The 72,089-nt window shown below is 48.6% G+C and overlaps 1 protein-coding gene across 1 annotated transcript; it reads left to right on the top strand.

Moving 5' to 3' along the window:
• The first annotated feature begins 36,151 nt into the window (after positions 1-36,151).
• On the top strand, positions 36,152-52,453 carry LOC141180558 (olfactory receptor 2K2-like). Its single transcript, XM_073660658.1, has 4 exons — positions 36,152-36,175; positions 36,332-37,252; positions 51,947-52,229; positions 52,350-52,453. Exons 1-4 carry the CDS (start codon positions 36,152-36,154, stop codon positions 52,451-52,453), a joined length of 1,332 nt encoding a protein of 443 aa, XP_073516759.1.
• The last annotated feature ends 19,636 nt before the right edge of the window (positions 52,454-72,089 follow it).

Genomic DNA, 72,089 nt, shown 5'->3' with positions numbered 1-72,089 from the left:
GCCTGTAGCAGTGTGTGGTACTCATTCTATTAGGCCATCTATATTAAGCTCCACCAGCTTTGAAATTAATAATAATTTTTAGCTGCATCTAGCCCGGAAAATAATTTTGGGCATAGTAGCAGTGTGTGGTACTCATTGTATTGGGCCATCTATACCAAGCTCCACCAGCTTTGAAATTAATAATAATTTTTAGCTGCATCTAGCCTGGAAAATAATTTTGGGCATAGTAACAGTTTGTGGTACTCATTCTATTAGGCCATCTATACTAAGCTCCACCAGCTTTGAAATTAATAATAATTTTTAGCTGCATCTAGCTTGGAAAATAATTTTGGGCACAGTAGCAGTGTGTGGTACTCATTGTATTAGGCCATCTATACCAAGCTCCACCAGCTTTGAAATTAATAATAATTTTTAGCTGCATTTAGCCCGGAAAATATTTTTTCTTCCCAACAGTGGTAGCAATAGAAATATGGGGCACGCGCCTGGCTAACAAAATTATACGCTTCATAAAAAAAAACACCAGCCTAGCGCACTGCATTTTTAAGATGGAATCATCGTCTCTCCCAGTGCTAGGCCTACTACGCAGGCTAGCATTCCTATGCCTAAAACACAATGTATGGGTCCGCGCTAGCCACAATGCTGAGGGGTCTAACGCTGCTGATAACGCTTTATCACAATTCAATTTGCAAATTTTCACAGAGCTCCTCCCCAACGCCCACCCATCGGGCAACAGTTGCCCACGCTCCCTATGGGATCTAGTGGCGAATAGTTGATGCCATCAATCAAAGCCTCAGTTGCCCCGTCGACGTGGCAAGCATACGGTAAAGCATGGGAAGAGAGGACACGACTAGTAGCAGGCAGACGGGTTGACCAATGTGAACAAGCCAGATTACAAGACACCATAGAATTTCTCCACCAGCTAATAATGAGGGGCATATCAGGGGCGTCAGCGCTGCGCTGTCTGACCGGAGTAGCATTTCACTTCCAACTACTGAATTGGGGAGATGTGACAAAGAGATTCATCATCAGACAATCCATAAAAGGGTGTTAACGGGGTCAGCCAAGTCAGGAGTGTAGACGTCCCGTCCCGTGTCACTAAAACTGATTTCTCACATCATATCCCTAACACCATTAACATGACACTCACAATTTGAAGCAACACTACTGTCTACTGCATTTGCGATCGCCTTCTTTGGGGCGCTATGCATAAGCGAATTAGTCCCTCAATCCAAAATTACCACCAGTGGAGGCTTATTACACCAGGACGTAGTCATAACCAATAATGCAATACGTCGATGCATACGCCAATCGAACATGGTTCCAGCGGGCAGGGGCACTTGGGTACTTCTACAACCCAAAAACAGTACACTGAGTCGGGTAACAATAGTAAAAACATATATATAACCATCAGATCACAAAGTAATTTCTTCCTATCACACATTGATGGAACGCCATTATCAAGATACCAGTTCCAAGCTATATTTAATAAATGCCTAACATCGGCAGGGAACCACCCCAAAGATTACGGGACGCACTCATTCTGCATAGGCGTGGCCACGGAAGTAGCAAGAGCAGGACTGTCAGAAACGGAAGTTCAGAGGATAGGGAGATGGCGATCCACGTGTTTGGCGAGATACATAAGACCGGACTTGTTATCCTAACGTGGTTTGTTTATTTTACAGGTGATACTAAGCCAACAGTGTGGGTGATAGGCCACTAGTATATATATTGGGCTGAAAATAGGGCGAAAGTCCACCCAGGCAGGAGGAAATTAGAGTTTCATAACATATATTTCAACTGGAGAGGTATTGGAGCCTGCAATGGCCACAGATACTAATGGAGGTAATCAAGGTAGGGAGAGAGGCAAGAGGTCCGGTATTCTTAGTTATACAGGCCGGGAGAAATGACCTAGGTCATTACAAGAGCGCATAACTAATGGCAATAATGAAACTAGACACTGAGCGCTTCAGAGAATTTTTCACAAAGCTAACTATAGTATGGTCAGAGATTGTGCCAATAGCGGTATGGCAAGGTGCGCGATACATCACGGCCATCGAATTGACAAGGCGGGTAATAAATATTCGGATGGCAAAATTTAGAAGAGACAGAGGCGGTGTAGTGATACGACACCGACAACTGGAAGGAGATAAAGCAGGCCTCATACGGCCCGACGTTCACTTAATGGATATTGGACTGGACATATTCCTGTCATGACTCCAGGACGGAGTAGAACAAGCGTTAAGAGTAGAGATGAGCGGTGTTCGACTAGAACTGTTCGCCAATCTCAAATTCGAGCTGTTTTGGGCGGTGTTCGAGTTGTTCGACGAACCCGAACGATTTGCAAAAAATTCGGCTGTTCGAGGTTATGTTCGATAACTGTTCGTGCACCAAAAGCGTGTCCTGCATGTCTGGCGCTATTTAGAGCACCAATCATGCAGGGATTGTCTGCCACTCACTGTAATGCCACAGCCATGGTGGTTGTGGCATTAGAGTGATTGCCCAAATCGATGGGAACTGTGATCACAGTGAAACATGAAAAGCCGGCAATTCAGCAGCGGCATACACCGGTACCCGACAATTTAGAACCGAAAGAATAGAGCTTCACACATAGATTAGATAGATAGAAACATGTCAGTCACATATATATGAAGTACAGTGACAGTGTTGCTTATTGTACTTGTCATTTAGTGTAAAGGATTTATTTAAAAAAATAATAGTGTTTTCATGCACTGTCTCTTTAAAAAAGCCGGCCGGCAATTCAGCAGCGGTACCCGACAATTTAGAATGGAAGGAATAGAGCATCACACATAGATTAGATAGATAGAAACATGTCAGTCACATATATAATAAGTACAGTGATAGTGTTGATTACTGTACTTGTCATTTAGTGTTAAAATAAAGGATTTATTTAAAAAAAAATTGGCGTGGGGTTCCCCTTAATTTTAGGCTCTAGCGGAGGTTAAGCAGACGGCTGGGGCAGATGTTTGAAGCCTGGGAAGGGGGTAATACCCACGGAGCTTCCCAGGCTACTAATATCAGCCCCCAGCTGAATACCTAGCCTTTACTAGCTATTAAAATGGGGGACCCCCCAAAAAAATGACGTGGGGTCCCCCCTATTTTATTAGCTAGCAAAGGCTAGGCAGACAGCTGGGGGCTGATATTAATAGCCCAGGAAGGGTGCCATGAATATTGGCCCCCTCCCAGGCTAGAAACACCAGCCATCAGCCACTCCAGAAATGGCGCATCCATAGGATGCGCCAATTCTGGCACTTAGCCTCGCTCTTCCCACTGCCCTGTAGCGGTCGCAGTGGGGTAATAGGGCTGGGGTTGATGTCAGCTTATAATGCCAGCTGACATCAAGCCCAGGTTAGTAATGGAGAGGCGTCTATAAGACACCCCCATTACTAACCCCGTAGTCAAAGTTAAAAAAAAACACAAACACCCAGAATAAAGTCCTTTAATTGAAATAAAGACACAATTCTTTATTGTTCTAAATTAAACCATACTTACAATCACGCCCATTCCAGCTGAAGCCAACGATCCCCTGCAATAAAAGAAAAATAATAAAGCAACATAATCCTTACCTTTCCATGGTTCCCACGACAGCTTCAGTTCTGCTACATCGAGATGACAGGCTGGACCACAGCAGAAAGCTGCCATCCAGCCTGTCATCCCGCAGACACTGAGAAGCGCAGGCTTGCTTGCGCTCCTCAGCATCTCTCTGTGACGGCATCCAGATGAGCCGAGTTCATGTCCAATGAACCCGGCACACCTCATGCACGTCACTGACAGCGTGGGAAAATTCTCACGCTGAAGCGCTGAGTGCAGGAGAATTCTCCCACGCTGTCAGTGACGTGCATGAGGTGAGCCGAGTTCATTGGACATTAACTCGGCTCATCTGGATGCCCTCACAGAGAGACACTGTGGTGCGCAAGCAAGCCTGCGCTTCTCAGTGTCTTCGGGATGACAGGCTGGATGGCAGCGTTCTGCTGCGGTACAGCCTGTCATCTCGATGTAGCAGAGCTGAAGCTGTCATGGGAACCATGGAAAGGTAAGGATGATGTTGGTTTATTATTTTTCTTTTATTTCAGGAGATCGTTGGCTTCAGCTGGAATGGGCGTGACGGTAAGTATGGTTTAATTTAGAACAATAAAGAATTGTGTGTTTATTTCAATTAAAGGACTTTATTCTGGGTGTTGTGTTTTTTTTAAATACTTTACTAGAAATTCATGGTGGTCATGTCTAATATTGGCGTGACCCCATGAATTTCGGGCTTAGGGCCAGCTGATAATGCCAAGCTGGCCCTAACCCCTTTATTACCCAGTGAGCCACCGCACCAGGGCCCTGGATGAGTTGGGTACAGCGCCAGAAGATGGCGCTTCTATGAACGCGCCATTTTCCGGGGTGGCTGCGGACTGCAATTTGCAGCGGGGGTGGCCCAGAAAGCTTGGTTCTCCCTGCGCTGCGGATTCCAGCCCCCAGCTGCCTAGTTGTACCTGGCTGGACACAAAAACAGGGCGAAGCCCCACGTCAATTTTCTTTAAATTATTTCATGAAATAATTAAGAAAAAAAGGGCTTCCCTACATTGTTGTGTCCGGCCAGGTACAAATAGGCAGCTGTTGGTTGGGGGCAGCCCGGTCCTGCCTGCTGTACCTGGCTGGACCCAAATATAGTGCGAAGCCCCACCTCAATTTTTTTTTTTAATTATTTCATGAAATAATTAAAAAAAAAGGTCTTCCCTATATTGTTGTGTCCGGCCAGGTACAAATAGGCAGCCGGTGGTTGGGGGCAGCCCGTTCCTGGCTGCTGCACCTGACTGGACACAAGTATAGTGCGAAGCCCCACGTCAATTTTTTTTTAATTATTTCATGAATTTCCTGAAGTAATTTAAAAAAATTGAAGTGGGGCTTCGCACTATATTTGTGTCCAGCCAGGTACAGCAGGCAGGAACGGGCTGCCCCCAACCACCAGCTGCCTATTTGTACCTGGCCGGACAAAACAATATAGGGAAGGCCTTTTTTTCTTAATTATTTCATGAATTTCCTTAAATAATTTAAAAAAATTGACGTGGGGCTTCGCACTATATTTGTGTCCAGCCAGGTACAGCAGGCAGGAACGGGCTGCCCCCAACCACCAGCTGCCTATTTGTACCTGGCCGGACACAACAATATAGAGAAGGCCTTTTTTTCTTAATTATTTAATGAATTTCATGAAATAATAAAAAAAAAAATACGTGGGGCTTCGCCCTATTTTTGTGTCCAGCCAGGTACAACTAGGCAGCTGGGGGCTGGAATCTGCAGCGCAGGGAGGCCCAAGCTTTCTGCCCCCCCCCCCCCCCGCTGGAAATTGCAGTCCGCAGCCACCCCGGAAAATGGCGCGTTCATAGAAGCGCCATCTTCTGGCGCTGTACCCAACTCATCCAGGGCCCTGGTGCGGTGGCTTACTGGATAATAAAGGGGTTAGGGCCAGCTTGGTATTATCAGCTGGCCCTAAGCCGAAAATTCATGGGGTCACGCCAGTATTAGACATGACCGCCATGAATTTCTAGTAAAGTATTTAAAAAAAACACAACACCCAGAATAAAGTCCTTTAATTGAAATAAACACACAATTCTTTATTGTTCTAAATTAAACCATATTTACCATCACGCCCATTCCAGCTGAAGCCAACGATCTCCTGAAATAAAAGAAAAATAATAAACCAACATCATCCTTACCTTTCCATGGTTCCCATGACAGCTTCAGCTCTGCTACATCGAGATGACTGGCTGGACCGCAGCAGAACGCTGCCATCCAGCCTGTCATCCCGCAGGCACTGAGAAGCGCTGGCATGCTTGCGCTCCTCAGTGTCTCGCTGTGACGGCATCCAGATGAGCCGAGGTCATATTCAATGAACTCGGCTCACCTCATGCACGTCACTGACAGCGTGGGAAAATTCTCACGCTGAAGCGCTGAGTGCAGGAGAATTCTCCCACGCTGTCAGTGACGTGCATGAGGTGAGCTCATGTCCAATGAACTCAGCTCACCTCATGCACGTCACTGACAGCGTGGGAAAATTCTCCTGCACTCAGCGCTTCAGCGTGTGAATTTTCCCACGCTGTCAGTGACGTGCATGAGGTGAGTTCATGTCCAATGATCTCAGCTCACCTCATGCACGTCACTGACAGCGTGGGAGAATTCTCCTGCACTCAGGGCTTCAGCGTGAGAATTTTCCCACGCTGTCAGTGACGTGCATGAGGTGAGTTCATGTCCAATGATCTCAGCTCACCTCATGCACGTCACTGACAGCGTGGGAGAATTCTCCTGCACTCAGGGCTTCAGCGTGAGAATTTTCCCACGCTGTCAGTGACGTGCATGAGGTGAGTTCATGTCCAATGATCTCAGCTCACCTCATGCACGTCACTGAGAAAAATAATAAAGCAACCTCATCCTTACCTTTCGATGGTTCCCAGGACAGCTCCAGCTCAATTTTCCCATGCTGTCAGTGACGTGCATGAGGTGAGCTGAGTTCATTGGACATGAGCTCACCTCATGCACGTCACTGACAGCGTGGGAGAATTCTCCTGCACTCAGCGCTTCAGCGTGAGAATTTTCCCACGCTGTCAGTGACGTGCATGAGGTGAGTTCATGTCCAATGATCTCAGCTCACCTCATGCACGTCACTGACAGCGTGGGAGAATTCTCCTGCACTCAGGGCTTCAGCGTGAGAATTTTCCCACGCTGTCAGTGACGTGCATGAGGTGAGTTCATGTCCAATGATCTCAGCTCACCTCATGCACGTCACTGACAGCATGGGAAAATTCTCCTGCACTCAGCGCTTCAGCGTGAGAATTCTCCCACGCTGAAGCGCTGAGTGCAGGAGAATTTTCCCACGCTGTCAGTGACGTGCATGAGGTGAGCCGAGTTCATTGGACATGACCTCGGCTCATCTGGATGCCGTCACAGCGAGACACTGAGGAGCAAAGCAAGCCTGCTCTTCTCAGTGTCTGCGGGTTGACAGGCTGGATGGCAGCGTTCTGCTGCGGTCCAGCCTGTCATCTCGATGTAGCAGAGCTGGAGCTGTCCTGGGAACCATCGAAAGGTAAGGATGAGGTTGCTTTATTATTTTTCTTTTATTGCAGGAGATCGTTGGCTTCAGCTGGAATGGGCGTGATGGTAAGTATGGTTTAATTTAGAACAATAAAGAAATGTGTGTTTATTTCAATTAAAGGACTTTATTCTGGGTGTTGTGTTTTCTTTTAACTTTCACTATGGGGTTAGTAATGGGGGTGTCTTATAGACGCCTCTCCATTACTAACCTGGGCTTGATGTCAGCTGGCATTATAAGCTGACATCAACCCCAGCCCTATTACCCCACTGCGACCGCTACAGGGCAGTGGGAAGAGCGAGGCTAAGTGCCAGAATTGGCGCATCCTATGGATGCGCCATTTCTGGGGCGGCTGACGGCTGGTGTTTCTAGCCTGGGAGGGGGCCAATATTCATGGCACCCTTCCTGGGCTATTAATATCAGCCCCCAGCTGTCTGCCTAGCCTTTGCTAGCTATTAAATTAGGGGGGACCCCACGTCATTTTTTTGGGGGGTCCCCCATTTTAATAGCTAGTAAAGGCTAGGTATTCAGCTGGGGGCTGATATTAGTAGCCTGGGAAGCTCCGTGGGTATTACCCCCTTCCCAGGCTTCAAACATCTGCCCCAGCCGTCTGCTTAACCTCCGCTAGAGACTAAAATTACGGGGAACCCCACGCTAATTTTTTTTTTTTATAAATCCTTTATTTTAACACTAAATGACAAGTACAGTAACCAACACTATCACTGTACTTATTATATATCTGACTGACATGTTTCTATCTATCTAATCTATGTGTGATTCTCTATTCTTTCTGTTCTAAATTGTCGAGTACAGATGCTGAATTGCCGGCCGGCTTTTTTAAAGAGACAGTGCATGAAAACACTATTATTTTTTTAAATAAATCCTTTACACTAAATGACAAGTACAGTAAGCAACACTGTCACTGTACTTATTATATATGTGACTGACATGTTTCTATCTATCTAATCTATGTGTGAAGCTCTATTCTTTCTGTTCTAAATTGTCGGGTACCGCTGCTGAATTGCCGGCCGGCTTTTTTAAAGAGACGGTGCATGAAAACACTAATATTTTTTTTAATAAATCCTTTACACTAAATGACAAGTGCAGTAACCAACACTGTCACTGTGCTTCTTATATGTGTGACTGACATGTTTCTATCTATCTAATCTATGTGTGATGCTCTATTCCTTCTTGTCTAAATTGTCGGGTACCGGTGTATGCCGCTGCTGAATTGCCGGCCGGCTTTTTTAAAGAGAGTGTCTTCTGAGCAGTTTGTCAGCTTTTGGACACCTTTGAAGGTGTTTTCTATGTGTTTTTGTTTGCCTGCCATTGGTTTTAACGGTGTTCGACGGTGTTCTAAGGTGTTCGACGAACAGTTCGACGAACAGTTCCTCGAACATCCCGGTGTTCGACGAACCGAACCGAACCCGAACACTATGGGGGTGGCTCAACACTAGTTAAGAGTGATGGATGGGGGTCAGAGTCCTGCACACCAGTACGCAGAATCCTCCGTGGCCTGTAAATAGAAAGGACATGTTGGAGAGTTACACTTGTTGGCCAACTTGCCGATGTGGAGACACAGGGCATGCTGCAACAAGCTAAATTATTTTTTAAATAAAATGCCTTTCTAATGGAATGAGTATAAAGAGTTAATAAAGCTGTGACTGATCCTCACCCATCCATTTGTAAGAGTTACATTATTGTATTGTCAAGGAAAGGGGGGCGGTAGGGGGGCTGAGCGTCTGGGTTTGGTTGGGGGTCCCCACAGTCTGCCTAGGCTAGATGCAGTTAAAAATTCTTATTAGATACACAGGCGGTGTAGCTTGCTTAAGAGCTGGGCTACTACGCTAACTAGCAGACGTTGAAGCTTTGGAGCAGACCTCTGAGTAAACAGCTCCTCAGACTCAAACATCTGTGTTACCCCAAGCCATAGTGTATGTAGTTTCTTACGGTTAAAAAAGGGGGGGGGCGATCCAACCCACCTGGAATTGACAATGCTAATGTCATGTAAAACACAGCAAGGGGACTCCAAAAAGAGAATCTCAAAAATTGTGGCACAGACACCACTTAAGTGGCATCAATTGCCCCATAGTTGCTTAAAACGGTTGGTGAGGTGATTTTACCAAATCCTCAAGCTTTTAGTCTTCCCAGGATAACACAGGGGTAGAAAAGTCCTTGCGGATCCATGATTTGTTCATCTTTATGAACGTGAGTCTGTCTACATTCTCAGTGGACAGCTGCGTGCGCTTATCTGTCAGCACACCACCAGCAGCGCTGAACACACGTTCAGAGAGAACGCTGGCTGCAGGGCATGACCAGATCTCCAAGGCGTGAGTGGCGAGCTCCAGACATTTTTCCAGATTAGAGGCCCAAAAAGAGCAAGGGTCCAGTGACTCAGTCATGGCTTCGATGTTCACTTGGAGATACTCCTGTACCATCCTCTCTTGGCGTTGATTATGTGTCAGACTTCTTGTCTCCTGTGGCCTTGCAAAGGATGGTCTAAAAAAGTGGTGAAATGATTCCACAAAGTTGCTGCTACCAGCAGATACTGTGTTACTGTTACGGTTTGAGTGATGAAGACTCGTCAGTCCCACGGTTGGCAAGTTAGAACTGTGAGATTCACTATGTGCACCACTGGTGTTTTGTGGAAAAGCAGATGTAAGATTCTGCAACAGCCTCTGCTGATACTCCTGCATGCGTGAATCCCTTTCTATGGCAGGAATTATTTAGGCAAATTTACTTTTGTACCAGGGATCTAAGGGTGTGGCAACCCAACAGTCAGAATTACTTCGAATTCTGACAATCCAAGGGTCATGTTGCTGGTAGTGCAGAAAGAAGGCACTCATGTGTCTTGCGCATCCAGAAGGACCAAGTCCTTGTTGTGTTGGTAGTGAGGTAAGAATCATGCTTCCTTCCTCTGCCCTCTCCCCCCAACCTCGCACAACAGAAATGTGATCAAGTTCTCCCTCATCTGATGAGTCTTCCATGCCCATCACCAGTTCATCCTCCACTTCTTCCTCGGCTCCTGCTCCTTCCACAACAGTTTGGCTGCTACCATGCACCCTGGTTAATCCCTCTCCCCCACCCTCCCATGCCTGCCGACTTGGTGCTGCCGACCATCTGGACCTTGGAGATGTTATCCCTTCCGCATACGACTCCTCCTCTACTTCCTCCAACTCCTCTTGTCCCACCACCTGACTCCGAATTCTGTTTAACATGTGCTCCAGCATGTAAATCACCGGAATAGTCATGCTGATAATGGCATCGTTAGCACTAAACATCTTCGTCGCCATTTCAAAACTATGCAGAAGGGTGCATAGGTCCCTGATCTGAGACCACTCCTGCAGCGTGATTTGCCCCACCTCTGGATCTCGTTGGCCCAGGCTATATGTCAGAACGTATTGCACCAGGGCTTGTCGGTGCTTCCACAGTCGCTGCAACATGTGCAGAGCTGAATTCCACCATGTCGGCACATCGAATTTCAGCCGGTGAACTGGCAGGCCCAACAACTTCTGTAGAGATGTAAGTCGTTGAGCTGCGGGATGCCAACGGCGGAAGTGAGCACACAGCGATCGTGCCCTCTGCAGAAAGCCATCTAGTCCGGGATAGTGGGCTACAAATTGCTGGACAACCAGGTTCAACACGTGAGCCATACAAGGCACGTGCATGACATTGCCCCGGCGAAGGGCCGCACCCAGGTTTGCAGCATTGTCGCACACGGCCTTCCCTGGTTGCAGGTCCATTGGAGACAACCATTCATGAAACTGGGTCTCCAGAGCTGATCACAACTCCTCAGCTGTGTGACTCACACTTCCCAGACATTTCAAAGTAAACACCGCCTGATGCCGTTGAGCCCTGCTGCCAGCATAGTAAGGAGGTGTGCAGGATTCCTTCTGCGCAGTTAGAAAGCGGGTGGCATTACCTGACAGGCTTTGGATGCAGGTGGAGGACCAAGAGAAGGTTGAGGAGGCAGAAGCAGTGGAGGAACTTCTAGATAAAGAGGATTGACGCACAACTCGTGGGGACGGCAAGACTTGGACAGCAGACCCTTGTCCTGCTGTCACCATGGTTACCCAGTGCCCAGTCAGTGACATGCAACACCCCTGTCCATGCCTACTCATCCAAGTGTCTGTGGTGAAATGTACCCTGTTACACACAGAGTTCCTCAAAGAAGCAGTGATGTTGTGTGTGACATGCTGGTGTAGCGCAGGCACACCTTTCTTTGAGAAGTAGTGCCGACTGGGCATCTGGAACTGGGGCACTGCGACGGACATAAGGTCCTGAAAATCCTCTGTGTCCACCAGGCGGAAAGGCAGCATTTCTGTATCCAACAGCTTGCAGATGGTGAAATTCAACCTCTTAGCTTTGTCATGGCTAGGAGGAAAAGGTCTTTTACTTGTCCACATCTGAGGGACAGAGGGCTGGCTGTTGTGCTTAGAAGGGGTTGAATAGGGTGTCCCCGGCAAACTGCTGGCCTGTGAGGAAGATGCAGGCGGAAAAGTTAGGTTGCCTTGATCCAAAGGTGGTGCTCTCGATGTCGGAGAGCGCTCAACACCAGCTGGTGTTTCCACTTCCAAATGAAATGATGACCTGTCAATCACACTGGCTGTTGCGGATAAAGAGGTGGCAGGTCTGCGTCCAAAAACTTGTGTGACTGCTTTCCCCCCTGTCACAAAGGATGAAGAGGACGTGGATGCACAAAATGGGGCAGACGGTGGTTGGCCTGGCCCGCTAGGCCGCGTTGTAGCACAGTGAGCTTCCCACTGCAACTTATGCTTCTTATCCATGTAACGGTTCATGAATGAAGTCCTCAAACTATGGATTTTTTGGCCTCTACTTAGCTTTTGGTGACAAATATTACAGATAACACGAGTTGGTTCATCCTTATCGATCTGAAAAAATGCCCAGTCTATGCAAGGCTTAGAGCCCATGCGACCTGAAGAGCCACCACGAATTGTGGTCAGAGGCAGAGTTGTGATTGAGGATGCAGTTGTTGACGTGCATCCAGTACTCCGTCTCTGTCCAGGAAGGCGCAACCTGACCTCTTCATCAATAGCATCCTCCTCCACCTCCTCTGCTGACCTCATCGACTGGCTGACTGTGGGTTGACAGTAAGTGGGATCTCCAACCTCGTTGTAAAGCACACGCCCGGGCTGAGCGGCGTGTGCGTGTGATTGTAGTGATTCCACTGGACCGTGCCGGAGAGTGAATGCCTGGAGGGGCGTAACTAGGTATTCACCCGATCCGACCAGGGTCGCACGACGGCATACGACGCCAGTGCACCAAGGAGGAACCGAGCAGAGGGACCAGGTGCTACTCCAGGACAGACCCCGGACACGGCTGTTGACCCACACAGGGGAATACAGGAACAGACTGGTAGGCTGGCACACAGACTGGTGGGTATAGGCTGGCTCGACTGGGATGCAGGCAGGCGGGTATGCAGGCAGGGGGGTACAGGCAAGCACAGCTAGAGTGCAGACAGGGAGGCAAAAGCAGGTAGGGACACTGGCGGGATAGGACCCAGTACACATTGGGACTCAGGAACAGAACCACAGATGTGGCGGACAAACACAGCAGAGTGAGGCCGCCCAGAGAGGTGAGCGAGAGCAGGGCAGGATGAGGCCGCCTGGAGCGGTGAGCAAGAGTAGAGCAGGACAAGGCCGCCAGGAGCGGTGAGCAAAGGGTCAGAGCTGAGCGAGACTGCCGGAGCAGTGAGCAAGAGTAAAGCAGGACGAGGCCGCCTGGAGCGGTGAGCAAGAGTGGAGCAAGACTGCCGGAGCAGTGAGCAAAAGGATAAGAGCGGAGTGAGACTGCTGGAGCAGTGAGCAAAAGGGTCAGAGCGGAGCAAGGCTGCCGGAGCAACGAGCAAAAGGGTAAGAGCAGGCTAGAACCGCCGGAGCGGTGAGCAAAAGAGTCAGAGCAGGCTAGAACCGCCGGAGCGGTGAGCATAGGAGTCAGAGCAGGCTAGAACCGCCGGAGCGCTGAGCAAAGGAGTCAGAGCAGGCTAGAACCGCCGGAGCGGTGAGCAAAGGAGCCAGAGCAGGCTAGAACCGCCGGTGCGGTGAGCAAAGGAGTCGGAGCAGGGGGGACAGGGCTCTGTTCACACGGAACAGACAGGAAGAGAAAGGCAGAGCCAGATACCCACAGGGTACTTGCAGTGAAGTAGCGAGTGGACCACAAACTCACAAACGGGAGTACAGAGAAAACAAGCAGGAGTTAGGTACGAGTTCAGACTCTGCAGAAAAAGGAAGGGAACGGACATAGAGGCAAAACAGGTAAAGGATAGGAGAGAGTTCAGACTGGAACTGAGTGTACGGAGGAGACCGCCACTGCAGCGGGATACAGGAGCGGGTCTGGGAATACTGCCCCCAGAGAGGCGGGACGAACAGGCAAGGAGCGTGTTCAGACAGGACAGACAAGATACAGGAGCAGGTCTAGGTAATCGGCCCCTAGAAGGCGGGAGGAACAGGCTAGGAGCGTGTTCAGACAGGACAGACAAGATACAGGATCGGGTCTAGGTAATCGGCCCCTAGAAGGCGGGAGGAACAGGCTAGGAGCATGTTCAGACAGGCCTGGAAATACAGCCTCCAGGATAGGCAGACAAGAGAACACAGAACGGGACCTGGCACCTTCAGAGTGCAAGCACACACTGAATGAAACACTATGCTCAGGCAGGGATTGATTGGAGCAGCTGAGCTATATACCAGGTGACAGACAGCAATAGGCTGAGGAAGCACAAGGGGTGTGACCCACAGCAGGTACAAAAAGCAGGAAGTGATCGGGCGCCGCCCTTAAGCAGCAGAAACAGACACAAACAGACAGCATGGAGGGAAGCCAGAGAGACATTCTGGACTGGAGATCAAGTGCGCGCTCTTGCACAGTAGGAGATGGACCACCATGCAAGGACGTCACCAGGTATGTTACAGTACCACCCCACCTTACGCCCCCTCTTCTTCAGGCCTGCCAGAATCTTCCGCAGGGAATTCGAGGACCAGTCGTTCACTTCAAGGAGATCACTTCCACTGCCCACAGGAAAAACTGATCCCATCTGGTTAGCTAGGATGCTACCTCCTATCCAGCCATCCTCAGCAACAGACGAAACGGGTGGAGTACCAGGAACAGCACACAAGGAAGTCTCTCTCCACATATTTTCAGGTGGCAGCCCAGAGGGTACAGTAGACAACTGGAAGTCCTTCACCGGGTTGGAGGGGGACAGAGACTTGGGGGTAATCTCTGCTTCGAGGTACATCTTGTCAAGCTCACAGGAAGAAATAGACGGGTTATCAAGTACATAATGAGGAAAAGTCACTGTCTCTTTGTTATCTGGTGGTACCCCGGAGGATTCAGGAAATAACTGGAGGTCCTCCGCCGGTTCAGAAGAGTGCAGAGGCTCAGAGAAAACATCTGCTTCAGAGTATTCTAGGTCGGACTCACTGGACGAAGCAGGCGAGGTATCGGGTGCCGAGTATAGGAAAGTCTCTGTCCATTCACCACCAGGTAGCACCCGAAGGGTTCTGGAGACAACTGGTGGTCCTCCGCCTGGTCAGAGGGGTGTAGAGACTCATGGGTAACCTCTGCTTCAGAGTACACTAGGTCGGACTCACTGGACGAAGCAAGCGAGGTATCAGATCCAGGATATAGGAAAGTCTCTGTCCATTCACCACCAGGTGGCACCCCGAAGGGTTCTGGAGACAACTGGAGGTCCTCCGCCTGGTCGGAGGGGTGTAGAGACTCGGGAGTAACCTCTGCTTCGGAGTACACTAGGTTGGACTCACTGGATGAAGCGAGCGAGGTATCAGGTACAGAGTATAGGAGAGACTCTGTCCTTTCGCTACCAGGCAGCACCCCGAAGGGTTCTGGAGACAACTGGAGGTCCTCCGCCTGGTCGGAGGGGTGTAGAGACTCGGGAGTAACCTCTGCTTCGGAGTACACTAGGTTGGACTCACTGGATGAAGCGAGCGAGGTATCAGGTACAGAGTATAGGAGAGTCTCTGTCCTTTCGCTACCAGGCAGCACCCCGAAGGGTTCTGGAGACAACTGGAGGTCCTCCGCCTGGTTGGAGGGGTGTAGAGACTCGGTGGTAACTACCACTTTGGCGTACCCATTGTCAGGCTCACAGGACGAAGCGGACAAAGTATCGAGTACCGGGTGTAGAGAAGTCTCTCTCCATTTGTCAGCGCGTGGCATCCCGGAGGATTCAGGAGGCAACAGGGGGTCCTCCACTAGGTAGTAGAGGTGCACAGACTCTGAGGTAACCACAGCTTTGGAGCATCCTTGGACATGCACACCGGTTAAAGTGGGTGAAGCATCTGATGCCGGGTGCAGGAAGTTCTCCTGTGTGGAGTCTGGATGGGCAGAAGTCTCTTCGGGCAGGAGAACTGGTGCACTACCCACGCACATTACCCGTTGGGGCTTCTCCGGGATACAGGGAGATGAAGCTTCAGTAGGGAATTCAAGGTTGGGGTCAGGAGGTCTCAGGGAGGACAGACCTTGGCGTGACGGCTTGCCTCTACGTCTAGCACGTCTGGACTGCCTCTTGAGGTTGGGAGAAGTATTCCGGAAAGCGTAGTCACCCTGTGAGGATTCTGGGTGGGCAGTAGTCTCATTGGCCTGGAGGACTATTGCGCTACCCACACACATTACCCATCGGGGCTGCTCCGGGATATTGGGAAGTGAAGCTTCAGCAGGAGCCTCCGGGTTAGGATCATCGAAGACCATTAGAAAGGCCACCAGGAAGGCCATTAGGTCCAGGAGGATCGGATCCTGTGTTTCAAATAGGGGGTTGATCCATTCCAAGGCATAACCCGCTAGGTAAGACATAATGAATGCCACCTTAACCCGATCGGTGGGAAAACATAGAGGGTAGAACTTAAAGTGTAGCATGCATTGCTCCACAAATGCACGACTTTGTCTTGGATCCCCATAGTAACGTAGCGGATCCGCAGGAACGAGAGCAGATAGATCCATCTGGACGGGTGCGTAATTCGCCTGGAACGCAGCTAAGAAAAAAAAAAATTATTTATTTATTTTAATGCATGTATTCGCTGGAAAACTTCTCAGAGAGCGAAGGCCATGGGGCTCAACGGGAACCATGGCCTGAGCATGCTGTAAAGCACACGCCCGGGCTGAGCGGCGTGTGCGTGTGATTGTAGTGATTCCACTGGACCGTGCCGGAGAGTGAATACCTGGAGGGGCGTAACTAGGTATTCACCCGATCCGACCAGGGTCGCACGACGGCATACGACGCCAGTGCACCAAGGAGGAACCGAGCAGAGGGACCAGGTGCTACTCCAGGACAGACCCCGGACACGGCTGTTGACCCACACAGGGGAATACAGGAACAGACTGGTAGGCTGGCACACAGACTGGTGGGTATAGGCTGGCTCGACTGGGATGCAGGCAGGCGGGTATGCAGGCAGGGGGGTACAGGCAAGCACAGCTAGAGTGCAGACAGGGAGGCACTAGCAGGTAGGAACACAGGCGGGATAGGACCCAGTACACACTGGGACTCAGGAACAATACAGGCAGAGGGGTACAGGCAAGCATAGCTAGAGTGCAGACAGGGAGGCAAAAGCAGGTAGGGACACTGGCGGGATAGGACCCAGTACACATTGGGACTCAGGAACAGAACCACAGATGTGGCGGACAAACACAGCAGAGTGAGGCCGCCCAGAGAGGTGAGCGAGAGCAGGGCAGGACGAGGCCGCCTGGAGCGGTGAGCAAGAGTAGAGCAGGACAAGGCCGCCAGGAGCGGTGAGCAAAGGGTCAGAGCTGAGCGAGACTGCCGGAGCAGTGAGCAAGAGTAAAGCAGGATGAGGCCGCCTGGAGCGGTGAGCAAGAGTGGAGCAAGACTGCCGGAGCAGTGAGCAAAAGGATAAGAGCGGAGCGAGACTGCTGGAGCAGTGAGCAAAAGGGTCAGAGCGGAGCAAGGCTGCCGGAGCAACGAGCAAAAGAGTCAGAGCAGGCTAGAACCGCCGGAGCGGTGAGCAAAGGAGTCAGAGCAGGCTAGAACCGCCGGAGCGGTGAGCATAGGAGTCAGAGCAGGCTAGAACCGCCGGAGCGGTGAGCAAAGGAGTCAGAGCAGGCTAGAACCGCCGGAGCGGTGAGCAAAGGAGCCAGAGCAGGCTAGAACCGCCGGAGCGGTGAGCAAAGGAGTCGGAGCAGGGGGGACAGGGCTCTGTTCACACGGAACAGACAGGAAGAGAAAGGCAGAGCCAGATACCCACAGGGTACTTGCAGTGAAGTAGCGAGTGGACCACAAACTCACAAACGGGAGTACAGAGACAACAAGCAGGAGTTAGGTACGAGTTCAGACTCTGCAGAAAAAGGAAGGGAACGGACATAGAGGCAAAACAGGTAAAGGATAGGAGAGAGTTCAGACTGGAACTGAGTGTACGGAGGAGACCGCCACTGCAGCGGGATACAGGAGCGGGTCTGGGAATACTGCCCCCAGAGAGGCGGGACGAACAGGCAAGGAGCGTGTTCAGACAGGACAGACAAGATACAGGAGCGGGTCTAGGTAATCGGCCCCTAGAAGGCGGGAGGAACAGGCTAGGAGCGTGTTCAGACAGGACAGACAAGATACAGGATCGGGTCTAGGTAATCGGCCCCTAGAAGGCGGGAGGAACAGGCTAGGAGCATGTTCAGACAGGCCTGGAAATACAGCCTCCAGGATAGGCAGACAAGAGAACACAGAACGGGACCTGGCACCTTCAGAGTGCAAGCACACACTGAATGAAACACTATGCTCAGGCAGGGATTGATTGGAGCAGCTGAGCTATATACCAGGTGACAGACAGCAATAGGCTGAGGACGCACAAGGGGTGTGACCCACAGCAGGTACAAAAAGCAGGAAGTGATCGGGCGCCGCCCTTAAGCAGCAGAAACAGACACAAACAGACAGCATGGAGGGAAGCCAGAGAGACATTCTGGACTGGAGATCAAGTGCGCGCTCTTGCACAGTGGGAGATGGACCACCATGCAAGGACGTCGCCAGGTATGTTACAGTACCCCCCCCCCTTACGCCCCCTCTTCTTCAGGCCTGCCAGAATCTTCCGCAGGGAATTCGAGGACCAGTCGTTCACTTCAAGGAGATCACTTCCACTGTCCACAGGAAAAACTGATCCCATCTGGTTAGCTAGGATGCTACCTCCTATCCAGCCATCCTCAGCAACAGACGAAACGGGTGGAGTACCAGGAACAGCACACAAGGAAGTCTCTCTCCACATATTTTCAGGTGGCACCCCAGAGGGTACAGGAGACAACTGGAAGTCCTTCACCGGGTTGGAGGGGGACAGAGACTTGGGGGTAATCTCTGCTTCGAGGTACATCTTGTCAAGCTCACAGGAAGAAATAGACGGGTTATCAGGTACATAATGAGGAAAAGTCACTGTCTCTTTGTTATCTGGTGGTACCCCGGAGGATTCAGGAAATAACTGGAGGTCCTCCGCCGGTTCAGAAGAGTGCAGAGGCTCAGAGAAAACATCTGCTTCAGAGGACTCTAGGTCGGACTCACTGGACGAAGCAGGCGAGGTATCGGGTGCCGAGTATAGGAAAGTCTCTGTCCATTCACCACCAGGTAGCACCCCGAAGGGTTCTGGAGACAACTGGTGGTCCTCCGCCTGGTCAGAGGGGTGTAGAGACTCATGGGTAACCTCTGCTTCAGAGTACACTAGGTCGGACTCACTGGACGAAGCAAGCGAGGTATCAGATCCAGGATATAGGAAAGTCTCTGTCCATTCACCACCAGGTGGCACCCCGAAGGGTTCTGGAGACAACTGGAGGTCCTCCGCCTGGTCGGAGGGGTGTAGAGACTCGGGAGTAACCTCTGCTTCGGAGTACACTAGGTTGGACTCACTGGATGAAGCGAGCGAGGTATCAGGTACAGAGTATAGGAGAGTCTCTGTCCTTTCGCTACCAGGCAGCACCCCGAAGGGTTCTGGAGACAACTGGAGGTCCTCCGCCTGGTTGGAGGGGTGTAGAGACTCGGTGGTAACTACCACTTTGGCGTACCCATTGTCAGGCTCACAGGACGAAGCGGACAAAGTATCGAGTACCGGGTGTAGAGAAGTCTCTCTCCATTTGTCAGCGTGTGGCATTCCGGAGGATTCAGGAGGCAACAGGGGGTCCTCCACTAGGTAGTAGAGGTGCACAGACTCTGAGGTAACCACAGCTTTGGAGCATCCTTGGACATGCACACCGGTTAAAGTGGGTGAAGCATCTGATGCCGGGTGCAGGAAGTTCTCCTGTGTGGAGTCTGGATGGGCAGAAGTCTCTTCGGGCAGGAGAACTGGTGCACTACCCACGCACATTACCCGTTGGGGCTTCTCCGGGATACAGGGAGATGAAGCTTCAGTAGGGAATTCAAGGTTGGGGTCAGGAGGTCTCAGGGAGGACAGACCTTGGCGTGACGGCTTGCCTCTGCGTCTAGCACGTCTGGACTGCCTCTTGAGGTTGGGAGAAGTATTCCGGAAAGCGTAGTCACCCTGTGAGGATTCTGGGTGGGCAGTAGTCTCATTGGCCTGGAGGACTATTGCGCTACCCACACACATTACCCATCGGGGCTGCTCCGGGATATTGGGAAGTGAAGCTTCAGCAGGAGCCTCCGGGTTAGGATCATCGAAGACCATTAGAAAGGCCACCAGGAAGGCCATTAGGTCCAGGAGGATCGGATCCTGTGTTTCAAATAGGGGGTTGATCCATTCCAAGGCATAACCCGCTAGGTAAGACATAATGAATGCCACCTTAACCCGATCGGTGGGAAAACATAGAGGGTAGAACTTAAAGTGTAGCATGCATTGCTCCACAAATGCACGACTTTGTCCTGGATCCCCATAGTAACGTAGCGGATCCGCAGGAACGAGAGCAGATAGATCCATCTGGACGGGTGCGTAATTCGCCTGGAACGCAGCTAAGAAAAAAAAAAATTATTTATTTATTTTAATGCATGTATTCGCTGGAAAACTTCTCAGAGAGCGAAGGCCATGGGGCTCAACGGGAACCATGGCCTGAGCATGCTGTAAAGCACACGCCCGAGCTGAGCGGCGTGTGCGTGTGATTGTAGTGATTCCACTGGACCGTGCCAGAGAGTGAATGCCTGGAGGGGCGTAACTAGGTATTCACCCGATCCGACCAGGGTCGCACGACGGCATACGACGCCAGTGCACCAAGGAGGAACCGAGCAGAGGGACCAGGTGCTACTCCAGGACAGACCCCGGACACGGCTGTTGACCCACACAGGGGAATACAGGAACAGACTGGTAGGCTGGCACACAGACTGGTGGGTATAGGCTGGCTCGACTGGGATGCAGTCAGGCAGGTATGCAGGCAGGGGGGTACAGGCAAGCACAGCTAGAGTGCAGACAGGGAGGCACTAGCAGGTAGGAACACAGGCGGGATAGGACCCAGTACACACTGGGACTCAGGAACAATACAGGCAGAGGGGTACAGGCAAGCACAGCTAGAGTGCAGACAGGGAGGCAAAAGCAGGTAGGGACACTGGCGGGATAGGACCCAGTACACATTGGGACTCAGGAACAGAACCACAGATGTGGCGGACAAACACAGCAGAGTGAGGCCGCCCAGAGAGGTGAGCGAGAGCAGGGCAGGACGAGGCCGCCTGGAGCGGTGAGCAAGAGTAGAGCAGGACAAGGCCGCCAGGAGCGGTGAGCAAAGGGTCAGAGCTGAGCGAGACTGCCGGAGCAGTGAGCAAGAGTAAAGCAGGACGAGGCCGCCTGGAGCGGTGAGCAAGAGTGGAGCAAGACTGCCGGAGCAGTGAGCAAAAGGATAAGAGCGGAGCGAGACTGCTGGAGCAGTGAGCAAAAGGGTCAGAGCGGAGCAAGGCTGCCGGAGCAACGAGCAAAAGGGTCAGAGCAGGCTAGAACCGCCGGAGCGGTGAGCAAAGGAGTCAGAGCAGGCTAGAACCGCCGGAGCGGTGAGCATAGGAGTCAGAGCAAGCTAGAACCGCCGGAGCGGTGAGCAAAGGAGTCAGAGCAGGCTAGAACCGCCGGAGCGGTGAGCAAAGGAGCCAGAGCAGGCTAGAACCGCCGGAGCGGTGAGCAAAGGAGTCGGAGCAGGGGGGACAGGGCTCTGTTCACACGGAACAGACAGGAAGAGAAAGGCAGAGCCAGATACCCACAGGGTACTTGCAGTGAAGTAGCGAGTGGACCACAAACTCACAAACGGGAGTACAGAGACAACAAGCAGGAGTTAGGTACGAGTTCAGACTCTGCAGAAAAAGGAAGGGAACGGACATAGAGGCAAAACAGGTAAAGGATAGGAGAGAGTTCAGACTGGAACTGAGTGTACGGAGGAGACCGCCACTGCAGCGGGATACAGGAGCGGGTCTGGGAATACTGCCCCCAGAGAGGCGGGACGAACAGGCAAGGAGCGTGTTCAGACAGGACAGACAAGATACAGGAGCGGGTCTAGGTAATCAGCCCCTAGAAGGTGGGAGGAACAGGCTAGGAGCGTGTTCAGACAGGACAGACAAGATACAGGATCGGGTCTAGGTAATTGGCCCATAGAAGGCGGGAGGAACAGGCTAGGAGCATGTTCAAACAGGCCTGGAAATACAGCCTCCAGGATAGGCAGACAAGAGAACACAGAACGGGACCTGGCACCTTCAGAGTGCAAGCACACACTGAATGAAACACTATGCTCAGGCAGGGATTGATTGGAGCAGCTGAGCTATTTACCAGGTGACAGACAGCAATAGGCTGAGGACGCACAAGGGGTGTGACCCACAGCAGGTACAAAAAGCAGGAAGTGATCGGGCGCCGCCCTTAAGCAGCAGAAACAGACACAAACAGACAGCATGGAGGGAAGCCAGAGAGACATTCTGGACTGGAGATCAAGTGCGCGCTCTTGCACAGTGGGAGATGGACCACCATGCAAGGACGTCGCCAGGTATGTTACAGTACCCCCCCCCTTACGCCCCCTCTTCTTCAGGCCTGCCAGAATCTTCCGCAGGGAATTCGAGGACCAGTCGTTCACTTCAAGGAGATCACTTCCACTGTCCACAGGAAAAACTGATCCCATCTGGTTAGCTAGGATGCTACCTCCTATCCAGCCATCCTCAGCAACAGACGAAACGGGTGGAGTACCAGGAACAGCACACAAGGAAGTCTCTCTCCACATATTTTCAGGTGGCACCCCAGAGGGTACAGGAGACAACTGGAAGTCCTTCACCGGGTTGGAGGGGGACAGAGACTTGGGGGTAATCTCTGCTTCGAGGTACATCTTGTCAAGCTCACAGGAAGAAATAGACGGGTTATCAGGTACATAATGAGGAAAAGTCACTGTCTCTTTGTTATCTGGTGGTACCCCGGAGGATTCAGGAAATAACTGGAGGTCCTCCGCCGGTTCAGAAGAGTGCAGAGGCTCAGAGAAAACATCTGCTTCAGAGTACTCTAGGTCGGACTCACTGGACGAAGCAGTCGAGGTATCGGGTACCGAGTATAGGAAAGTCTCTGTCCATTCACCACCAGGTAGCACCCCGAAGGGTTCTGGAGACAACTGGTGGTCCTCCGCCTGGTCAGAGGGGTGTAGAGACTCATGGGTAACCTCTGCTTCAGAGTACACTAGGTCGGACTCACTGGACGAAGCAAGCGAGGTATCAGATCCAGGATATAGGAAAGTCTCTGTCCATTCACCACCAGGTGGCACCCCGAAGGGTTCTGGAGACAACTGGAGGTCCTCCGCCTGGTCGGAGGGGTGTAGAGACTCGGGAGTAACCTCTGCTTCGGAGTACACTAGGTTGGACTCAGTGGACGAAGCGAGCGAGGTATCAGGTACAGAGTATAGGAGAGTCTCTGTCCTTTCGCTACCAGGTAGCACCCCGAAGGGTTCTGGAGACAACTGGAGGTCCTCCGCCTGGTCGGAGGGGTGTAGAGACTCGGGAGTAACCTCTGCTTCGGAGTACACTAGGTTGGACTCACTGGATGAAGCGAGCGAGGTATCAGGTACAGAGTATAGGAGAGTCTCTGTCCTTTCGCTACCAGGCAGCACCCCGAAGGGTTCTGGAGACAACTGGAGGTCCTCCGCCTGATTGGAGGGGTGTAGAGACTCGGTGGTAACTACCACTTTGGCGTACCCATTGTCAGGCTCACAGGACGAAGCGGACAAAGTATCGAGCACCGGGTGTAGAGAAGTCTCTCTCCATTTGTCAGCGCGTGGCATCCCGGAGGATTCAGGAGGCAACAGGGGGTCCTCCACTAGGTAGTAGAGGTGCACAGACTCTGAGGTAACCACAGCTTTGGAGCATCCTTGGACATGCACACCGGTTAAAGTGGGTGAAGCATCTGATGCCGGGTGCAGGAAGTTCTCCTGTGTGGAGTCTGGATGGGCAGAAGTCTCTTCGGGCAGGAGAACTGGTGCACTACCCACGCACATTACCCGTTGGGGCTTCTCCGGGATACAGGGAGATGAAGCTTCAGTAGGGAATTCAAGGCTGGGGTCAGGAGGTCTCAGGGAGGACAGACCTTGGCGTGACGGCTTGCCTCTATGTCTAGCACGTCTGGACTGCCTCTTGAGGTTGGGAGAAGTATTCCGGAAAGCGTAGTCACCCTGTGAGGATTCTGGGTGGGCAGTAGTCTCATTGGCCTGGAGGACTATTGCGCTACCCACACACATTACCCATCGGGGCTGCTCCGGGATATTGGGAAGTGAAGCTTCAGCAGGAGCCTCCGGGTTAGGATCATCGAAGACCATTAGAAAGGCCACCAGGAAGGCCATTAGGTCCAGGAGGATCGGATCCTGTGTTTCAAATAGGGGGTTGATCCATTCCAAGGCATAACCCGCTAGGTAAGACATAATGAATGCCACCTTAACCCGATCGGTGGGAAAACATAGAGGGTAGAACTTAAAGTGTAGCATGCATTGCTCCACAAATGCACGACTTTGTCTTGGATCCCCATAGTAATGTAGCGGATCCGCACGAACGAGAGCAGATAGATCCATCTGGACGGGTGCGTAATTCGCCTGGAACTCAGCTAAGAAAAAAAAAATTATTTATTTATTTTAATGCATGTATTCGCTGGAAAACTTCTCAGAGAGCGAAGGCCATGGGGCTCAACGGGAACCATGGCCTGAGCATGCTGTAAAGCACACGCCCGGGCTGAGCGGCGTGTGCGTGTGATTGTAGTGATTCCACTGGACCGTGCCGGAGAGTGAATGCCTGGAGGGGCGTAACTAGGTATTCACCCGATCCGACCAGGGTCGCACGACGGCATACGACGCCAGTGCACCAAGGAGGAACCGAGCAGAGGGACCAGGTGCTACTCCAGGACAGACCCCGGACACGGCTGTTGACCCACACAGGGGAATACAGGAACAGACTGGTAGGCTGGCACACAGACTGGTGGGTATAGGTTGGCTCGACTGGGATGCAGGCAGGCGGGTATGCAGGCAGGGGGGTACAGGCAAGCACAGCTAGAGTGCAGACAGGGAGGCACTAGCAGGTAGGAACACAGGCGGGATAGGACCCAGTACACACTGGGACTCAGGAACAATACAGGCAGAGGGGTACAGGCAAGCACAGCTAGAGTGCAGACAGGGAGGCAAAAGCAGGTAGGGACACTGGCGGGATAGGACCCAGTACACATTGGGACTCAGGAACAGAACCACAGATGTGGCGGACAAACACAGCAGAGTGAGGCCGCCCAGAGAGGTGAGCGAGAGCAGGGCAGGACGAGGCCGCCTCGAGTGGTGAGCAAGAGTAGAGCAGGACAAGGCCGCCAGGAGCGGTGAGCAAAGGGTCAGAGCTGAGCGAGACTGCCGGAGCAGTGAGCAAGAGTAAAGCAGGACGAGGCCGCCTGGAGCGGTGAGCAAGAGTGGAGCAAGACTGCCGGAGCAGTGAGCAAAAGGATAAGAGCGGAGCGAGACTGCCGGAGCAGTGAGCAAAAGGGTCAGAGCGGAGCAAGGCTGCCGGAGCAGTGAGCAAAAGGGTCAGAGCGGAGCAAGGCTGCCGGAGCAGCGAGCAAAAGGGTCAGACAGACTAGAACCGCCGGAGCGGTGAGCAAAGGAGTCAGAGCAGGCTAGAACCGCCGGAGCGGTGAGCATAGGAGTCAGAGCAGGCTCGAACCGTCGGAGCGGTGAGCAAAGGAGTCAGAGCAGGCTAGAACCGCTGGAGCGGTGAGCAAAGGAGCCAGAGCAGGCTAGAACCGCCGGAGCAGTGAGCAAAGGAGTCGGAGCAGGGGGGACAGGGCTCTGTTCACACGGAACAGACAGGAAGAGAAAGGCAGAGCCAGATACCCACAGGGTACTTGCAGTGAAGTAGCGAGTGGACCACAAACTCACAAACGGGAGTACAGAGACAACAAGCAGGAGTTAGGTACGAGTTCAGACTCTGCAGAAAAAGGAAGGGAACGGACATAGAGGCAAAACAGGTAAAGGATAGGAGAGAGTTCAGACTGGAACTGAGTGTACGGAGGAGACCAACACTGCAGCGGGATACAGGAGCGGGTCTGGGAATACTGCCCCCAGAAAGGCGGGACGAACAGGCAAGGAGCGTGTTCAGACAGGACAGACAAGATACAGGAGCGGGTCTAGGTAATCGGCCCCTAGAAGGCGGGAGGAACAGGCTAGGAGCGTGTTCAGACAGGACAGACAAGATACAGGAGCGGGTCTAGGTAATCGGCCCCTAGAAGGCGGGAGGAACAGGCTAGGAGCATGTTCAGACAGGCCTGGAAATACAGCCTCCAGGATAGGCAGACAAGAGAACACAGAACGGGACCTGGCACCTTCAGAGTGCAAGCACACACTGAATGAAACACTATGCTCAGGCAGGGATTGATTGTAGCAGCTGAGCTATATACCAGGTGACAGACAGCAATAGGCTGAGGACGCACAAGGGGTGTGACCCACAGCAGGAACAAAAAGCAGGAAGTGATCGGGCGCCGCCCTTAAGCAGCAGAAATAGACACAAACAGACAGCATGGAGGGAAGCCAAAGAGACATTCTGGACTGGAGATCAAGTGCGCGCTCTTGCACAGTGGGAGATGGACCACCATGCAAGGACGCCGCCAGGTATGTTACACTCGTCATCATCACCCTGTGTGTTATCACACCCGTCGTCCTCAGAGCCAACCTCTTCCTGCCCTGACTGAAAAGTCAAGTTGTCGCTCCAATCAGGTATTTGAGTCTCATCATCATCTTCATCATTGTCTCCACCAACAGGAGTTACAGTTTGGGAACGAGGGTCTACATTATGCTCAGAACCTTCTTCATCTGGTCCTGGATCCGACTCATAAAGATTCTGGGCATCAGGGCAGATCATTTCCTCGTCTGCATTAACAGAAGCTCTGGAGCAGACCTCCGTTTCCCAGGCTATAGTATGAGTAAACAGCTGTGCAGACTCAACCATCTGTGTTTCCCCATACTCAGACGGGCAGCTGGAAACTTGGGAGCTGTGAGGAAGCAAGTGTGATTGGGGTGACACCTCTGAGGACTGGAGTATTTGTGATGTTGAAGTTGAGGTGGAGGAGAGCCCACTTGAAGGACCACTTGATATCCGTTGAAGCACCTGCTGTTTTTGTGCCTCATCTGGAATTTGTAGTGATGGGCGTGTCTGTAAGAAAGGGATCGTATCACATTGTCCACGAAAAGAAGTAGACATCTTAGTTTGGCTGTAAGATGGTCTTTCTTCTGCAGATGTTATCCCCCCCCCCCCCCACCGCGGTGGGACTCGACCCACCAGCGGACAGGCACCAGTATTGGGAGTGGGGGGCTGGCGGTCAGGGTCCACCGCGGCTCTGGCACAAACCCGTCGACACGGAGGTCGCTCGGGCAGGAACGGACTGGCCGTGTCAGCTTCTCACTCCAGCATAGTCCCTCTGCACGCTCGCACCGGTAACCTCAAAGGGATGCGCAAGCGGCTTTTCTTCCCAGGGCTGTTCCCCGCCCAGCAGGAACATGGGGGAGCTCAGGTCAGCCTTCCACTGTAGTCCCTTACCTCCCTCGCCCTCTTTCCTTCTTCCGTTCTCCATCTAACCCCTCAGCTCTGTGGTGTCCGCTCACCCTCCAGCTCTCTCATTCTCACAGGTGGACTACTGCGTGTATTCATACTGTGGCGAGTCTTTTGGGCCCAGGCATAAGAAGTTGTTGAGGTAATGGATAATATGTGCCCCCTTAGAAACGTCCATTACAACCCATTCGAGGAAGCAACTAAATGTCTCAAATAGTGAGCAGGATCTGGACCACCCCATGGGCAAACAGCAATCTATATAGTATGCTCCTTCCCAGAAGCAGCCCAATAGGTGGACACTATTCGGAGGCACAGGTAGTAAGTAACCGAAATGCCGCTTCAATGTCTGTTTTGGCCATTAGGGTGACCCTTCCCAATGGTGTTGTCTTGTCCGGGTTGAGTGGCTTATTTTAACGACTACGCCACCTGTGGTGCCTTTTGAAGGGTCACCAGCGCTGCTGCAGTCCGCTGAGGCCCGGTGTCATGGCGGCTAAAGTTCTCACTGCTCCCACAGGTGGAGCAAGGCCTCAGGGCAGACAAACAGGAAAGAGAGGGTGTAGCAGTGTGGGGAGTACGGGCACCGCTTCGCATGGTATGGCGCGTAATGAACAGTCCGGAGGCCATAGGGGTGAACTTCCAAAGCTTTACTCACTTAGAGATGCCAGCGGGAAGGCGACTCCCTGCTCCCTGCGGAGTCCTGGGGCCACCAGGGACGGGGGTCTGACTACCTCCGAGAAAGTCCAGTGTTCGGTAGCGACCCTACACCAGAGTGTTCCTGCACTACAAACTTCACCCTTTCCAGTCTGTGCATGTGTGGATAGGCCAGGTCTCCCTCTGAGCTCCTCTCAGGACTAGGGCACGGGTGGCAATTCCTCTCCATCCGACGCCCGGTGGGATCTCAGGGACTAACCGGGCTTTCCCGTCCAGGACATGGAGTACAAGGTCGGGTGTCGGGGGCAGGTACCCCTCTTGCAGCCGGAATACCTCTGAATAGATCAGGTAGGCGAGGACAGGTGGCGTGCTCCTCTCCGTCTGCATCCTCTCCGGGACCCATTTGCTGGGGAGCCACACTCTAAAGCTCCCTGGGCCTTCTTGATCCTGGTCCTTGGCCGGGTTGAGACATTCCTTGTCTGCCACCTACCTCTCGTCCCAAGGCCAGGGTACGAGGGCTGTGTCCCTTACCGGTGCAGACCCACACAGGATCTGCGCTCCTGGAGGGAAGTCACATTAACACACAGTAGTTTGACAACACAGTACGACCACTAGAACCAACTAACTAGGACCAAAAGACCAAGATCCAAGATGGCATTTTATTAAATATGAAATTTAAGGTGTAACTAACATGTAAGTCCTCCACCCACATCCACAAACTGGTTCCTACCACTTTGTGTTCCCCAGTCTCCCTTTAACCAGGGGAGCAGCACCTAGTGCATACTAGCTCCCTTTGGTGGAGAAGTGTGGTGTTGGATGCAAAAGGTTAGGTCACAACTATCACACTGGCCTTACCTCAGAGGAGGAACACTACACTCGATTAGGGAATTGCGGCATTCCTGTGGCGGTCGGACCCTCAGGGGCGCCACACTACTGTACTTGGTTCCGCGTCGATGTTGTCGTCTACTGACCAGCCCCTTGGATATGACAAATGGTGGATTAGTCCAAATGTATTGGGTTCCGTTTTTTGCACAACTCACAACGGGGATACCACTACATCTTGTAAGGAAAGTGTTCTGAATGGAACCGCCATTCTACCTAAAGATATTTCTTTTTTTAAATTTCTTGTCACGATGTCTGGGTGTTGGTAGGCTGATTTTAGATTTTTACTCCAGCCTTTTTTGATTTTAGAAGGGCATGACATGCCTATATCTGTGTCTCCCCCTCCCTTTACTCCTCCACCTCTTTTCTTTTCGCATGACTATATGTACTTGTCACTTTTCCATGTGTTAGTTGTGTCTTCTGAGCAGTTTGTCAGCTTTTGGACACCTTTGAAGGTGTTTTCTATGTGTTTCTATGTGTTTTTGTTTGCCTGCCATTGGTTTTAACGGTGTTCGACGGTGTTCGACGAACAGTTCGACGAACAGTTCGGCAAACATACCGGTGTTCGACAAAGCGAACCGAACCCGAACACTACGGGGGTGGCTCAACACTAGAGAAGACATCAAAACAGCAATTAATAAACCAAACAAACTCTTGTTTCTCAGCTCAGTACACTGACCTCCTCCTGCAGCTTCACCGGCAGCTGTGTCTCTACATGAGACTATGGTGTGTGGTGCTAAACTAGTACATGCCCATAATACACAGTCAAGACACGCCCCGGAAATGACGTCATGCCTGAAAGTAGTCCATGCATTCTAGTGTCTACTGCAGGGTACAGGAAAGTATTGTGCCTGCTGGGTTCCTGAGCAAGGGGGGCCCATAGTGTGCCAGGATGCCTGCTCAGGGCCCCGGCACTTGCCTGGGTGCAGGAGGGGGGCCCCAATGCATGGGTACACGGTGTAGGTGACTGCTATAGGGCCCCCCCGCCTCACATGCCCCATTGCAGTCGCGTGCCCTGCTGCCATTGGTGGTACACCACTGACTCCAGCTATCTTTTCTCTTCATGCTCACTTTTGGCTAGTCTTATCATCATCGCTTCTGATGAGCACTAAAATTATCAACATTAGAGTCAGCTGCCAATCAGTGCTGTGAGTGGCAGCCTTACCGTGCACCCCCAGTACTGACTGACAGTCAACGCTAATGTTGATCCTGCTGTCAGTTAGTGCCGGGGTGCGGTTACAGCCACCGCTCTCTATACACAAAGCGATGATTGAAACTGCGCTAGTGCCACCCTATGACTGAAACCTGAAAGCTATTGAGAGGAATAAAGTTTTATCCCGACAACAGGGCTCTAAGTACTGGTGCCTGGCAGTTTCAGAATGCTATTAACCTGCAAGTTAACCGAATGTATGTAGGTTAATAACTTTTTTTAACATGACAGGTTCCCTTTAATAGTCCTTGGTGCTGCACTTTTTGGCCCAGAGACAGGAAATCCCACCATGACCAAATTAGATGTTTGTGTTTGTGAAAATTGATGGATCAAGAACTGTTCATACAAATAGAAAAAAATCATCAATTCGAATTTCAGTCACAAATAATAATGTTTCTTATAAAATGATCAGTCCAGACAGATGAAAATGTATTACTTTAGCCTGACCACTTAGCATTTATTCAAAATATTGTTTCTCAGTAGTGTTGAGCGATACCTTCCGATATCAGGAAATATCGTATCGGATTGGATCGGGCCGATATCCAAAAAGTATCGGATATCGCCGATTCCGATACCGGAAACCAATGCAAGTCAATGGGACACTAATATCGGAATGAAAATAAACCCTTTCTTTCCTTGTAGGTTAATTCTACATGAAGTAAAACAACTAAGAATAATGTAGAATGACATGAAAAGCCGGCAATTCATCAGCGGCATACACCGGTACCCGACAATTTACAACAGAAAGAATAGAGCTTCACACATAGATTAGATAGATAGAAACATGTCAGTCACATATATATGAAGTACAGTGACAGTGTTGCTTACTATACTTGTCATTTAGTGTAAAGGATTTATTAAAAAAAATATTAGTGTTTTCGTGCACCGTCTCTTTAAAAAAGCCGGCCGGCAATTCAGCAGCGGTACCCGACAATTTATAACAGACAGAATAGAGCTTCACACATAGATTAGATAGATAGAAACATGTCAGTCACATATATAAGAAGTACAGTGACAGTGTTGCTTACAGAACTTGTCATTTAGTGTAAAGGATTTATTAAAAAAAATATTAGTGTTTTCGTGCACCGTCTCTTTAAAAAAGCCGGCCGGCAATTCAGCATCTGTACCCGACAATTTATAACAGACAGAATAGAGAATCACACATAGATTAGATAGATAGAAACATGTCAGTCACATATATATGAAGTACAGTGACAGTGTTGCTTACTGTACTTGTCATTTAGTGTAAAGGATTTATTAAAAAAAATATTAGTGTTTTCGTGCACCGTCTCTTTAAAAAAGCCGGCCGGCAATTCAGCAGCGGTACCCGACAATTTATAACAGAAAGAATAGAGCTTCACACATAGATTAGATAGATAGAAACATGTCAGTCACATATATATGAAGTACAGTGACAGTGTTGCTTACTGTACTTGTCATTTAGTGTAAAGGATTTATTTAAAAAAATAATAGTGTTTTCATGCACCGTCTCTTTAAGAAAGCCGGCCGGCAATTCAGCATCTGTACCCGACAATTTAGAATAGAAGGAATAGAGAATCACACATAGATTAGATAGATAGAAACATGTCAGTCACATATATATGAAGTACAGTGACAGTGTTGATTACTGTACTTGTCATTTAGTGTTAAAATAAAGGATTTATTTAAAAAAAAATTGGCGTGGGGTTCCCCTTAATTTTAGGCTCTAGCGGAGGTTAAGCAGACAGCTGGGGCAAATGTTTGAAGCCTGGGAAGGGGGTAATACCCACGGAGCTTCCCAGGCTACTAATATCAGCCCCCAGCTGAATACCTAGCCTTTACTAGCTATTAAAATGGGGGAACCCCCCCCAAAAAATAACGTGGGGTCCCCCCTAATTTAATAGCTAGCACAGGCTAGGCAGACAGCTGGGGGCTGATATTAATAGCCCAGGAAGGGTGCCATGAATATTGGCCCCCTCCCAGGCTAGAAACACCAGCCGTCAGCCGCCCCAGAAATGGCGCATCCATAGGATGCGCCAATTCTGGCACTTAGCCTCGCTCTTCCACGCTGCCCTGGTGCGGTGGCAGGGGGTAATAGTGGTGGGGTTCATGTCAGCGCCAGCTGCCATGAAGCCCAGGTTAGTAATGATGGCCGTCTATATGACACCCCCATTACTAACCTACAAAGTGTTAAAAAGAAAAAACACACTACACCCAGAAAAAAATAATTTATTTGAAATAAAACACCATTTTATTTAATTCTTAGTTTACTAAAAAAAAAATAGTTACCTGTCCACGTTCCTGCGCTGATCTCCCATGCACAGCTGTCACATCTGGAGATGGTGACAGCTGTGCATGGCTGCTGTAAGCTCACGCTGCCGGGAACACGTCCGCTCCCAGCAGCGGGAGCCACTGACTGAGGTCACCGGAGTGCATTCAGGCAGCGCAGCTCCGGAGACCTCCTTTACGGCAGTGCTGTACCGTGGGAATTTCTCACGATACAGCAGTGCCGTAAAGGAGCTAACCGGAGCAGCGCTGCCTGAACTCCGGTGAACCCTTACGGCCCAGTCATTCTAGCGGCGGCAGCGGTTCAGAGCGGTCACATTCTATGTGGCTGCTCTAAACTGGAGATCTTCGTGGGACACTCGTGGACTGCTACGGAGGGGTAAGGATAAGGTTGTGGTTTATTATTTTATATTTTATTACAGGAGATCGATGGCTTCGGGGAATTAGGTGTCTAGGTGAGTATAGGTGTAGTTTTTTATTTTTTACTTTATTTTAGGTGGCGATCGGCGGGGACAGGTAATGTATAAACTAATTTCTTTTAGGTAACCACTGGCCACCAATGACATGTATTTAAAATTTATTGGGGACACAGTAGGGCAATTTAAATAGCAGGATCAGGCTGATGGGAACTACTGCTCCCATCGAGCTGATCCTGCTGGCAGGAGTGGACGGGGGACAGACATAGGCCGATGGGAGTAGTAGTGTCACATCGGCCTATGTCTGCCTGCACGCACAGACACCCCGCACACACACCCGCACACACACACCCCGCACACACACACCCCGCACACACACACACCCCGCACACACACACACCCCGCACACACACACCCCGCACACACACTAATCATGACGGGTCTGGGAGGAGTGGCTGACCTGTGCGGCCGTGGGAAAGTTGATGCTTGACTGCATGAACTCACATGAACCCTCTGAGGGCACCGCGGCTACTTCAAATGAACAGCTGATCAGCATCACCTGATACCTCAGCTGTTCATTTGAAATAACCGGCGGGAAAGCGCAGCACAGAACGGGAAAGCCGGCGGTGAAGTCTTTTCACTGCCGGCTTCCCCGCCCGGGTCCTTCGCTCCTTGGTGCTGCGCTCCCCGCCCGGTCCTAATTTACGATTGGGATTGGAGGTGGCGAGGGGAGCGGAGGATCGGGGTGGGAGGCTGCGGGGAAGCAGTATGGGGCTGCGTGATTGTTTAAAAGCCGGCGGCTTTTTACCGCGCGCCGGCTTTTAAACAATCAGGAGAATTCTCCCACGCTGGGATGGCATTCTGATGACAAGCTGGATCGCAGCTGAGCGCTGCCATCCAGCTTGTCATCCTTCACAGACACTGCAGAGCGCAGGCATTATGGGAACTTCCGATTCCGGTATTCGATATTATAAAAGTATCGGAATTAAGTATCGGAATTCCGATACAGTGAATATCGGCCGATACCCGATATTTCAGTATCGGAATGCTCAACACTAGTGATGGGCACTAAATAGACATGTTTGTGCCAGGCAATTGCTCTATTTAAATTCCACTGTCAGAGATTGACAGCAGCATTTAAATGGTTAAAAAGTAGAGATTGGAGATACCTCCAGTTGCTGCATGCAAGAACTGGCAGTATAACACAGCCTGCACCTGCTTGGTATAACTTTACTGAGTCAATTCCATACAATTGTACCTGACAAAGCAGTTACTGGAATGCCCTATGCCAAAAAGGAACTAAAATCTCCATAACTTCATATTTTCTGATGTCATTTCAGAGCTAACATAAAAATAAATGGAGAGAATCATGTGCACCTGACTTCTTGTTCATTGATAGTGACGTGCAATGAGACACCTTTCTCAGCATATATATCTAATATCATTGGAATCTGTATTTACTGTACACTTATGGCACATCTAGTGAATATACCATACCTGTAAAAAAAAAAAAGAATAACTCATTAAATAATTACTAAACATTTAATTCAATTATTGATCAGCCTTTCCAAATATATGAAGCTTTACATTACCTTATTTTGCTTCTTTCTCTCTCAAACACCATGCTGAAAGTACTGTTTTAACTGTCTTGTTCGTGCTCTTTTACAAGCTGCCTTGAACTTCTGCTCTTGTAAGAATCCATACTCAAACACTATTTCCAAACACTCTTCCTGTGTGGATTTCTCTGCTCTGCTTGCCCCATGCCCCTCCAGGGAGAGTGTTTGTAAAAAAGTGTTTGAGTATGATATATTGCTATAGCAGCAGTTCAAAGCAACTTGTAAAAGAGCATGAACCAGGCAGTTAAAACAGCACTTTCAGCATGCTGTTTGAGAGAAAGGAAGCAAAATAAGAAAATGGAGTATACTTCAAAGATTCATAACTATGCAAAGGCTGATCAATAACTAAACATGAATAAAAATGTAGTTATTATTTAAATATTTAGATATCCCCTCTTTGTAATTTCTAGAATTTTTTTAGTATTTTCTTTAAAATACTAAATATTAGCGAGTATCTTAAAAGATTGCTCAGCAAAAAAGCTCTGATGATCTCAGAGAAACCTGTTACCTATGGAGAATAATACAAAGTACCATATTCTGTGCTTTTCATGGCAAAGGTCATGATTATATTAAATTAATATTGTAGGTCTCGATTTTCAAAATCTTTATATTAATACAAACATAATGTAGAAACACTGTATGGTTAACAAAATCTATTTTTTATCCCAAATGTGTTACAATAATTATTTTTGTCCGTTATTGTAATGGGAGAATTGACTGAAAAATTCTAATTCCGGAATTATTGGTAATTGTCCATGGAGAGAAGGCGACATCAGGTGTTGAACCATTGTGAATATAAAATCTGCCCATAACACTAGGAAAATTATCAATTAGGCTGCCGCAAGCCAGAGGTAAGATGAGCTGATGCCCGCGAGTCTTCTACCACTTCAGTCAAGAATCGAAAAATGTGAAAAATTATTAACGTGTGGAGGAAATTATATCTCATCTCAACAGTATTTTTATTGCAATCAGCTGATAGGGTATCTGCCATGATCTGATAATAACCATAAGTACCATGATTCCCACCAGAGCTGCCAGGAACGGTGACCTTATTTTCAGTAAAGGTTTTTCTTAGACTTTTGAAAAGTTTTTCTTAACATTGCACCAGAAAGAAAGAAGGGAACGAGTTAAAATGTAAGTGTAGAGATCTACTTCTTAAAGACTTTCTATGTTACCCATATGTCCACTTTTTATAATTTCTTCTGGGTTCTTCTCTGGATCTTAAAAATAGTTTCACGAACTATTAAAAAATGTAATAATATTTTTAGTGGCCTTAAGAGGAAGGGATAAAAGTTGTTGGCTTCATTGAAGTGAACTCCAGGATGAATATTTCCTATCTATATTAAAAGGGTTTATAGTTTCAGAATATCTATTTTTAACATGGTTTCCAAGGACTCTGCTTGTAGTATGAATTGGTACCTTCTTCTTCATTTCCAGGGTTTGTAAATTTATCCAGGACATGTGGTGATTAGACATCTGTAGGGCACATTACAAGACGCGGCTGTGATACATTTTACTGCAGGTAACACATGCAATGATACAGGTCATACATAACCCATAAACACATACTGGGTCAAGTAGGAGAAGTAGGAAAGTTGGTCTTAAAAGCCTCAAAATTAAAATGCTGATATTCTATGTTCATCATGAAGTCAATCATCTTCACTGGAGAAACCACATAAAAAATAACGAGGTGGCTCCATGACTAAGAGTGGGCTAGTATAGAAATGCATCAGCAAGCTATAGTTTACGTGGCTTTTCCAATAGAAGTTTGATTTTCATGTAGAACATTAAGTGCTTGCAATTGCTTTCTCTTCGATTGTCCAGTTTTGATGACTATTCCTATACTTGGAAATTAATGAAGAAAAATCCCAGTTAATGGCTTTAAGCTGAATTGTTCAAATTTTTCCCAAATTTTCCATTAACTTGACTTTTCAATCAACGACAGTGATCAAAACTCTTTTTTAACTATTATTTTGCCCAGGGTAGGAGTCAGTATGAGGCAGATCTGGACAGATACCAGGGTCATCTAGGTTTGTAGAGCCTTTTGCAGACTGAGTAAGTATGCTTAATGAGTTAGAACCAGTGGTAAGATAGACAATTGGTCCATTGATACATAAGGGCCCATAGTCACCAACAGTCTACACTGGATATCTTGTCTCTGAAGGCTCTTGTAGATAATAAGCAAAAAATTCTAAAAATGCATAATAACATTTTAGGACCCCTTCTACTCGTGTTTTTCAGTGTAATGTCATCATGATGGAGAATTTCACATATAATTTCTTTATTTTGACGTTTACCACATATGAGGATAAAAAGCCTTTTTTATCTTTTTTCTTTGTTCTGGTTTATCTCATTGGAGTACTTGCTAATTCGTCCACCATTCTGGTAGTATATAGAGATCAACGCTTACACACTACTATGTATCTATTCCTATGTAAATTATCCATCGTCGACCTTTGCTATACAACCACCACAGCTCCTAATTTGGTTCACATGTTCCTGAGTTGTGACTACACCTTATCTTTCAAACAATGCTTCATCCAGATGTACTTCTTCCTACATGTGGCTACTACGGAGGACCTACTGCTCTTCATTATGGCTTATGATCGATATGTCGCCATCTGTAAACCTCTACATTATCATCGTATGCTGAATAAGAAGAACTGTATCCTGCTCATGATAGTTGCATGGGTTATTGGTTGTTTAAATTCAGCTTTCGCAACCTTAACATCATCTAAGATCTGTCTGTATACTAATACAGTCCCTCAATTCTTCTGTGAATTCAAAGCCTTTGCTAAAATCTCCTGTCCCAATGCTGGGTTCCAGCTGTTCACCTACATGGAAGCTGTACTTTTTGGCTTTGGCCCCTTTTTGTGTAGTATATTATCTTATATTAAGGTAATCATTGTGATCTTACATATTAAATCTAATGATGGGAGAAGAAAGGCTTTCTCCACCTGCTCGTCCCACCTCATAGTCCTCAGCATGTTCTATGGCACATGGATGTCCGTGTATATAATGCCACCATTAAAAGATCCCAGGGTCTTCGAACTGACCCTTTCTATTCTGTATTCCACCATTACTCCCATGTTAAACCCTTTAATATACAGTGTAAGGAATAAAGATGTAAAGAGGGCTCTACTGAAAATGGTGGGGATCAAAGTCAGAGGAGAGCAAAGTCATATACCGCTAAGTTTAGCTTAATGTAACACTTGATGGTTGGAATTTTTTTACCATTTACCATCAATTTCTGGGAATTCCTCTGTCTTTGATGAATGATTATGTTTTATATGTGTTACTTATTAAATTTAATAAAAGCCATTCTAAAAAGATTATGTAATTGTCATCAAATTAAAAGGTTGTCACATTGAGAGAAGGTGACCTGCAAGAGAGATACTTGCCTCTGTGTGCAAAGATTATACAAATGCCTTTAGGTTGTGTTAATTTCTGTGTTTTATTGTACTTTGAATAGTACCGCTAGATACCACTTTAGTACCAAAGAATATATAAAGTGGCTGTAAGCAGGAAGGAGTGAGTGTGGGGGAAACCACATGGAGTCTTTGAAGGTTAGACCTTGAGACTGGTGGGAATGCACTCAAACCAATGGACTTGGAAAACTTATGGTGCTCCTAGTTCAGTTAGGACCCAATCTAAAGTCTGAGAGCTCGAGACTGTGCTAAATTCTCTGTTGTTGAGGCAGATAATAGGGCCACCAGGTATGACTGACTGATCAAAGAGTACAAGGCATAAAGGCAAGCAGTGTAAAACTACAAGGTGACTGGGATTTTGTTAAATAATTTTTACTAAGAAAATGTATGAATATATAATACTAGATTATTATGCACTTAGTAACACATTTTAACCTCGGCAAGAGGCCTTTGTCAGGTTCAACCGGATATTTTTTATTATCTCCATTACATCTACTGTTCATGTACAAGAACAGTATATGGGCTCTTTTATTGTAAAAAAGTAATGCTGGTTAGGGATGACCGGACTCGTGCAAGTTCAGGTTCTGGTTCCCGACCCAAACTTTTGTCCAAAGTTGGGTTCGGGTAGCAGAACTGTACCCGAACTTGGACAGTTGTCTCTCTTGCTCTCTCTGCAATGGACTTCCCCCAGAACTTCGAACATTACAATGGACTTCCGGGAAAAAACCCGTGTTTGGTGTTTACCACTGGACAATAACAGTCCGGTACGAGCGCCGAACTTTTAAGTTCGGGTCTGCTCATCCCTACTGCTGGATTTTCATTTGATTTCTCCTCATAAAGAGTTACTAAAAGTAAGTTAAAGAGTTATAAGTATCCCAAAATGCTGCCATTTACATCGCGAAAAAAAATAAGTCCTCATACAGCTACGAATACAAAAAAATGAAAATACAATGGCTCCTGGAATGTGACAATTAAAAAAAAATGCTTTGTCCTAAAGGCCCAAAATGGGCAAAGGCCAAGATGTAAAAAAGTTCATAAACATTTACCAAGAGCAACAATATACCAATGGAAATATAATGACTGATTTATTAAGATAAGGCATATGTAAGTTTATAATGTTTAGGAAGTTTACAACATGTAGGGGGCTTATAAAATGTAGAGAGTTTATAAAATGTAGAAAATTTATAAAAGCAAATCAAGAACACAGATGGTTATAGAAACTGAAAGGGAGGATCCCCTGGAGTCAAACCACATCCTGAGGGCGTAGTTAGACAGTCGTATAAATCGGAGCGAGATCGGAACACAGTGCACAGACTGGCCGGTGACTCTCCCTACCCAAGTCGGTCACTTCGTGCACTGGGTTCCAATTTTGCTCAGATTTGTACAGCCGTCTGACTGCACCCTAATATCTTGAACAAATGTTGGGCAACTGTAGAGCCAAGGTTCATCAAGGAGAAACCAGAACGTTAATTCAGACTAATGATGCTGAAAGGGTTACTTTTACTCCAGTGAGATAGTCATTTGCCTCAATGTTAGACTTTGGGGCTCAGAAAAACCATGTGTCATTGTCAAGCGAGCACATGAGGGACTCAATCAAAGAAAATGAGTTCGGTGCAATGAGCAAGCACAAAGCCTACAGTCCTTCCTTTTCTGTTGAGAATACTATCACTGGCCACTCCTACCTGGACATGTTAAAGAAATGGCTTATGCCACAGAGGGAGGAAGATCTGCCAAACGTAGTCTATCAGCAGGATGGTGCACCCCCACATTTCCATTGGATGTTCTCCGATACCGGAATGAAATATCACCAGAACATTGGATAGACTGCGCTGGAGACTATGAATCACTAGTGTTGAGCGAACATGCTCGACACTGCTCGGTACTCGCCCGAGCATCACGCTACTCGGGATGTTCGGCGAGCACCGAGCATTTCCGGGTTACTCGGGAGGGAGCTCGGGTCTCCGCCCTGCATGTTTGGCGCTCTTTAAAGAGCCAATGAACATGCAGGGATTGCCATCCAGTCACTGTAATGCCGCAGCCATGTTGGTTGTGGGAATTACAGTGATTGGCTGGCCGCACAGCGTCACCTCGAGTATTTAAAACCGGGCGACGCCATCTTGGACACAGTCGCTCCGGATCAGACAGTGTAGGGACAGCGCTGCTGACTTAGGGAGAGATTAAAACTGCGAAATAGTTAGTGTAGGGTCTGTAAAGGCTGCCAGATCAAACAAACAGTCCTTCTCAGGACTAATATCCATCCCAGATATCAGGCAGACAGGCTGTATAGGAGACGCAGTGGTTATACCAGCAAACGCTGGATTACAGTCCTGTGTGCTGCTCCTGTTGCTGAAATTGCTGGACTTAGCTCCAGGTCTCAGGGGACAGGAAAAATCCTTTTTTTTTCATCTAAATCCTCTTTTTTTTTCTTCCTTCACACTGTACAAATACCCGTCTTATTAACCATTTGGTGTCCCCCCCCCACCCCCCAAAAAAAAGCGTGTCTCTGATTTTTCAGACACAAATATATCTGTTGAAAATAGTCAGGTGTAGGCTAGAGAAACAGAAGTGTTGTTTTGCACTTCCACGGTTCAAACCTCTGTATAATCCACTTTTGGGCCATTTGTATCTTAAAAAAAACAGTTTGAGTGTGTCGCTCACTGTTCTGCCGCAAACATATCTATTTAAAAAAGTCTGGTATACCCCAGTAAACAATAACTGTGGTTTTGCCATCCCACGGTAAAAAATCTCTATTATTCAGGTTTTGGTATATTTTCCGTAAAGAAAAACAGTAGTGTCTCCTGACTGTTGTGACACAAAAATATATCTGTTGAAAATAGTCTGATGTAGGCTCGACAAATCCCAGTGTGGTTTTGCAGTTCCAGGGCTCAAATCTCTGTACTATCCAGTTTTGTGCCTTTGGTATCTAAAAAAAAAACAGTTTGAGTGTGTCACTCACTGTTCAGCTGCAAATCTATATATTTAAAAAAGTCTGGTATACCCCAGTACACAATAACTGTGGTTTTGCCATCCCACGGTAAAAATCTCTATTATTCAGGTTTTGGTATATTTTCCGTAAAGAAAAACAGTAGTGTCTACTGACTGTTGTGACACAAAAATATATCTGTTGAAAATAATCTGGTGTAGGCTCAACAAATCCCAGTGTGGTTTTGCAGTTCCATGGGTCAAATCTCTGTACTATCCAGTTTTGGGCCATTGGTATCTAAAAAAAAAAAAACAGTTTGAGTGTGTCGCTCACTGTTCAGCCGCAAATCTGTATATTTAGAAAAGTCTGGTATACCCCAGTAAACAATAACTGTGGTTTTGCCATCCCCCGGTAAAAAATCTCTATTATTCAGGTTTTGGTATATTTTCCATAAAGAAAAACAGTAGTGTCTCCTGACTGTTGTGACACAAAAATATATCTGCTGAAAATAGTCTGGTGTAGGCCAGACAAATCCCAGTGTGGTTTTGCAGTTCCACGGGTCAAATCTCTGTACTATCCAGTTTTGGGCCATTGGTATCTAAAAAAACACAGTTTGATTGTGTCGCTCACTGTTCAGACGCAAATCTATATGTTTAAAAAAGTCTGGTATACCCCATTAAACAATAACTGTGGTTTTGCCATCCCATGGTAAAAAATCTCTATTATTCAGGTTTTGGTATATTTTCCGTAAAGAAAAACAGTAGTGTCTACTGACTGTTGTTACACAAAAATATATCTGTTGAAAATAATCTGGTGTAGGCTCAACAAATCCCAGTGTGGTTTTGCAGTTCCACGGGTCAAATCTCTGTACTATCCAGTTTTGGGCCTTTGGTATCTAAAAAAAAAACAGTTTGAGTGTGTCGCTCACTGTTCAGCCGCAAATATATCTATTTAAAAAAGTCTGGTATACCCCAGTGAACAATAACTGTGGTTTTGCCATCCCACGGTAAAAAATCTCTATTATTCAGGTTTTGGTATTTTTTACGTAAAGAAAAACAGTAGTGTCTTCTGACTGTTGTGACAAAAATATATCTATTGAAAATAGTCTGGTGTAGGCCAGACAAATCCCAGTGTGGTTTTGCAGTTCCACGGGTCAAATCTCTGTACTATCCAGTTTTGGGCCTTTGGTATCTAAAAAAAAACAGTTTGAGTGTGTCGCTCACTGTTCAGCCGCAAATCTATATATTTAAAAAAGTCTGGTATACCCAAGTAAACAATAACTGTGGTTTTGCCTTCCCACGTTAAAAAATCTCTATTACTCAGGTTTTGGTATATTTTCCGTAAAGAAAAACAGTAGTGTCTCCTGACTGTTGTGACACAAAAATATATCTGTTGAAAATAGCCTGGTGTAGGCTCGACAAATCCCAGTGTGGTTTTGCAGTTCCACGGGTCAAATCTCTGTACTATCCAGTTTAGGGCCTTTGGTATCTAAAAAAAAAAACAGTTTGAGTGTGTCACTCACTGTTCAGACGCAAATCTATATATTTAAAAAAGTCTGGTATACCCCAGTAAACAATTACTGTGGTTTTGCCATCCCACGGTAAAAAATCTCTATTATTCAGGTTTTGGTATATTTTCCGTAAAGAAAAACAGTAGTGTCTCCTGACTGTTGTGACACAAAAATATATCTGTTGAAAATAGTCTGGTGTAGGCTCGACAAATCCCAGTGTGGTTTTGCAGTTCCATTCGTCAAATCTCTGTACTATCCAGTTTTGGGCCTTTGGTATCTAAAAAAAAACAGTTTGAGTGTGTCGCTCACTGTTCAGCCGCAAATCTATATATTTAGAAAAGTCTGGTATGCCCCAGTAAACAATAATTGTGGTTTTGCCATCCCACGGTAAAAAATCTCTATTATTCAGGTTTTGGTATTTTTTACGGAAAGAAAAACAGTAATAGTTTCTCCCTGATTGTTCAGATTGTTTAAAAGAGTCGGGTGTAGGCCAGAGAAATAGAACTGTGGTTTTCCTCTTCCATGGTTCTAATCTACTTTCTATTACCTTTTTTCCATTGATAGTGCAAGTGTAAGCTATTTTACTTCCTTTACAATGGGCAAGGCGCGTGGCAAGGGACGTGGAAGTGGACGTTCTGGTGATGGTTCGTGCAGAGGATGGGGACGTGGCCAAGGTGAAAATGTGCCACAACCAACAGCCACATCTTCTCGCTCCCACTTCTTGACCGAATTACTAGGGAAGCACAGAACAACACCAGTATTGAGAACTGATCAGTGTGAACAGGTTATTAATTGGATAGCAGATAATACTTCCAGTTACCTGGGAACCACCACCTCCGGTCTGTCTTCCACACGGTCAACTCTTAGTAGCCGTGAGTCTCGACCGCATACTCACCCTGATGCTCCTTCATCCGACCATGCCGAGTGTCGTCAGACAGCAATTGATCCCACACTTGGACACTCTGAAGAGCTGTTCACTGGTCTATTTCCATATTTGTGCCCCTCGCCTGATACGCTTTAAGTGGTGGAAGAGGAGATCCCATGTAGCGATGCCCAAATATTTGAACACCCACGGCCACAGGAAGTCGACGCTGGCAATTTGTCACAAGAGGTGGACGATGACGAGACACAATTGCCAGGAAGTGAGGAGGAGCATCGTGGTGCGCAAGTGGAAGAGGAGGAGGTGGTGGATGATCTAGTAACTGACCCAACGTGGCAGGAGGACATGCAGAGTGAGGCCAGCAGCACACAGGGTGAGGGAGGCAGAGTACCCTAACAGGCAGGAAGAAGCAGTGTGGTGGCCGCAGACAGAAGGCGGGCAACCGTTCCCCGTAACACCAACATGAGGGACGTTGCCTGTACTAGCGGTAGGTCTTCCAGAGTCTGGAATTTTTTTAAAGACCCTGCTGATAACCCCAAAAAGGCCATATGTTCCACCTGCCATGCCAGCATCAGCAGGGGTGACAAAACTACCAGCCTGACCACCACCAGCATGATCAGGCACATGGCAGCAAAGCACCCGACTTTGTGGGGCGAAACCCAGGGTCCACGACCAGTGTCAGCAGGTGTCACCACTGCTTCTTCCACTGTTGTGCGTGCAATAGAACCCCCTGTTGTGTGTGCAAGGCAATCCCCTGTCCATACTGCATGTAAAGATGCCCCCTCCTCTCAGTCTTCACTTGTTATGGCAGTTTCTCAAGAAACAGCATCAACGTCCACGTCCACGTGCCACCGCAGCGTTCAATTGTCCATATCCCAGACCTTTGAACGAAAGCGGAAATTCGCAGCTAACGCCCCACTGGCCACAGTCCTAAATTCGCATATTTCACGACTGCTTGCGTTGGAAATGCCGCCTTTTCGGCTGGTGGAGATGGAATCCTTCCGCAATCTTATGGCGGTGGCCATCCCTCGGTACTCAGTCCCCAGCCGACACTATTTTGCCCGGTGTGCCATCCCCGCACTACACAAGCACGTGTCCCAAAGCATCTGCCGTGCCTTCAACAACGCAGTTACTGGGAGAGTCCACCTGACAACGGACACGTGGACAAGTGATTGTGGCCAGGGATGGTACATCTCTCTGACGGCACACTGGGTAAACATAGTGGAAGCCGGGACCCAGTCGGACCTTGGGACGGAACACGTCCTCCCCTCACCGAGGATTGCGGGCCCTATGTCAGTCATAGTTGCCCCCACAGTGTATAGCTCCTGCGCATCATCCTCCTCCTCCTCCTCCTCATGTTCAGCCTCCATCTCAGATATCACCACATCAGTTACAAGCTGGAAGCACTGCAGTACTGCCTCCGCCCAGCGGAAACAGGCTGTGCTGAAACTCATAAGCTTAGGTGATAAACCTCACACTGCTTGTGAGTTGTGGACAGCTGTGAAAGAGCAGGCAGATCTGTGGCTGAGACCGCTGAACCTACATCCCGGCATGGTCGTGTGTGACAATGGCCGTAACCTGGTGGCGGCTCTGAGGCGAGGTGAGATCACACACGTACCATGCCTGGCTCATGTGCTTAACCTCGTAGTTCATCGTTTTCTTAAATCGTACCCCGAGTTGCCAGATCTGCTCGTGAAAGTACGCCGCCTGTCAGCTCATTTTCGCAAGTCGGCTACAGCTTCCGTCACCCTTGCTGTGTTGCAGCAGCGTTGCAGCTTCCGGCACACCGACTGGTGTGTGATGTCACCACACGTTGGAACTCTACCCTCCACATGTTGCAAAGGATTTGTGAGCAGAAGAGAGCAGTTGTGGAGTACCAGATGCAACAAGGCCGTCGATATTCAGGTGAGACTCCAAACATAAGACCTCAGGAGTGGACCTGGATGTCTGACATATATACCATCCTGACAAACTTTGAGGAGGCCACCAAGATGGTGAGTGGCGATGACGCCATCATTAGTGTCAGCATCCCCCTTGTCTGTCTTTTGCAACGCTCTCTGCAGAGAATTAAAGAGGAGGCATTGCAGCCAGAGTATGATGAGATAGATCTAGAAGCCGTAGTGGGCGATTACACACAGCCCAGCCTCATCTGATCCCAACGTGCATTGGGGGACAATGAGGGAGAGGAGGAGGAGGAGGAGGAGGAAGAACAGGAGCTGCTATCATGCACTGTAGACGGTAGTACCTGTACAAGTGTCATACCGTCGGTTCAGCGTGGGTGGCCTGAGGACAGGGGGGAGGAGGAGGAGGAGGAGGAGAGCATGGTCAGTCGTCATCTTGGTGAGGACACGGAAATCTTGCCCGTTACCAGTCTGACACGCATGGCTGACTATATGTTATGCTGCCTTAGCCGTGGCCCTCCCGTTGTCAAAATGTTGGGTGACAGTCATTACTGGATGGTGACACTTTTAGACCCCCGCTACAAGGAGAACTTTCACTCTCTTATTCCTGAGGTGGAGAGGTCTACAAAAATGGGGCAGTGCCAGAAGGCCCTTGCTGCAGAACTCTTAAAAAAATTCCCATCTGAACACGCTAGCGGCAGAGGTCATAGTTCGTTGCCCAACCAAGGCACCCGCCCAGCTTACAGGCCCTGAGGCGCGGGGTACGCTCACAAGGAGTGGAAAGTTTCAAAAGATGGTGAGGGAGTACCTTGCCGACTGTACCAGCGTCCTCCGTGATTCCTCTGTGCCTTTTAATTATTGGGTATCCAAGCTGGACACTTGGAATGAACTCGCTCTGTATGCCTTGGAGGTCCTGGCCTGCCCTGCCGCTAGCGTGTTATCGGAGCGTGTTTTTAGTGCCGCTGGGGGAATTATAACGATAAGCACACTCGCCTGTCCACTGACAATGCTGACAAGCTGACCCTTATCAAAATGAACAAGGGCTGGATTGGGCCAGACTTCTCATCACCACCAAATGACAGCAGAGTAACATAAAGTCAAATCCACTGTGTTGTCTCATGAGGTGTATTCCCATGCACCGCTTCACACCCACACATCGGTATATGCTTCCTCATTTCGTCTGTTTTATGTTCTTCTCCTTATCCTCAGCCTCCACCACCACTATACCACCAAGGAGCCAGCATTGCAAGTTGCTCCGTCCTAATTTTTGGAAGCTTTTGCTTGGAAGGCATAACCAAATCCTATGGGAGACCCACTCCCCAATAATGGGACTTATGTTTGGAACATGCTGTACTGCATGGCTCTTGTAAGGGGCATTGCAAGTTGATCCGTCCTAATTTTTGGAAGCTTTTGCATGGAAGGCATCAGCAAATCCTATGGGAGACCCCTCCCCAATAATGGGACTTATGTTTATAATATGCTGTACTGCATGGCTCTTGTAAGGGCATTGCAAGTTGCTCCATCCTAATTTTTGGAAGCTTTTGCTTGGAAGGCATATGCAAATCCTATGGGAGACCCACTCCCCAATAATGGGACTTATGTTTGTAATATGCTGTACTGCATGATTCTTGTAAGGGGCATTGCAAGTTGCTCCGTCCTAATTTTTGTAAGCTTTTGCTTGGAAGGCATAAGCCAATACTATGGGAGACCCACTTCCCAATAATGGGACTTATGTTTGTAATATGCTGTACTGCATGGCTCTTGTAAGGGGCATTTCAAGCTGCTCCGTCCTAATTTTTGGAAGCTTTTGCTTGGAAGGCATAAGCAAATCCTATGGGAGACCCACTCCCCAATAATGGGACTTATGTTTGTAATATGCTGTACTGCATGGCTCTTGTAAGGGGCATTGCAAGTTGCTCCGTCCTAATATTTGGAAGCTTTTGCTTGGAAGGCATAAGCAAATCCTATGGGAGACCCACTCCCCAATAATGGGACTTATGTTTGTAATATGCTGTACTGCATGGTTCTTGTAAGGGGCATTGCAAGCTGCTCCATCCTAATTTTTGGAAGCTTTTGCTTGGAAGGCATAAGCCAATACTATGGGAGACCCACTCCCCAATAATGGGACTTATGTTTGTAATATGCTGTACTGCATGGCTCTTGTAAGGGGCATTGCAAGTTGCTCCGTCCTAATATTTGGAAGCTTTTGCTTGGAAGGCATAAGCGAATCCTATTGGAGACCCACTCCCCAATAATGGGACTTATGTTTGTAATATAGTGTACTGCATAGCTCTTGTAAGGGGCATTGCAAGTTGCTCCATCCTAATTTTTGGAAGCTTTTGCTTGGAAGGCATAAGCAAATCCTATGGGAGGCCCACTCCCCAATAATGGGACTTGTGTTTGTAATATGCTGCACTGCATGGCTCTTGGAAGGGGCATGCTCCGTCCTAATTTTTGGAAGCTTTTGCTTGGAAGGCATAAGCAAATAATATGGGAGACCCACTCCCCAATAATGGGACTTATGTTTGTAATATGCTGTACTGCATGGTTCTTGAAAGGGGCATTGCAAGTTGCTCCGTCCTAATTTTTGGAAGCTTTTGCTTGGAAGGCATAAGCAAATCCTATGGGAGACCCACTCCCCAATAATGGGACTTATGTTTGTAATATGCTGTACTGCATGGCTCTTGTAAGGGGCAATGCAAGTTGCTCCGTCCTAATTTTTGGAAGCTTTTGCTTGGAAGGCATAAGCAAATCCTATGGGAGACCCAATCCCCAATAATGGGACTTATGTTTGTAATATTCTGTACTGCATGGCTCTTGTAAGGGGCATTGCAAGTTGCTCCGTCCTAATTTTTGGAAGCTTTTGCTTGGAAGGCATAAGCAAATCCTATGGGAGACCCACTCTCCAATAATGAGACTTATGTTTGTAATATGCTGTACTGCATGGCTCTTGTAAGGGGCATTGCAGTTCCTCATAATTTTTGGAAAGCCTTCCATTCACTGCTTAGGCCAACAGTGCACAGGAGATCCAGTTGCTATAAATGGAAAAAAAAGGTTTAGTTAAGGCCCTCTGACCTCCATGTCATTTCCAAGGGGCATTGGAGTGCCTCGAAATTTTTGGTAGGCATTGCACTCACTGTATGCCCTATAACTGTGTAGCCGAACCGCTCCTTTTGTTACAGAAACATAAACTACAAGACATATCTGTTTGACTGGCCTGATATTGATGTGAATGGTCCCTGTTCCTCCTGCTCTTTCTCCTTTGCCACTACCTCATCCATCATTTATCACCTGAAGCTTTGTTTTAACGGGAGTCATAGAACTTGGATAGTAGCTGGAAAACATCCAGCAATCCTCGGAGGAGGTAGGATATGCGCCAAAACGCTGACCACCTCAGGCCTAGCCGCTACTACATACATGTGCTTGCATTACAACAAAACAAAGCAGATGATAACTTCTATCATCCTCATCATGCTCCTCACCTTGGCACTCTCAACTCCCCTGATGGAGAAGCCAGGGCCCACCGGAGGAGTCTGGTTGTCTGGTGGGCTCGGCCAATGCTGCCCTAAAGCAGGCCAGGCTAAGAAAAGAGTGGGAATGGTTACCGGGACAAATAGGGGTGGCTGTGGACCGAGTATGGACACCCGGCCGCCCCCTGGAGGCTGGGGAGCAAGCGGGAACATTCGGCCACCGGGCAGCTGGGGACTGAGCATGGATACCAGGCCGCCGACGCAGCCATGGTGTGGTGGCCAGATTCCGCCTCCACATGCCTAAAAGGCCCAATTTAAAGTGCAAGCAGTATGGTATTGCAGCCTGGGGATGGGTGGGTGGGTGGCAGGCTGCATACTTGCGCTTGCATTGCAAGGAATGGGAGAGGTACAATTGAACACTGCCCTGGGAAAAGAACTTGAACGGGGATAGTTGTAAGTCTGCAATGACAGGTGCAGGGTGGGAGGCATCTTCGCATGTACCATGAACAGGGGTTTGGCATGCACACACTACAGCGGAATAGGCTCTCCTTCCCACTAAATGCACTGGGGAGGGTACAGGTAATGTTTTGGTATACACGCTTAATCCTATGTATAAGGAACACCAGGACAAATAGGGGCGGCTGGGGACTGAGTATGGATACCTCGCTGCCGAAGCAGCCATGAGGTAGTGGCCAGCTTCGGCCTCCTCCAAACTAAAAGGCCCTATTTCAAGTTCAAGCTAGCAGTATGGCATTGCAGTCTGGGAGTGGGTGGGTGGCAGGCTGCACACTTACACTTGCATTAAAAGAAAACAAAGCAGATGCTAACTTCTGTCATCATCATCATGCTCCTCACCTTGGCACCCTCAACTCCCCTGATGGAGAAGCCAGGGCCCACCGGAGGAGTGTGGTTCTCTGGTGGGCTCGTCCAATGCTGCCCTAAAGCAGGCCGGGCTAAGAAAAGTGTGTGGGGGGATGTTCCAAGGAGAAATAGGGGTGGCTGGGGACCGTTTATGGACACCCGGCTGCCCCCAGGCGGCTGGGAACCGTGTGTGGACACCCGGCCGTGGGGCGGCTGGCGACCGAGCATCAACACCCGGCTGCCAGGCGGCTGGGGACTGAGTATGGATTCCTGGCCACCAACGCAGCCATGATGTGGTGGCCAGATTCCGCCTCCACATGCCTAAAAGGCCCAATTTCAAGTGCAAGCAAGCAAGCAGTATAGTATTGCAGCCTGGGGGTGGGTGGGTGGCAGGCTGCATACTTGCGCTTGTATTGCAAGGAATGGGGGAGGTACAATTGAACACTGCCCTGGGACTAGAACTTGCACGGGGATAGTTGCAAGTCTGCATCTTCTGATGCGGCAAGTATCACTTCTGATGGGCACACTTTTAGACAGTGACCTGGGTGTCAGAGATGCTTCCAGGGGTCTTCCCCATGCTGTTCCCATGTCTTTTCAGCACTTTATGCATGTGTCACACAGCACATGGCCAGATAAGGTTGTAAAATGTTAAAATGACATTTCCCGGTGAATGCATTTGTCACAGTTGAAAGCAATACAAAAGTGCAAAAACGCATAAAAAATGCTACTTGTGAACATAGCCCAAGGTGTGGAGGAGTATTTTTGTTTTTGGTTATTTATTTTACCTTATACACAAGTCTTTACCCTGGAAAAGAAATTCCTTAACATATTTCACAGGAAAAAAGTTTCAGTTTCGTTTTTGAACGTTTTATTGTGAGCCCGTAAAAGTGGCTTAATACCTCTGACCACGTTGTTGACAGGAGTGACCTGGGGGTCAGAAATGCTTCCTGGGGCGATCCTCATGCTGTCCCCGTGTCATTTGAGCACTGTTACTATCGCTTTGGGCACTTATTAGGCTTTTAAAAGACTGCCGGGGGTGCCACCGCAAAAATGCTCGGGTCTCCCTTAGACTAACATTGGGCTCGTTGCTCGGGTCGAGCACCCGAGTTTCACGGCGAGCTCGGTCCGAGCTTCGAGCACCCGAGCATTTTAGTGCTCGATCAACACTATGAATCACCAATGTTGCACTGGCCTCCACACTCATTATCAAGGGCTCAGTGTTTCACCTCCTCAGCAACAGGATGTGAATGACCTGAGACAGCGCAGCACTGAAACAGTAGAGCCAATAACAAAGGATATGCTGCCATGTGTCTGAACAGAACTGGACTACTGCCTTCACCAGTGTTCCCCAACTTCAGTCCTCATCATTCACCAATAGATCATGTTTGCAGGATTTTTGAAAAAATTCTCTTGAATTCCTATGGTTAGAGTGCGAAGTTCTTCTATTACATATTGTTACGTATTGGGCCCCCATGTGTGCACCATTTTACAGGCGTGTCTATTACTATAAAGGAGGATTCTACTAAAGGAGTGCAATAAAGGAGGATTCTTAAAGGATGCGTCAGAGATGAGGAAAGGTTGCCATCTGCTGGCCAGAAGAAATAAAGCGGAACCAAGTTATGTCAGAAGAGTTGGAGGGGGAAGAGATTCAGATGCTTCACCTGATCAGGTGATCTCCAGGAAGGATTTCCTGGATATAAAAGCCCAGCACGCCAAGACGCAGGGAGATTTGGCGCCAGGCTGCAGAGTGGAGAAGACGTGTTCCAGAGCGACTGCAGATCCCAGCGCGGCAGGTCCCAGCCAGAAGCCTGCACTGAATCAGAGTCAGACATCACCTGAGAAGTTCTGGACTCCTCACAGGAGCGCACTGAGCCCTACACGTGTGGCCCAGAGTCAGGACCTACGCCCCACACAGAGTAAGTTCCTGGGACCCAACGCTGCCTGCCAAGAGCCGAGGTCTGGATCCCTGCACCCCAAGCATGAGAGACTACCGTCGATGGTCAAGCTGAGAAGAGCTGAGAGAGGACTGCGACAGGAGAGACGCACCAGCAACAGGAATCGCACAAGTGAACAGGACCGTCACTTCCAATTTCAACTCACAGTACCAGGGACAGTTGGGATTAGGATTTCAGGTTGGGAGGGGGCCATTTTGTGCATGGGAGGCTAATCGGGAGTTGATAAACTTTATCTGGAAGAGACTTGCGGCCTAGCGGGAATAACCGGTGACCCCCTCTAGAGCCATACAAAGAGAACTCACGTGGTGACTCCCACGACTGGATGCATCACATTTATACAGAGAACTTGACCCTTATTCACTGAAACTGTTTCTCATTGTTATTCCAAGTTGTTGTTTATTATCCCTGTTATTAACCCCCTTACATAATACTTGTTATACATATAATGTGGTTTTAGCAATCCCTGACTGTTTCCGCCTTGTGTCTCTGTGCATTGCATCCCGGCACCTGTTTTACATTTAGCGTAGTCAGCAGGATGCAACATTCAGATACAGAGAAGATGGCAGAGTACAGCAGGGGACATATATCCGTGGGGGCGATGCTCAGCCACCTACCTAAGCTTTCTGGGAGCAGGGTGTCGCTGTGGGACTGGGTAGAAAGACTGAGAAGTATGCTATGCATGTATCCCCTGACTACTCTCACACAGGCTGAACTGGCCCTCCTAACCCTTGATGGAGAGGATTGGCAGACTGTGATGTACCGCTCACCTGGGGACCGTGATACCATGGAAAAAGTGATAAAAATATTAGATGACATTCACGGTGACACCGCAGACCTGGGACATTTATGTCTGCGGCTTTTACAGCGGGTCCAAGGGGAAAATGAGACCATAAACCAATATGTTAATGCATTACATATCGTCAAGAAGGCTCGAGATGAGAACCGAGGACTAGCGCAATTAGACAAAGAGTTATGGGACCAACTGATTGCTGGCCTGAAGAACCCCTCCCTGAGATTAATTCTAAAGGAGCGACTGCGTTTGAGTCCTGATCTGGGCTTCTTGGAGGTTGGGGCCGAAGCCAGGGTCATGGAGAAACAGGTTCCTGTTCTCGAGGCCACAGTCAAGAGCTCTGAAATGACTACTCCTGAATTAACCCACAAAGAACCCAACTGGGTACGGGAGATACGTCAAGAGATCCGAGATATCCGAGGTGAGCGCACGATATTAAGGGGACCGCCACGGCCCTCTCATTGACAGACCGCACAGCCCCACGTGGATGGAGGTCAGAGCGAGAGAAGCGTTCCTACCATACACCACGTCATATACCCAGCCCATCAGAGGAGCGAGGGCCAGAGTGTTGGACCTGTGGAGATAAAGGACATATCTCCAAAGAATGTCCAAATCGAGAAAGGAGAAGACGGGGGCAGCCGTTAAACTAAGGCACCCCACGGTCGTGGAGCATACCGTAGGATTCTGAGCTTCAGAGAGTGGAAGGGAGAGTTTTGAGGACATTGTCTCCAAGAGGCCCATCACCTGGGCTGAATTTAATGGGCAACGGATTCGTTGTTTAATGGACACAAGGTCTCAGGTGACCACTATGCCTGAGGCGTATTTCCAAAATCATTTCCCTGAAGTTGCTCACTCCTGGAAAGAACCCACTGTCTGACTGGTGGCTGCTAATCAATTACCTAATCCAGTAGCGGGACTAGTATGGATGACTGTCTGGGTGTGCGGAAAGGATCTCGGTTGAAAAGGGATAGTTTTGACCACGGGGTCTGGAGGCGGAGGGCCTATTGTGTCTTTGGGCATGAATGTGCTGTAGGAGGTTGGACAGTTCTTAGCCGAGGGCCCCGACAAAAACAATTGGACCCACGCCACTCGAAATCCAGCCAGCAAGAAAGTATTCCAACATCTCATGTGAGTCAACCAAATTAAGAAGCTGCCCGCTGCCTCCCAGTATCTCGGTAAAGTATCGATAGCGCCCAAAGCCACATTGATACTGCCAGTGGGACAGACTTTACTCACTATACCAGTACTGGCACATGTATCCGTAGAGGGGGTGGATGTTCAGGTTGAGCCAATAGAGGGAGAGGAGGCGCCCTCCGGACTCTTGATTGCTCGCACCCTAGCCACCATGCGGCAGGGGTGCGCCCCGACAAGAGGTGGCTCGAGTTTGTATAATGCCGGAGGACCTCACCAGAGCTGACACTATAGGACTGACACCTGTGAAAGGAGAACCGTGGACTCTAAAGGTGTCACTCAACAGTCAAGAGAATGGGAGAGAACCACTGGCTGGATGCCATCTCTTAGAGCAAATGGAGGCTAACCTCACTGAGTTCTCAGCAGGCCAAGTCAGGCAGTTTTAGCAGTTATACAGTGGTATCAGGGAGTATTTGCGCAGCATGAAGATGATCCAGGACATTTAGGTGTACCCAGGACATTCAGCACAAAATACCTACAGGGAGTGCTGCTCCCATTCGAGAGAGGTATCGACAGATCCCTCCTCAGATGTATGAGGAGTAGTGATGAGCGAGCATGCTTACTACTGCTCGGTGCTCGCCCGAGCATCTCACTGCTCGAGATGCTCGGCGCTCGCCGAGTATTTCCGGGGTTGCTCGGCTCGAGCTCGGGTCCCCTCCCTGCATGTTTGGCACTCTTTAGAGTACCAATCAACATGCAGGGATTGCCTGCCACTCATTGTAATGCCGCAGATATGTTGGTTGTGGGCATTACAGTGATTGGATGGCCGCACAGCGACATCTGGTCTATATCAGACCTGGCGCCGCTGTGTTCTCGTCACAGTCACTCCGGAATCAGGCAGAGTAGGAAGAGGTGCTGCTGCATCAGGGAGAGATTTGCTTGTGTATTAGGTAGTGTAGGGAGAAAAACCGTACATTACACATATCCATCTTAACAAACAGTCCTTTTGAGGACTAACTAATCCATCTGCAGAGATATCAGGCAGGCAGGGTATATAGGAAGGCAGGCAGGGTATATAGGCAGGCAGTGCATATAGCAGACTGCAGTCATATAGAACAAGAGGCTCCATTCCAATTCTGCCTTCTTCTGCTGTCAGATATTTCTATACAAAGGCCCAGGTCTCAGGGGCCAGAAATACTTTTTTTTGGATCCTAATCCTCATTATTTGCTTAAAAAGCAATCCAGAGAATACCGTTTTTCTGCGCCATTTGCTTGTTGGCACTGCAGAATACTGCCAGGTCCTTTCCATATTACAGCGCTAGAAATCCAGCTATTTAAAACTGTGTTTTCTCCGTCACACGGATCACATACACGTTTTCAGAAAATACTGCCATTGTGGACCTCCATTCAAATTTTTTTTCACTGTGTCAGCGAAGTTTTTGACACCAGTTTGCTGTTCAAACTAGTTACCTACAGGCCAGGTATTTAAAACTCTGTTTTCTCCGTCACACGGCTCACATATACGTTGTCAGAAAATACTGCCATTTCTGGCCTCCATTAAGAATTTCTTTCATTGTGTCAGTGAAGCAATTCACACCAGTTTGCTGTTCAAACTAGTTACCTACAGGCCATGTATTTAAAACTCTGTTTTCTCCGTCACACGGATCACATATAAGTTCGCTCCAAACTCAGTAATTTGTAGTGAGCGTGGAAGATACTGTCCTCCATTTAAAATGGGCAAGGCACGTGGCAAGGGATGGGAACTGGACGTGATGGAAATGGTGGATGCAGAGGCTGAGGACAAGGCCGTGCGCAAGCTGAAATTGTTACACAACAAACACCCACATCTTCTCGCTCGACCTTCCTGTCCAAATTCCTAGGGGACCGCAGCACACCACTATTGAACCCAGAGCAGTGTCAAAAGGTTTTTGGTTGGATAGCGGATATTGCTTACAGTCACTTAGCCACCACCACCACCACCCTGTCTTCCACAAGATCAAGTCACAGTAGCCGTGAGTCTGGACCGCATATTCCTCACCCTGATCCTCCTTCCTCCCACCATGCCGAGTGCCTGGAGAAAACTGATCCCACCTTGGACACTCTTAAGTGCTGTTCACTTTTCCAATTATAGATTCGGGCCTCTCGCCCGGTACACTTGAAGTGGGGCAAGAGGAGATCGCATGTAGCGATGCCAAGATATTTGAGCAGCCATGGTCACATGAAGGCGATGATGGGAAAGTGTCACAAGAGGTGGACGATGATGAGACACAATTGCCAGAAAGTCAGGAGGAGGACCAGGGTGCGGAAGTGGAAGATGAGGTGGTGGATAGTAACTGACCCAACCTGACAGGAGGACATGCAGAGCGAGGACAGCAGCACACAGGGGGAGGGAGGCAGAGCACCCCAACAGTCAGGAAGAAGCAGTGTGGTGGCCGCATACAAAAGGCAGGCAACTGTTCCCCGTAACACCAACACGAAGGAAATTGCCAGTGCAACTGTTAGGTCATCCCGAGTCTGGTTGTTTTTTAAAGACTCTGCTGATAACCCCAAAAAGGCCATTTGCACCACCTTCCAAGCCAGCATCAGCAGGGGTGGCAAAACGACCAGCCTGACCACCACCAGCATGATCAGGCACATGGCAGCAAAGCACCCGACTTTGTGCGCCAAACCCCAGGGTCCAGGAACAGTGTCTGCAGGTGGCACCATTGCTTCTTCCGTTGTTGTGCATGCAAGCCAATCCCCTGTCCATGGTGCATTCGAAGATGCCTCCTGTCCTGCACCTGTCATTGCGCACTCTCAATAGCAGCATCATGAAGCACGTCCATGTCCTTGTGCCAGCACAGCGTTCAGTTGTCCATATCCCAGTCCTTGGAATGCAAGCGCAAATACGCAGCCAATGCCCCACAGGCCACACTACTAAATTCTCACATTTCACGACTGCTTGCCCTCAAAATGTTGCTGTTTAGGTTCGTGGAGACGGAAGCATTCCACAACCTGATGTTGCGGGCTGTCTCTCTGTACTCGGTCCCCAGCAGCCACTATTTCTCCCGGTGTTCCGTCCCTGCATTACACAAGCACGTGTCCCAAAACATTAGCCGTGCCCTCAACAATGTAGTTACCGGGAAAGTCCACCTAACCACGGAGACGTGGACAAGTGCTTGTGGGCAGGGACGGTACATCTCGCTGACGGCACACATAGTGGAAGCCGGGACCCAGTCAGACCTTGGGACGGAACATGTCCTCCCGACGATAAGGATTGCGGGCCCTAGGTCAATCAGGGTTGCCCCTATGGTCTACATATCCTGTACCTCATCCTCCTCAGCCTCCTCCTCCTCTTTAGCCTCCATCTCCGAAATGACCACGTCTGTCACAAGCTGGAAGCACTGCAGCACTGCTTCGGCCAAGCGGCAACAGGCTGTGTTGAAGCTAATATGCTTAGGTGACAAACCGCACAATGCTGAAGAGTTGTGGACAGCTCTGAAAGAGCAGGCAGATCTGTGATTCACACCACTGAACCTACAGCCAGGCAGGGTCGTGTGTGACAATGGCCGTAACCTGGTGGCGGCTATGAGGCGAGGCAAGGTTTTTCCTAAATTTGGTCAGCCGTTAGACTCACTGCATACCCTATAACTGTATAGCTGACCCTCTCCTTTCTAATGGGAACATGTCGTACTTGTTACTGTGGCTCTCCTCTATGTGTCTTTAAATTCTTAATGGGGTTCCTCCTAAATTTGGTCAGCCGTTGGACTCACTGCATACCCTATAACTGTATAGCAGACTCTCTCCTTTCTAATGGGAATTTGTCATTACTTTTTCCCTGCTCTATGTGTCTTTAATTTCTTAGTGGGGTTTTTCCTAAATTTGGTCAGCCGTTGGACTCACTGCATACCCTATAACTGTATAGCAGACTCTCTCCTTTCTAATGGGAATTTGTCGTTACTGTGGCCCTACTCTATGTGTCTTTAATTTCTTAGTGGTGTTTTTCCTAAATTTGGTCAGCCGTTGGACTCACTGCATACCCTATCACTGTATAGCAGACTCTCTCCTTTCTAATGGGAATTTGTCATTACTGTGGCCCTGCTCTATGTGTCTTTAATTTCTTAGTGGGGTTTTTCCTAAATTTGATCAGCCGTTGGACTCACTGCATACCCTATCACTGTATAGCAGACTCTCTCCTTTCTAATGGGAATTTGTCGTTACTGTGGCCCTGCTCTATGTGTCTTTAATTTCTTAGTGGGGTTTTTCCTAAATTTGGTCAGCCGTTGGACTCACGGCATACCCTATCACTGTATAGCAGACTCTCTCCTTTCTAATGGGAATTTGTCGTTACTGTGGCACTGCTCTATGTGTCTTTAACCACTTCGCGCCAGAGCCTGTTTTTGCCTTCGTGACCGGGCCAATTTTTTCAATTCTGACCACTGCCAGTTTATGAAGTAATTACCCTGGAACGCTTCAACGTATTCCCCTGATTCTGAGACTGTTTTTTCGTGACATATTGTACTTCATGATAGTGGTAAAATTTCTTCGATATCACTTGCGTTTATTTGTGAAAAAATCGGAAATTTGGCGAAAATTTTGAAAATTTTGCAATTTTCAAACTTTGAATTTTCATGCCCTTAAATCAGAGAGATATGTCACACAAAATAGTTAATAAATAACATTTCCCACATGTCTACTTTACATCAGCACAATTTTGGAACCCAATTTTTTTTTTGTTAGGGAGCTATAAGGGTTAAAAGTTGACCAGCGATTTCTCATTTTTCCAACAAAATTTACAAAAACATTTTTTTAGGGACCACATCATATTTGAAGTCACTTTGAGGGGTCTTTATGACAGAAAATACCCAAAAGTGACACCATTCTAAAAACTGCACCCCTCAAGGTGCTCAAAACCACATTCAAGAACTTTATTAACCCTTCAGGTGCTTCACAGGAATTTTTGGAATGTGGAAGAAAAAAATTAACATTTAACTTTTTTCACAAAAATGTTACTTTAGACCCAATTTTTTTATTTTCACAGCGGTAACATGAAAAAATGGACCCCAAATTTTTTTGTGCAATTTCTCTTGAGCGTGCTGATACCCCATATGTGAGGGAAAACCACTGTTTGGGCGCACGGCAGGGTTCGGAAGGGAAGGAGCGCCATTAGACTTTTTGAATGTAAAATTTGTCTGAATAATTAGCGGACGCCATGTTGCGTTTGGAGAGCTCCTGATGTGCCTAAACAGTGGAAACCCCCCACAAATGACACCATTTTGGAAACTAGACCCCTTAGGGAACTTATCTAGATGTGTGGTGAGCACCTTGAACCCCAAGGTGCTTCACAGAAGTTTATAATATTGAGCTGTAAAAATAAAATTTTCACATTTTTCCCACAAAACCGTTTTTCATCCCTTAATTTTGCATTATCATAAGGGTAATAGGATAAATTGCACCATGAAATTTGTTGTGCAATTTCTCCTGAACACGCTGATACCCCATATGTGGAGGCAAATTACTGTTTGGGCACATGGCAGGGTTTGAAAGGGAAGGAGCGCCATTTGACTTTTTGAATGTAAAATTTGTTTGAATAATTAGCGGACGCCATGTCACATTTGGGGAACCCCTAATGTGCCTAAACAGTGGAAACCCCCCACAAGTGCCACCATTTTGGAAACTAGACCCCTTAGGGAACTTATCTAGATGTGTGGTGAGCACCTTGCACCAACAGCTGCTTCACAGAAGTTTATAATATTGAGCCGTAAAAATAAAATTTTCACATTTTTCCCTCAAAAAATGTTTTTCATTTCCTAATTTTGTATTATCATAAGGGTAACAGGATAAATTGCACCATGAAATTTGTTGTGCAATTTCTCCTGAACACGCCAATACCCCATATGTGGAGGCAAATTACTGTTTGGGCACATGGCAGGGTTTGAAAGGGAAGGAGCGCCATTTGACTTTTTGAATGTAAAATTTGTTTGAATAATTAGCGGACGCCATGTCACATTTGGGGAGCCCCTAATGTGCCTAAACAGTGGAAACCCCCCACAAGTGCCACCATTTTGGAAACTATACCCCTTAGGGAACTTATCTAGATGTGTGGTGAGCACCTTGCACCCCCAGCTGCTTCACAGAAGTTTATAATATTGAGCCGTAAAAATAAAATTTTCACATTTTTCCCATAAAAAATGTTTTTCATTCCCTAATTTTGCATTATCATAAGGGTAACAGGATAAATTGCACCATGAAATTTGTTGTACAATTTCTCCTGAGTACGCTGATACCCCATATGTGGGGGAAAACCACTGCTTTGGTGTACGGCAGGGTTCGGAAGAGAAAGAAGCGCTATGTTGGCTGGGATAGGCAGCAGACACCATGTCACATTTGAAGGGTCGCTGACATGCCAAAACAGCAGAAACCCCCACAAGTGACCCCATTTTGTAAACTACACCTCTCAAGGAATTCATCTAGGGAAGTAGTGAGCATTTTTTAATTTTTAAATTTATACCATTGGGCAGTGAAAAAAGCATAATTATATTTTTACCACAAAAAAATGTTTTACCCTCAGATTTTACATTTTCACACAGGGCAATGGGTAAAAATGGTGCCGAAATGTGTCACACAATTTCTTCTAAAAGTGTCAATACCCCATATGTGGCTGTATCGTACCACTTAGCCATACGGTGAGATTTGAGGGGGAAGGAGCGCTATTTGACAATTGGAGAACAAATTATTGTAGAATAGGCATTTGGATTTGGGAGCACAAAATTTTCTGAATTTCTTTTTGGGGGGCAAGGACCATTTTGCTTTTCCAGAGCCTTTCTGCTACCAGTAACTTGGAAGTCCCTTATATTTTTAACAGATGATGGACCTGAGTGGGGACTAGCTTTTTTTGAGGACTGAGTTGAAGCTTTTATTGGGAACATTTTACATAACATTTATCCGGCGCTCTAGGCTGAGCACTTACATCGGGGTTTCCATCTAATTTTCCAAGTGATGTAATTCAGATGAAACCCCTGCAGGATCCATTCACTGTAATGAGGCAGCAGAGTTACTCTGGACTCCGTCTGGCCTCTGTTTAGTGGTGTCCTTTTTTTCAGAAGTGCACAAAACTGTGGCCAACCGCACTTTTATGCACGCCTAAAACAAATGACACCGTGGGATCCCAGGCTAGACGGCATCCACAGTGGCCTATATCTGCCTCATTATAGGGAATCTTCCATCATGGGTTCTGGCTGAATCACGTATTTCAGAGATTTACATGGAAACTCTGGTGTAAGTGCTCAGCGCAGAGCACAGGATAAATGTGAGCAGAGCCTTACTGGGATCTTTGGGAGACATAATAAACAAATCAGTAGCAGGTGAATAATATTTGTTTTATTTATTTTTTATGCCGTTCCTAGTGTGATATAACTGATTAGATTACTTTATTCTTCGGGTCGGTGCGATTACAGAGATACCAGATTTATATCGGGTTTTTATGACTGACAGCTGTCACACACTAAAATACGCTTTTTTTGCAAAATCTAGTTTTTGCATCACCATATTTTGAGAGCTATAATTTTTCCATATTTCGGCCGATAGAGTCATGTGATGGCTTGTTTTTTGCAGGACGAGTTGAAATTTTTATTGGAACCATTTTTGGGCATGTGACATTTTTTGATCGCCTTCTATTCCGTTTTTTGGGAGGTAAAGTTAACAAAAACAAACACTTCAGGAATTGTTTTTTGAGTTTTTTTTTATGCCATTCTGCGTGTGGTAAAAGTGATCAGGCAGCGTTATTCTTCGGGTCAGTACGTTTACAGCGATACTACACTTACTGTATTTTTTTTATGTTTTGGCGCTTTTACACAATAAAACAATTTTATAGAAAAAAAATATTTTTTTTGCATTGCTTTATTCTGAGCGCTATAACTTTTTTATTTTTTGGCTGATGGAGCTGTATGGCAGCTTTTTTTTGCGGAACAAGATGACGTTTTCAGTGGTACCATTTTTATTTCTATTCTGCTTTTTGATCGCATTTTTTTCCACTTTTTGTTTGGCGATATGATGAAAAAGCATATTTTTTTGCTCCGTTTTTTATTTATTTTTATTACGGTGTGCACAGAAGGAGTTAATTAGTGTGACAGTTTTATAGCTCGGGTTGTTTCGGATGCGGCGATACCAAATATGTGTACTTTTTTTGGTTTTGTAATAATTTACGGATTTATTGGTTTAATATTTTATTTATTTATTTTTATTTATTTTGTGATTTTTTTTTTAATAGTTTAAAAACTTTTTTTTTACTTTTTTTTACATTTTTACTTAGTCCCTGTATGGGACATTAATTTTTATTTTTCTGATCACTGATCTCATGTAATGTAATACACATATATTACATTATATGAGATCTTCACTGACTGTTTCAGTCAGAGTCTCCTGTCTGACTTCAGCTACATACAGGCTGAAGTCAGACAGGAAGGACACCATATATGGCAGAGCTGGAGGCGGTCATGTGACCTCCAGCTGCCATAGCAATCCCAGGTCCTCAAACAAAACGGAGGTCTTCGGAGGTAAGTAAGACGACCCCCTCTCTTCCTGCTGTCTCCTATATGCCGCGATCACTATAGATCACAGCATATAGCAGACAGCAAAGGGTTAACATCACTGGGACCTGATCTAATCAGGTCCCGATGATGTACCCTGTCAGAGCTAACGCTCTGCACCGGAATCGCAGTGCTTGCAGGACCCTGGGGGTCCTGAGCACTGCGAGACCACCCACCGTTTTTAAACGTCGGCACTGCACAGAGCCCGGCAAGCGCCGACGTTTATCTACAGTGGGCGGTCGGGAACCGGTTAATTTCTTAGTGGGGTTTTTCCTAAATTTGGTCAGCCGTTGGACTCACTGCATACCCTATAACTGTATAGCAGACCCTCTCCTTTCTAATGGGAACATGTCATACCTGTTACTGTGGCCCTGCTCTATGTGTCCTTAAATTCCTAGTGAGATTTTTCCTAAATTTGGTCAGCCGTTGGACTCACTGCATACCCTATAACTGTATAGCAGACTCTCTCCTTTCTAATGGGAACATGTCATACTTGTTACTGTGGCCCTGCTCTTTGTGTCTTTCAGAGTCCCTCTATAATCAATGAAACAGGATATGTCTGATGATGTGTCACACACCACATTGCCAGATAAGGTTGTAAAATGTTAAAATGACATTTCCCGGTGAATGCATTTGCCTTAAAAAATAATGCAAAAAAAAAAACAGTAGGATCTGATCCAGTGATAACCACTGATCCAATGTGTTGCTGTTCACCCTCTAATATCTAACAGGCTGGAGAAACTTGCACCTACTGCCACTCTATCTTAAGCTCCTTTGTGAGAAACTAATGTATTTAGGCAGCCAGTCAGTCTACCAAATAAAATTCCTGAAAAGGAAATTGGGGATGGCTTCGCTACTGTTACTGGGGGCAGTGCTCATACCATGGCGTCGTACCATAGTTTACTGGAAATATTCCAGGCTGGTAGGAGGCAAGCAAATTCCCACAGAAAAGTACCAGCAGTAATGTTGAGGGACCCGCGCTTGTAGAAGGTGGAGACAACATCGGGAGAAATAATGATGGCTGGGGACCGAGTATGGACACGAGGCATGAGGCATGAGGCTGTGAAAAGCTTCCGCCTCCATGAGCCTGAAAGGCCACATTTCAAGTGCAAGCAGCTGCCCAGAAATCTGGCAGTTTAGTATTGCAGCCTGTGGGTGGGTGGCTGGCTGCATACTTGCGCTTGCATTCCAAGTAACAGAAAACTAAGCAGATGGTGGCCTCTATCATCATCATGGCCTCACCTCGGCACTATGAACTCTCCTGAATTAGAAGCCAGGGCCCACCGGAGGAGTCTCCGGTTTTCTGGTGGGTCTGTCCAACCCTGCCAAGAAGCAGCCCTGGCTAAGAAAAGTGTGGGGGAAGGTTCCTGGACACTCTATGGCTGTTTTTTAAATGTGAATCGGATGTGCTTATGCATGTTATTTCTCAAACCGGATTGCAGATCAGGCCATTGTCCAACTCTGTAGTCATAAAATTAAATGCGCAAAGAAAAATGTTTGTGTGTCAAAGCACCACCGAGATGTGTGAGTTGATGTTGGACGGGCTGCCATTGCTTCTGCAACAAGCAGCTTTAGAGGACTTCCTGGAAGAAATAACACCCAGAGTAGATACGGTTTCCCTCTATGCCAGTCCTTTCACCGAGCTAAAGAATATGGCTGTGGTGAAAAACAACTCTCAGCAAAAAAAGCTGTGGACTGGCTCCGTACTGTCCCTGGCCACATTCACCTGTGCACGTGTTTGTGGTTAGGCAGTGCTTCCCAGTAAGTGCAGCGGGAGAAACAGTGGTGGCTGGGGACCAAGTATGGACACCTTACCAGTAAGTGCACTGGGGAGAGCACGGGTAATGTTGTGGGACTCGTGCTTGTGAAAGGCAGAGACGACACCGGGAGAAACAGTGGCGGCTGGGGACCGAGTATGTAGACCCGGCCACCGCCGGCATGAGGTTATCAAAAGCTTCCGCCTCCACAAGCCTAAAAGGCAACATTTCAAGTGAAAGCAGCGTTAGAGGACTTCCTGGGAGAAATGACAGCTGGGTAGATGTGGTTTCCCAAGTCCTTTCACCAAGCTAAAGAATATGGCTGTGGTGAAATGCAACTCAGCAAAAAAAGCTGTGGACTGGCTCCGTACCGTCCCTGGCCACATTCACCTGTCCACGTGTTTGTGGTTAGGCGGTACTTCCCAGTAAGTGCACTGGGGAGGGCACCGGGAGAAACAGTGGTGGCTGGGGACCGAGTATGGACACCTTACCAGTAAGTGCACTGGGGAGGGGACGGGTAATGTTGTGGGACCCGTGCTTGTGGAAGGCGGATGTGACACTGGGAGAAACAGTGGCGGCTGGGGACCGAGTATGGACATCCGAGCCTAAAAGGCCAAATTTCAAGTGCTAGTGTAGCACCCCGAGGGCTCGGCTGCTACAGGGGTATTGCACCTCAAACCAGAGGTGTGATATTCCACTCCCGGGTTAGGATGGAGTGTGGACCAGGACTCAGTAGCTGCATGCACTACACACACCCCATTTCCGAGGGACAGTTCAACGGTGCTCCCACGAGACAGGAGTGCAGGCATGACAGCATCTGTCCCTGTCTGGAGTGGGGAGGGGAAGGAAAACCCAGTGGTGTAGGAGCAGATAGGGGTGGGTCTCTGGGCATAGGTAGGAGCCCATTGGTTGCTAGTCACCTGGGCTCACACATAGAGGGAGGTATATAAGGTGGGCACCATCTTAGTTCTGGGTTCAGTTCAGTTCAGAGAGAGAAGGAGTTCAGCCAGAGAGGGCTAACAGGGAGCTGTGGCTCAGTCTGGGCCCAGCTCCACGAGGCAGGCCTGGGGTGAAGGCCGGAGCCAGAAGGAAGGAACAGAAACAGAAAGGAAAGTAAGAAAGGAACAGGAACACGGAGAAAGGCCCAGAGACACGAGGATCGAAGGAACCCCATAGGCCCAGGAGATTGCAGGTGACGGGTTGGCAGAACAGGGTACCGGAACCCAAATTGGTGGAGGCTATAAATTCCTCAGCCAAAGACCGGAGGTTGTGACCACAACTTGGTGCGACCCCTCACTACATCCACCAGGAAGGCATACCACATAGGGTCAGGGAAACCGGAGATAGGTTTCGCCAAGAGAAGGCCCGAGGAAGCTGGACAAAGGTGGGTCATTGGTGGGGACGGCCAGAGAAAGGAAGAGAAGGGAGCCCTGTGCCACGCTCTGGAATTGCCTGGGAGTTGGTCGAGCCCCTTGCCTGGTGAACGCAGCACGGCTTGGGCAGTCACTGCCTGTACCGAGGTGACTAGGACCAGTAAAGAACTGTGAGTAAAGCATTGGAAACTGCAACCACACGTCTCTGTGTTTCATCGCCGCACAAGCACCATCAGTACTGGGACGCTCACACCATCACTCTCATCATCCACATTAGCTGCCCTGAGGCAATACTTCTCCCGTGGGGAGTTATCCCATACTTGGCTGCACATACAGCATCAGCCTCAGCGGTCTGCAGCGCAATCCACGGGTGGCGTAGTCGGACTATCATCATACCAATAACTCTGCCTCTGATTTGACCACCCTGGGCACGGATCGGGTCAGCGCCACGGAGACTACAACCCCCAGCGATCCGGCTCCGGGTATTCCCTGCACAACACAGGCCCAGGGGGCGCGTCACTAGCAGCTGTCAAAAATTTGGCAGTATAGTATTGCAGCATGTGGGTTGGTGGGTGGCTGGCTGCATACTTGCGCTTGCATTCCAAGGAATGGGGTAGGGACAACTGAACGCTGCACTGGGACAAGAACGTGGACGTTGATTGTTGCAAGTCTGCAACGACAGGTGCATGGCGGGAGGCATCTTCACATGCGTCAAGGATCAGTTATGATGGACACACTTTTAGGCAGTGACCTGGGAGTCAGAGATGCTTCCAGAGGTCTTCCCCATGCTGTTCCCATGTCTTTTCAGCACTGTATGCATGTGCTTGATGATGTGTCACACAACACATGGCCAGATAAGGTTGTAAAATGTTGAAATGACATTTCCTGGTGAATGCATTAGTCTTGGTTGAAAGCAATGCAAAAGTGCAAAAACGCATCAAAAATGCTATGTGTGAACATAGCCCAAGGTGTGGAGGAGTATTTTTGCTTTTGGTTATTTATTTTGCCTTATATACAAGTCATTACCCTGGAAAGGATGTTCCTTAACATACTTCCTAGGAAAATCCATTTCTGTTTCGTTTTTGTATGTTTTATTGTGAGTCCGTAAAAGTGGCGTAATACTCTGACAACGTTGTTGACAGCAGTGATCTGGGAGTCAGAGATGCTTCCAGGGGTCTTCCCCATGCTGTTCTCATGTCATTTAAGCACTGTTCCCATCGATTTGGGCAATTTTTAGGCCCTCTGCAGACCACCGGGGGGGAGCCACCTGAAAAATGCTTGAGTTTCCCATAGACTTACATTGGGCTCGTTGCTTGGGTCGAGCACCCGAGTATTCCAATGTGCTCGACCCGAGCAACGAGTACCCAAGCATTTTAGTGCTCGCTCATCACTAATCAGTAGGTGAAAGAACGGTTGGCTCACATGTTGTGGAACGGCGTGATACGCGAGAGTCAGAGCCCCTGGCCAGCCCTTATCGTGTTGGTCCGGAGTAAGGACGGTACCTTAAGATTTTGTGTAGACTACCGGAAACTTAATGCATGTACTGTGCGGGACTCTTATCCTTTGCCCAGGATTGAAGAATCTCTATCAGAACAGGGAAGCGGTAAATTATTTTCTTCCCTCAACCTGGCTGGTGGCTATTGGCAAGTCTCGGTAGCTGAAAAGGACCGCTCGAAGACAGCTTTTGTTCTCCCTATGGGCTTGTTTGATTTTAACCGGATGCCGTTCGGGTTCACAAATGCGCCAGGGACCTTCCAAAGACTGATGGAAAGATGCCTGGGAGATCTTAACTTTGAAGCCACTTTGATATACTTAGATGATATAATTATATATTCTGGAACATTTGAAGACAATCTCCGTTGACTGGAACAAGTGTTAAAGCGACTTCAGAGACATGGATTGAAGATCAAGCCTTGCAAGTGTCATTTATTCAAGCGGGAGATTGAATATCTGGGACACACTGTGTCCAGTGCAGGAGTGCACCCCACCGCAGAGAAAATAACTGCAGTACAGAGGTGGTCCACACCCACCAACCTGAGGGAACTGAAGGCATTTCTGGGACTCACCAGATACTACCGCTGATTCGTGAAAGCCTTTGCTAAGATTGTGGTACTGCTCAATGAGCTACTGAGAGGAACGGCAGGGGGAGACAAGCTACAACCTATCCAGTTGGGTCCACGATAAGAGGAAGACTTCCGAGCATTAAAGATGGCCCTAACGGATGCTCCAATTCTGGCCTATGCCTATTTTTCATGTCCCTTCGTGTTGTACACTGACGGAAGTTTGCATGGTCTGGGAGCAGTGTTGGCACAAGTACAGGAAGGAAGAGAGTGGGTGATCACGTATGCCAGTTGGTCACTGCGGGATACAGAGTAGAACCCAGACAACTACAGTTCATTCAAACTGGAGTTACTGGCATTGGTGTGGGCCATGACTGAGAAATTTACGGCGTACTTGTCGGCATCAGAAGTATAAAGTGCGGAGAGACAACAACCCATTGTCCCACCTGGAGAATGCGAAGCTGGGTGCGTAGGAACAGCAGTGGGTGGCGAGGATGTCTTAGTACCAGTACAAGATCGTCTATTGGTCTAAGGCCCTGAACACGCATGCAGACGCCTTGTCCCGAGTCACCCAAGCGGGGCCAAAGAGGTACATAGATGAAGAGCTTGAAGGTGACGAGATCCTTGATTTCAGTTGATTTGCTGCTGCTGTAGTAGACGCCCAGGAGTCCAGAGAAGAGCCTAGACCCACTCAAATTCTAGGATGATCAAGAGATGAGTGGATACATCTACAGCAGTCTCACCCAGAACTGGCGAAACTGAGAGAATTGGCCGCACTGGGGGAAAAGCCCAATCAGGAGGCCAGGGCTGTTTCACTCCCAACTACCCTGCAAATCTTTGGCCAGTGGGAATGGCTCTTCCTGAGCGATGGCTTGCTATGCCGAAGGATCCAACTACCTGAAGAGTTCGACGTTACCTGGCAAGTACTGGTTCCAGAAGTGACGCGCCCCTGGGCCTACTTAGTGTAGCGTTGCGCACGCGGGAACTACCCGGAGCCGGGCCTGTTGGGGGTAGTAGTTTCGTGGCGGTGACCCGGTCCGTGCCCAGGGAGTCAAACTGTGTGGCTGAGTATTAGCAGTAGATGTTGGACGACTACGCCACCCGTTGAATGCAGCTATGGAGCTGCCGCTGCAGGGCAGACCGCTGAGGCCGGTGGTACGATTGTGCAGCGTAGATGGTATAACCCCCAACGGGAGGGTATGGCCTCAGGGCAGCCGACGTGGATGATGGGGGTAGCAGGAACCACTCAGAGACGATGCGGTGTAGTTCAGGGTCTTTACTGGTGACAAAGATAGACCCTCCCGGAGTACTGGCTAGCGGTCGGGGCCTGGTCAGTCCTTGAGCAGATGGGATCCCCCTTGGCCAGGCGGAGTTGTAGGCCTCCCCAACTAATTGTACTCTTCTGGCTTCCTTGCTAGAGGCGGGTAAAGGTAGCCCACGTCCCTGAGTGTACCGTGTGGTGCTCACCCGTATGGCCGGTGACTCGGGGCCTTCTAGTGGCTTCCGCTCCACGACGGCGGTGCTGGTCCCACGCGTGTGACCGTGCCTTCGGGTTTCTTGGCCAGAGGACCTGAAATCCCCTGCCGGGCGGTTTCTGCTGCTGGGTCTGGGTTAATCCCCACAGCCTCGGACTCCGGGTCCGGTGGTAACTCTTCAATCAGGGCGAGCTCTTCAGCTGCCAGCCCCTGATTCCTTTTAGCACTCCTCCCACAGAGCTCCTGATCTCTTTCCTATAGCTACTTCTCTTCTTCTCAACTCTACTCTACTCACTAACCCTGCCTCAGCCCCAGCTTTATATAGGGGAAGTTCTTCCCCTCCCAGGACTGGGCAGGAGGTGTGGCATGCATAGGATTCCTGACCAAGAGACCTCCCACCTGCTCTCAGACATAACATTGCTATTACTGTGGAGACCAGACCCCTGGGGTGCCACATTCCCCCCTAGTGAAAGTTAGTACTCCGGGACTAAACATACTTTTGTAAACATAACAAATTACAAACAGAAACAACGCAATAAAGAAAAACATTAGGATGGTCACGGCGTGTCCGCAACCGGGTGCAGTTTTTCAAGAAAACAAGGGTGTCCATTTCACCAAAACAGGGAGACGTAACCAGGTAGGGGTCTGTCCTGCCCCGAGTCCTTAACAGTCTTTCAGTCCGTCCTGGGTTACGCTCCAACTATATACACAAAGGATTCCCGGTAAATCCACCAAAGACTCCTATAAATAACTAGAAACACATAATTATACACAAGCAACAATAAACAGGTAAACATTAATAAAATAGCTTGAACATTTTAGATCCTCCACCGTATGGGCAACTGGCCTCTAGTGACCCTAGTGGACCTACGGAGCTGGCTGATTGGTCCTGAGCTACAGGGTATAGGAGCTGTCAAGGGTAAACTGGGCAGCCGTCTACGGACTCTTTGGCTCACTAGGGGTATGGCAGGCTCACTATAAGCAGAGGGTTGATTTTCCTGGTCTGCTTGTGTGGGGCCTTCTGCCTCCTGGACCGGCTGTTCTTCCAGTTCTACCTGCGTCTCCGTAGGCACTTGGGATGCTGGTTGGAGGAACGTGAGGACGGGTACCACAACAGCACCATTGACTTGAGTCCAAGACCGAGGGAAGTCTCCGAGCACAGTACTAACCATATCTTCCCTTTCCTCTACGGGTCGAGGGTCCTCTTGTTCCTCTTCAGGGTTCCGTAGCTGTTCGGGACACTTCTTTAGGTGATCCCGGGATACAATGGCTGTGGTTTCCCCTCCGTCTTTACTGATTGTACAGATCTTCGGGTTGTCGTGGCTTGAGGGCAGTATGGTGTACGGGTCCTTCTCCCATTGGTCGTCCAACTTGTGGAGCCGTCTTTTCCTCTTCAAGACCTGCTCTCCGGGCACCAGGGGAACAGCGGGAGCATACTGGTTGTAAGTTTTCTCTTGTCTTTCCCTAGCTTGACAGAGACTTCGCTCCACGCTCTCCTGTACTTTCCGGTACTGCTGCTGCCTCTCTGTGTCCCAGTCTGCTTCTGGTGAAGTGTCCTCGGGTGTCAGGACTCCCATTTCCAGGTCAACAGGTAACTTACCAGGTCTTGCCCTCATTAGGTAAGCCGGGGTACAGTTGGTGGAACCTACCGGGATGTGGTTGTATAGGTCCACCAGATCGGGCAGCTTTTCAGGCCACAGACTACGTTCTTCCAGGGGCAATGTTTTCAGAAGATCTATCACCACCTGGTTCATTTTCTCACAAAGTCCATTAGTTTGCGGGTGATAGGGTGTTGTTCTAATCTTCCGGCAGCCATACAGGGTGCAGAACTCCTGGAAGACTTCCGCTTCAAAGGCAGGCCCCTGGTCCGTCAGCACCTGCTCCGGGTATCCGTGCGGACGGCAGAAGTGCTGCTGGAAGGCTCTAGCTGCTGTTTGAGCCGTTAAGTCCTTGACGGGGACGACAACCAAGAACCGGGAGTAGTGATCCACGATGGTTAACGCGTAGACGTAGCCACTTCTGCTTGGGGTCAGTTTTACATGATCCAAGGCTACCAGTTCCAACGGCTGTCTGGTGATGATGGACTGCAGGGGAGTCTTCTGGCTGGCACGGTCCCTCCTTCTTAGGTTGCATGGGCCACAGTCTCTGCACCACCTCTCGATGGTTCCTCTCATGCCTACCCAATGGAACCGCCCGCGCAGCAGGAACTCCAGCTTCTTCCATCCGAAGTGCCCAGCTCCGTCGTGGTATGCCTCCATCACCATAGCTGCGTCTCTTCTTGGCACCACTACTTGCCAGATTAGTTCATGCGTCCGGGAGTTAACCATTCTGCGGCACAACTTTCCCTTGTAAAGGAACAGTCGACTCTTCTCAGCCCACAGTTGCTTGGCTTCCTCCGGAGCGTCTGGGTCAAGGCGTGCATCTGGCCGAGTCAGCATCTCCTTTACCAGACGGACGGCAGGGTCACTGTCTTGCGTCTCCACCCAGTTGAAATGAGGTAAGGGGTTGAACGTAGCGGTTTGCTTACTTCTTACACGGTGGGAATACTGGATAGTCCCATGACGGTGGAACGCGGGGAGCTCAACTTCTTCCAGTTCCTCTGAATCTTCCCCTACGTCCGGTAGGTTTGGCATCCTGGACAGGGCGTCTGCGTTGGTATTGGAGCGTCCTGCCCGGTATTTGATTGCAAACTCATAGTTGGACAAGCGGGCCATCCATCTCTGCTCTAGGGCACCGAGTCTTGCAGTGTCCAGGTGTGTCAACGGGTTGTTATCCGTGTACACGGTGAACCGGGAAGAAGCGAGGTAGTGCTTAAAGCGTTCGGTGACTGCCCACACCACTGCCAGGAACTCTAGCTTAAATGAGCTGTAATTCTCAGGGTTTCTTTCGGTGGGTCGCAGTTTTCGGCTGGCGTAAGCAATTACCCGTTCTTTCCCCTGCTGGATCTGGGACAGTACGGCTCCTAGCCCGATGTTACTGGCGTCGGTGTAGAGGATAAAGGGCTGGCTATAATCAGGGTACGCCAGGATTTCATCCCCCGTGAGGGCCATCTTCAGCTGGCGGAAGGACTCTTCTTCCAGCTTCTCCCATCTGAAGGGTGGCTTCTGGTTCTTGGCCTTCCTGGACTGGCCTATCAGGAGGTCCTGCATAGGAGCTGCCTTTTTGGTGAAACCGGGAATGAACCTTCGGTAGTAGCCTACCAACCCGAGGAACTGCCTCACTTCCTTTACGCTGGAGGGGCTTGGCCATTCCTTAATTGCGGTGATCTTATCAGGGTCGTGAGCCACTCCGTCAGCACTCACCACGTGTCCCAGGTACTGCACCTTTGGCTTCAGGAGGTGACACTTGGGGGGTTTCACCTTTAGGCCGTAACTTGCCAGAGCTTCAAACACTTCCGCCAGGTGTTTCAGGTGGTCCTCGTAGGTCTTGGAATAGACGATGACATCGTCCAGGTATAACAGGACCGTCTCAAAGTTTCGGTGTCCCAGACAGCATTCCATCAATCGCTGGAAGGTTCCTGGTGCGTTGCAGAGTCCGAACGGCATGCAGGTAAACTCGCTAAGTCCCATCGGGGTGGTGAATGCGGTCTTCTCCCGGTCCGCCTCTGCTACAGGAACCTGCCAGTACCCGCTAGTCAGATCCAAGGTGGAGAAGAAGTTAGCAGATTTTAAAGCAGCCAAAGACTCCTCTATTCTTGGTAAGGGGTACGCATCTTTGTGTGTGATACGGTTAATTTTCCGGTAATCTACACACATTCTCATGGTGTTGTCTTTCTTTTTGACCAAGACTAGTGGAGCTGCCCAGGGGCTACAGCTATCCCTGATCACCCCAGCCTCCTTCATGTCTCTAAGCATCCCCTTGGCGTGTTGGTAGTGTGCAGGGGGTACGGGTCGATACCTCTCTTTTATGGGAGGATGG

Source organism: Phyllobates terribilis, unplaced genomic scaffold (genome assembly GCF_046119375.1).
Source record: "Phyllobates terribilis strain yellow unplaced genomic scaffold, ASM4611937v1 Scaffold_33__1_contigs__length_13283291, whole genome shotgun sequence".
Taxonomy (NCBI): Eukaryota; Metazoa; Chordata; class Amphibia; order Anura; family Dendrobatidae; genus Phyllobates; species Phyllobates terribilis.
The sequence above is the reverse complement of the archived record's forward strand: the minus strand, read 5'-3'. Positions and strand labels throughout refer to the sequence as shown.

What these genes read in the sequence shown, in the direction of transcription:
- LOC141180558 (XM_073660658.1), top strand. Translation starts at nt 36,152, where the DNA reads ATGCTTAATGAGTTAGAACCAGTG. An exon ending in TTAATGAGTTAGAACCAGTG is followed by an intron (nt 36,176 to 36,331) that starts GTAAGATAGACA and finishes CGTGTTTTTCAG; the next exon opens with TGTAATGTCATCATGATGGA. An exon ending in TGAAAATGGTGGGGATCAAA is followed by an intron (nt 37,253 to 51,946) that starts GTCAGAGGAGAG and finishes ATCGTCAAGAAG; the next exon opens with GCTCGAGATGAGAACCGAGG.